Source organism: Prenolepis imparis, unplaced genomic scaffold, assembly GCF_030444845.1.
Source record: "Prenolepis imparis isolate NDT839.2.m4 unplaced genomic scaffold, iyPreImpa1.0 SCAF_217, whole genome shotgun sequence".
Taxonomy (NCBI): Eukaryota; Metazoa; Arthropoda; class Insecta; order Hymenoptera; family Formicidae; genus Prenolepis; species Prenolepis imparis.
The window spans coordinates 1-59,569 of NW_028141375.1; the positions used below are offsets into that span (position 1 = coordinate 1).

General features: G+C 31.4%; 5 protein-coding genes across 5 annotated transcripts; 2 read left to right on the forward strand and 3 right to left on the reverse strand.

The window, feature by feature from the left end:
* The first annotated feature begins 2,030 nt into the window (after window positions 1–2,030).
* On the forward strand, window positions 2,031–6,855 carry LOC145948039 (uncharacterized). The gene is made up of 4 exons (XM_083057805.1): window positions 2,031–2,165; window positions 2,331–2,786; window positions 2,835–3,299; window positions 3,376–6,855. The coding sequence occupies exons 1-4, from the start codon at window positions 2,031–2,033 to the stop codon at window positions 6,853–6,855; spliced, it is 4,536 nt and encodes a 1,511-aa protein (XP_082913931.1).
* Window positions 6,856–7,745: 890 nt separating this feature from the next.
* LOC145948040 (uncharacterized) lies at window positions 7,746–9,230 on the forward strand. The gene is made up of 2 exons (XM_083057807.1): window positions 7,746–7,780; window positions 7,895–9,230. The coding sequence occupies exons 1-2, from the start codon at window positions 7,746–7,748 to the stop codon at window positions 9,228–9,230; spliced, it is 1,371 nt and encodes a 456-aa protein (XP_082913933.1).
* Window positions 9,231–15,172: 5,942 nt separating this feature from the next.
* Window positions 15,173–22,435, reverse strand: LOC145948041 (proto-oncogene tyrosine-protein kinase ROS-like). Its single transcript, XM_083057808.1, has 9 exons — window positions 21,926–22,435; window positions 20,255–20,405; window positions 19,589–19,670; window positions 18,800–19,462; window positions 17,128–18,566; window positions 16,859–16,960; window positions 16,517–16,707; window positions 15,786–16,256; window positions 15,173–15,517 (listed from the first exon to the last, which is right to left on the reverse strand). Exons 1-9 carry the CDS (start codon window positions 22,022–22,024, stop codon window positions 15,173–15,175), a joined length of 3,543 nt encoding a protein of 1,180 aa, XP_082913934.1. The 5' UTR covers window positions 22,025–22,435.
* A 12,382-nt stretch (window positions 22,436–34,817) lies between these two features.
* On the reverse strand, window positions 34,818–37,185 carry LOC145948042 (glutamyl aminopeptidase-like). Its single transcript, XM_083057809.1, has 2 exons — window positions 36,755–37,185; window positions 34,818–35,298 (listed from the first exon to the last, which is right to left on the reverse strand). The coding sequence occupies exons 1-2, from the start codon at window positions 37,183–37,185 to the stop codon at window positions 34,818–34,820; spliced, it is 912 nt and encodes a 303-aa protein (XP_082913935.1).
* A 5,468-nt stretch (window positions 37,186–42,653) lies between these two features.
* Window positions 42,654–47,929, reverse strand: LOC145948043 (aminopeptidase N-like). The gene is made up of 7 exons (XM_083057810.1): window positions 47,611–47,929; window positions 45,997–46,470; window positions 45,160–45,292; window positions 44,488–44,641; window positions 44,216–44,297; window positions 43,484–43,857; window positions 42,654–43,012 (listed from the first exon to the last, which is right to left on the reverse strand). The coding sequence occupies exons 1-7, from the start codon at window positions 47,844–47,846 to the stop codon at window positions 42,654–42,656; spliced, it is 1,812 nt and encodes a 603-aa protein (XP_082913936.1). The 5' UTR covers window positions 47,847–47,929.
* Between the last annotated feature and the right edge of the window lie 11,640 nt (window positions 47,930–59,569).

The window sequence follows — 59,569 nt, forward strand, 5'->3', positions numbered from 1 at the left end:
AAGCAGTGGTATCAACGCAGAGTACTAGAGAGAGAGAGAGAGAGAGAGAGAGAGACTGGATAATGTTGAGTAGGGGAAAGGTATGGGAAACGGTAATCACGAATCTCTCGTTATCACGGGAGATCCTGAGTGATTTTTCGGGATGGATGAAATCACGGATCTCGCTGTTATCACGGGAAATCCTGAGTGATTTTTCGGGATGGATGAAATCACGGATCTCGCCGTTATCACGGGAAATCCTGAGTGATTTTTGGAGATGGGTGAAATCACGGATCTCGCCGTTATCACGGGAAATCCTGAGTGATTTTTGGAGATGGATGAAATCACGGATCTCGCCGTTATCACGGGAAATCCTGAGTGATTTTTGGGATGAAAGAGAGAGGGAGAAGAAGGTTTAGAGTTGGATATGATAGCACTTGCGCAAAAGGAGATAAAGAAGATGGCTTTATCTTAAATCCAAGAATTATTTTGATACGGGGTGAAAATTGTACTTTATCTTTTTCCCTTGTTATATACATATATGTGTGTCTTGACTTACTGTTAGTAGAGTGCGTTGTTAATTGCTGCAGGGTTCTAGTCTGGTGTGGTCTTCCGGACTTCCACTATGTTTTTTCTTCACTTGCACTCTAACGAACGTCGAAATTCGAGTTGAAAGCGGATTTCGAAATTGAAAGTATAAAGGTCCGAAGAGTCTAGATACGATCTCGGATAGCTTATACACGGCAAACTGCGCTCGAAAGTTCGGACTAAAAATCTAATCTCTCGAGGGATATCGCGGGTATATAAACCTTCTTGCTCCTCCTTCTCGTTAGTTTGTTAACATTTCCTGACGAATAGGAAATTTTTCAATGACGCCCTTTCAGTCTCGGAGGCGTCTCTTGACTTTAAAAGTTTATCGGGATTGGTCAGGGCTTTTGTTTAGGGCCCTAGGTTTTGACCAATGGAGAATTTGTTGAGGTTTATATTTTTATTATCCTCTCGAGATTATCTCGGTGATCTGTCAGGCGGCATTTGTTTGGATCGTTGTTAGTCTGGTAAAATTTTATTCGTTTTCAAGTGGAAGTTTTCTTCTAAATTTTTATTGATTTTCAAGTGGAGATTTCCTTCTAAAAAGTTTATATTGATTTTCAAGTGGAGATTTCCTTCTAAAAAGTTTTTATTACTTTTTAAGTAAAATTTTCCTTTAAAAGAAAGATTTTTATTGCTTTTCAAGCGCGAGTTGTCAACTAGTCCAAGCGAGAATTTCAGACACCGCGAGTTACATCTGGTATGTATCTCTCCTTTTTTTATTTTTATTTTTACGATTAACCGTCTCCGGTCAGCTGTTTCGCCTGCCAGATCATAGTCTTATTCTCACGCCTGTGATTTTTCAATCATCGCCTTGCATTCTTTGAAAAAAAAGAATCGTGGAGTCCACAGGACGTAACAATGGCTATATAAATGGATATACTATGGATATTATATACATACATCAATAAATTTAAACACGGGTAGCTGGTTATTGCTGTTACGTATATTGTCCATTTAACTATTGGCCCTATAAAGTTAACTGATACAATTTGAATTTTATTATACCAATATAGTCGACATTTCTTTATATGTATATAGGACAAATGCAACTATCCTTGATACATCAAAATGACGCTGACACTTTGAATTAATTTAGTTAAATAAGAATTAATTTACAAGTCTTATTATATCATTAAATAATTATAATTATTTAATAAAGTAAATTAGTTTTTATTACAAATTGATGAAAAATCACATGAAACTCAATATAAGTGTCATATATATATATATGTGTGTGTGTGTGTGTGTGTGTATGTATGAATGTATGTATCAAAATAGTGAAAAATTAACAGAACACCTCATTAATATTAATAATTATTATTCTTAAAAATAGAAATAGAAACACAAATGTATAATAATTCATATTGCCCGCGCGCTATTTCGCCTGGGATTTCCCGAGCGCTATCGGCGGACAGCGTCTCCGCCAATCCCGATCCGTTTCCGCACGCCGCGCGGCGGCGATGCGCAGATCACGCTGTTACCACGATCCTTCTTCTCTCCCGACGTCCGACGCGTTAACATCGTCGTCCCTCGCGAGTCCAATTATACGCGCGAAGTTCGTCATCGTCGCCTGTGTATTAATCGTACCGAGTGTTGTATCCTACTGACGTACGAGGCGTCAAATAAACAAATTATAATAAATCAGAAAAAGAAATACGTCTTTTTCGACCACGCCCGATCCCGAGACAAACGCCGGAGATTAATCGAGTGGAGGCCACACGGCCACGAGACATTGGTCCTTCGAGCCGGATACCGTGCAGACGTCCAGGTACGCTCGTGAGAAACGACGAGAGCACGGCCACGTGCAAACAACCCGGGCCGGCATACGCATACGACGGCCATTATCCACGAGACCACACGTCGCCAAGTCGAACGGCAAGCACGCCGCCGACACAACGAGGTACAAGGCCCCGTTGCCGAGAGAAAGAGCTACGCCACCGGAGGCTCGTACGTCCTGCCCAGTCGTGCTAGAAGGACACGAGCCGAGACCGCCATCCTGCCCAGTCGTGCCAGGAGGCCACGAATCGAGCATCGCCCGCCATCCTGCCCAGTCGTGCCAGGAGGACACGAGGCGAGTTTCATCCGCCATCTTGCCCAGTCGTGCAAGGAGGCCACGAGTCGAGCCGTTCCCGCCATCCTGCCCAGTCGTGCCGGAGGGACACGAGCCGAGCGTCGCTGCCGTCCTGCCCAGCCGCGCAGGAGGTCAACGTCCTAAGGTCATCGAGGTTAAACTATCGATATCGCGCATTCTCAAGTATTGTTAGCGGGTACGCCGTATCAATCCGTGCTTTATCGCGTCCCGCCAATTTCGCGCCGCCGTTTTCAAGATGTCCTCCGAAGGGGATCCGGTCGCGTTAAGGAAACAGCGCGCCATCATTAAAGGATCGTGCACACGTATCAGCACGTATGTCGATAAAATCGGGCCCGTCACGCCGTCGGTAACAGCTCAGCTCGCGGAACGCCGGTCGAAACTAGAACAATACTGGTCGGAATACAATGTAGTACAATCGCAATTAGAGATGATCGATGATACCGAGAATAACGATCGCGTGGGTTTCGAGGAAGTTTTTTACAATCTGTCAGCTAGAATTCGAGAGTTGCTAGATCCGCCACGCGCCACTTCGCGCGACGTCATGACACCCTCGCCGTCGACGTCGAGCGAAGGGAACTCGAGAAACCGCTACGCACGTGCGGCTCCCCAAGTTGAGCCTTCCGACGTTCAGCGGAAAGTACGATGATTGGTTTCCTTTCTACGACGCGTTCAACTCGGTCATTCATTCTAATGCATCGTTAAACAACGTTCAGAAATTGCAATATTTGCGATCCTCGCTTACCGGGGATGCGAGCGATATTATCAGTTCATTGGAAATATCGGATGCCAATTACCAGATCGCGTGGAATATGCTCAAGGAACGTTATGACAATAAACGAGTCATCGTACATACCCATGTTAAAGCGATAATGGAGTTACCCTCCATGCATAAAGAAAATGTTATCGAGCTGCGACAAATTGCGGATGGCGCGTCCAAACACATACATGCTCTTCGTGCGTTAAATCGTCCGACCGAGCATTGGGATGATTTACTCGTGTACATTTTAAGTTCGAAACTCGATGCGCTCACATTGCGAGAATGGCAAACGTCATTGACGGGATCCGATATCCCGACCTTCAAAAGGCTAGTTGATTTTATCGCGCATCGATGTCAAGTTCTCGAGGCTACCGGTAAGGCTAATGTTATGTCTACGAAAGGTACAAACGCTCGTGCTCTTGTTAACGGAAAACGCCAGGCTGCGTGTGCCGCGACATTAAAATTCAAATGCAGTTATTGCAAGGGTGATCATTCGATATATCACTGTAAAGAGTTTCTAGACCTTACTATTTCGCGTAGAAACGCCGAAATTCGCAAGTTAAAAATTTGCCTCAACTGTTTACGATCTACGTCGCATACGGCAAATAAATGTACATCGGGCGCGTGCAGGGCATGCAAGGCCAAACACAACACGTTGCTGTACGCGACCGCTTCCAACGAAACGACGGATTCCAATCAAGAAGCGTCTGAAAAATCAAGCTCAACGGCATCACCGACTGCGCTGGTCATGCACCTATCGCGTCCTTTCGACGGCAAGTATGCCATGCTTTCGACGGCTGTCGTGCACGTATATGATAACAAGAATTCATTAGTACCATGCCGCGTATTACTAGATTGCGGCTCACAGGCGAATTTTGTATCGAAGAATTTCCTGTCCATGCTCAGCATCAAGTCACGCTCCGTAAACATATCTATCACCGGCATAAACGGCGCGACTACTAAATCTACGCAAACCGCTCGTTTGAGGATGCAATCACGCACTAACGCATTCTCCTTCGATATAGAATGCATCGTCACTGACCAGGTCACGAATAGACTTCCTTCCTTCACCATCAAGCGAACCGATTTTGATCTTCCACGCAATTTACAGCTTGCCGATCCGCAATTCCATGTGTCCGCTGACGTCGACGCTCTTATCGGCGCAGACCTATTTTGGGACTTGATATGCGTGGGACAGATCAAAGCATCACCGACACACCCGACCTTGCAGAAGACCCGGCTGGGATGGATACTAGCGGGTCGATTGGGTAATCCGCCAAGGCCAGTTCAAGGAATTAAATCCTTCCACGCAACAGCGACCAACACGCAGCTGCACGAGCAGTTAGACAGATTTTGGCGACAAGAGGACGTTGCCAATCAGTCAGTCAACTACACCATCGAAGAGGCACGCTGCGAAAAGCATTTCCTGGAAAACGTATCTCAAGCTCCTGGCGGCAGGTACATAGTAAAACTTCCAGTCAAAGAACAAACCATCGCCAAGCTCGGAGATTCCGAGGGAATCGCGCGAAAGCGATTACAGTCGCTCGAGAGGCGTTTCAAACGCGAGCCAACGTTGAAACCCCTCTACGAACAATTCATCGACGAATACGCCTCACTCGGCCACATGAAGATGATATCTCCGCAACTCAACGAGGGGGAGTCCGTTTATTTACCACATCATTGTGTGTTCAAGACCTCAGAGCAGTCATCGAAACTACGGGTGGTATTCGATGCTTCCTGTAAGACGAGCACAGGAGTGTCTCTAAATGACGCGCTCATGGTGGGGCCTATCGTTCAGCAGGATTTGATGCTCATTTTAATGCGCTTCCGATTACGTTTACGATTACGAACCTTCCGGTACGTTTTCACTGCCGATATAATCAAAATGTACCGGCAAATTCTGGTGGACACTTCGCAGACGTCACTTCAACGAATCCTGTGGCGAGGCGACACAGGCTCTGACATCAAGACGTATGAACTGCTCACCGTCACCTACGGTACCGCTTCTGCCTCATACCTGGCAACGAGGTGCCTCAAGCATTTAGCAGAACAACACGAGGCTGAATACTCGATGGGATCGAAGATCATCAAGCGAGACTTCTACGTCGACGATCTGCTGACAGGGGCAGATGCATTCCACGAAGCCAAGCTAATTCGAGAGGAAATAATTCAACTCTTGCGACTAGGAGCTTTCGAGCTCAGCAAGTGGGCTTCAAATTGTCCGGCATTAATAAAGGACAGCGCGAATCAAGGTCAAAGGCCGGTCACAATCAGCAATGACGCAATCTCTCGCATCTTAGGAATGAAATGGGATCAAATCAAGGATACTTTCCTAATTTCACACGACATTTGCGAAGATTGCGACATTATATCCAAACGCACGATATTGTCCGGGGTCGCTAGGCTATTCGACCCTCTCGGACTCCTCGGTCCTATCATCGTCACCGCGAAACTCATCCTGCAAGAACTGTGGCAAGCAGGAAGCCATTGGGATGAATCTGTTCCGCAAGACATCCACACGCGTTGGTCAAAATTTGAACAACAGTTAGCCGAGCTAAAACAATTGCAAGTACCACGATGCGTGAAATTCGCCACGAATCCACAACACGTGGAAATACACGGGTTCGCCGACGCCAGCCAGCAAGCATACGGAGTCTGTCTGTACGTACGAACAAAACTCGGCGAGAATCAATATCGCACCGAACTGTTATGTTCAAAATCTCGCGTTGCACCGTTGAAAGCGATATCGTTACCGAGGTTAGAATTATCTGCGGCGCTGTTGTTATCGCGTTTACTAGAAAAGGTTCGCATATCATTTAATCTGTCTAATATGGAAATCTTTCTGTGGTCAGACTCCACGATCACACTAAATTGGATAAGCTCGTCTTCCAGAAGTTGGGAGGTATTTGTGGCCAACCGGATAGGAGAGATACAACGCTTAACCGAAATCAAGGATTGGCGGCACATTGCCTCAGCGGATAACCCTGCCGACATCTTGTCGCGCGGACACTACCCACACGAGCTGGTAGACGCAAGCTTGTGGTGGCACGGCCCCACATTTCTACAATTCCACAAAGATCGCTGGCCAAGTGGAGACTTCACCCGTCTGGGGGGCGAGGTCCCTGAAGAGCGAAGAACAGCAGCGATCGTCCTCATGTCTGACTGTTCTATCATCAACGAGTTATTAAAAAGACATTCCAGCCTGAGCAAGGTATGCCGCATCATAGCGTACTGTCTCCGATTGCGCAGGATACATCAACCGAGTGCACCGACAGAATTCGTCTCACACAGCGAGATATCCTACGCCCTCGAGGTCGCGTGTAGAACCACAGTATATACAGTAGCGCAACTCTCTGTCGGCGCCTTTGAAGTTAGTGTTGGCCAAAATGGAGTGCGCATGTGCGAAATAAGCGAGTTGCCCAGTAATGCCATCTAAACTTCTCTCTCGCACACTCTTGTTTGTTCTCTCTCCAACTCATTCTCTTTCTAACTCAGTCATTACTAACATATATCAGAATAATATAATTTAACAAAAATAATACAAAATAGAAAGAAATAAAAATTATTATAATAATATGTACGTTAAAAAATAAATAAAAATTTCTAAAGCGTATCATTAATAAATAATATGAGACGTGTGTAATGTTAAAATAGATAAAGGCAAAAAAAAGAAAATATAATATATAAAAATTATTAACTATATACATTGTTATAAAAAAAATCATAGTATTATTAATTATATGTATCAAAATAATAAAATTATATATTATACAAAAATTTAATTGCACGCTATAAATAAATGACAACGAGAAATAAAAAAATGCAATATTTTTATAAAATAAAAAAATTATATTTATTAAATATATATTTTTGTATAATAATGTTAATATGAAGTATATAAATAACATTTATGAAACAAAAATATAATCACATATAAAATATTTATTACAAATTTTATTAATAAATAAAATTAAAAGTATTTTAGTTTTCCTAAAAATAACATGTTGATTTAATGTAGATATTCTAAAAATTACATTACATATTATATATTTATGATAAACAAAGAAATGTTTAAAAAATATTTTTATAAATATGCATATACATATATATATATATATATATATATATATACCTAATATCTCTATTTTTTTCTTCCAAATTCTTTACCTGTCTGTACCTCAGCTATACTCGATCCACCTCGATACAAACAAGAAAGAACCTCAGAAGAGCAAAAGAGACTTTATATAATAATTAATAATATTATAATACATATAATATAGTAAAAATACATATAGTAATAATCTATAAATAATGTTTTTATAAAAAATGAGACTGAGAGAGACCGAAACAAGTAAGAGTGAGTGAGAGAGAAGTTCAGATGGCACTACTGGGCAACTCGCTTACTTCGCGCATGCGCACTCCATTTTGGCCAACACAAAATCGAGAGAGTTGCGCTACTGTATATACTGTGGTAGAACGGTGCAGAAGGTCGCATTCCCTAACGAATACAAACAATTAAACAAGGATAGAGCCATCGGCGCTTCTAGTAAATTACTTTCTCTATCTCCTTCCATAGACAAGAAAGGACTACTGCGTGTAGGGGGTAGATTAAAAAATTCCAGTTTGCAATTCGACGGGTGTCATCCTATACTGCTACCGCGTGAGCATGAATTAACAAAACGCATAATAAAACAGGAGCACGTGCGTAACTTACACGTAGGAACACAAGCCATTATGGCCGCCGTCAGACAGCGGTTTTGGCCCCTATCTCTTCGTTCCGCCGCGCGAAAAATTGTCCGAGATTGTGTAACATGTTTTAAGGCCAAACCGATCCATTCGGAAGTTTTGATGGGTTCATTACCTACTAGCCGCGTTACCGTTTCAAAGCCATTCTCGCACTGTGGCGTAGACTACGCCAGCCCGATAGTTTTAAGAGAGGGCAAGCGACGCAACGCCCGCAACCATAAAGCGTATATTTCTATCTTTGTATGTTTCGCGACGAAAGGCGTTCATATCGAGTTAGTAAGCGATCTAACTTCCGAGAGTTTTATTGCGGCGTTGCGGCGTTTTATTTCCCGAAGAGGCAAGCCCTCTTGTATGTACTCCGATAATGGTACCGCGTTCGTCGGGGCGTACAAGCAACTCAAAGAGTTCTACGAATTCATAAACAATAATCAAACGCAAAGCGATGTACAACAATTCCTTCGCGAGCAACAAACGACATGGAGTTTCATTCCTCCTAACGCGCCACACTTTGGTGGTCTATGGGAGGCCGCTGTAAAGTCAGCCAAGCACCATATGTCGCGAACCATTGGCAAGGCACACTTGACATTCGAGGAAATGTCGACAGTGTTGTGCGAAGTAGAAGCAATTTTAAATTCTCGGCCGCTCACACAACTGAGTTCCGATTCGAACGATTTGGCGTATCTCAGTCCAGGCCATTTCTTAATCGGTACCGCACTCAACAGCTTTCCGTGCCACGATGTGCATGACGTCAACGAGAATCGATTGACGCGCTGGCAGAGAGTGGAGCAAATACGGCAGCACTTTTGGCGAAGGTGGAGTAATGAATATCTCCACTCTTTGCAAGAACGAACCAAATGGAGAGTCAACAAAGGCATGCAGTTGAAACCAGAACAACTGGTGCTCATTCAACAACAGGGCTTGGCTCCTTTACAGTGGCTCCTAGGCCGCGTGCAGGAAGTGCACACCGGTTCCGACGGCATCACGCGCGCCGCGACTGTCCGTACAGCGAAAGGGTCATTGACAAGACCTTTGTCTAAACTGGCAATATTACCGATAGACGTGTAAATATAGATTAAGTTTATTTTGTTGTTCGAGTAGATAGCAGGAAATCGCTGCCATTAACCAAAGAATTTCTTTCCTGTGATTATACCAAAGATTAATTTAATTTCGAAAATTATATCCTCGTCATTGTTAACCGTTGCGAGCGGCTTCGAATCTAATTCAAGTTTCTTTTGTACTGCTCCAATGCGTTAATTATTTATGTATTGTTTTAAGCAAAAACATTGTGATGCGACGATCTTTCTTGTATTTTGAAAGCGCGTCCTTTCAAGGGGGGCGGCGTTGTATAATAATTCATATTGCCCGCGCGCTATTTCGCCTGGGATTTCCCGAGCGCTATCGGCGGACAGCGTCTCCGCCAATCCCGATCCGTTTCCGCACGTCGCGCGGCGGCGATGCGCAGATCACGCCGTTACTACGATCCTTCTTCTCTCCCGACGTCCGACGCGTTAACATCGTCGTCCCTCGCGAGTCCAATTATACGCGCGAAGTTCGTCATCGTCGCCTGTGTATTAATCGTACCGAGTGTTGTATCCTACTGACGTACGAGGCGTCAAATAAACAAATTATAATAAATCAGAAAAAGAAATACGTCTTTTTCGACCACGCCCGATCCCGAGACAAACGCCGGAGATTAATCGCGTGGAAGCCACGAGACAACAAACATAATACAGTCAAATTTTAATATTTCGTCTTAATTAAGTATAACTTTGTACTATACGAGAAAAGTCTGAAAAGTTTCCGACCTAACAAAGATACAAGACATTTTTTCTTCAAATTAATTTTTATTTTTCTACATAGTCTCCTTGTAAGTCTATACACTTCTCCCAGCGATGCTCCCATCTCTTCAACCCAAATGGTACTCGGCGTCTTTCTCTGCAAAATAGTTGTTTACGAAGGTGATGGCCTCCTCATTCGACGAAAATTTCTGTCCTCCGAGCGCAACTTTTAGCTTAGGGAACAAAAAAAAGTCGCTTGGGGCTAGATCTGGTGAGTAAGGTGGGTGGTCAAGCAGTTCAAACCGTAATTCGTGGATTTTCGCCATGGCAACCGCTGAGGTGTGAGACGGCGCATTGTCTTGGTGAAACAAAATTTTTTTTTCTGCAAATGTGGCCGTTTTTCCGCAATTTCTGCCTTCAGCTTGTCAAGTACTGATGCGTAGTATGCTCCTGTAATGGTTTTTCCTTTTTGAAGATAATCGATTAAGATAACTCCATGACTATCCCAGAAAACAGTTGCCATCACTTTCCCAGCCGAAGGAACAACCTTTGCTTTTTTTGGAGCCGATTCCCCCTTCGCAGTCCACTGTTTTGACTGTGTTTTTGTTTCTGGAGTATAATGGTGTATCCAAGTTTCATCTATAGTAATTAATCGGCGCCAAAACTCTGATTTATTGCGCCTAAACTGCGCCAACAGAGCGTTGGAAATGTTCATTCGAACACGTTTTTGGTCCAAAGTGAGCAAACGCGGCACCCAACGCGCGGACAGCTTTCTCATGCCTAAATCTTGATTCAATATGTGACAAAGACGTTCTTTGGACATGTTCATAGCCTCTGCTATCTCTCTAACTTTAATTCGACGGTTGTCTAGCACCATTTGGTGAACTTGAGCGATATTATCGTCAGTGGTTGCAGTTTTTGGACGTCCCGAACGTTCATCGTCACCCAAGCTGGTACGGTCACGTTTAAATTCAGCAGCCCAAAATTTCACGGTGGTAAATGATGGTGCAGAGTCCCCGTACACAGCGTCCAACTCGTCTTTGATTTGCGTAGGCGTATTGCCTTTCAAAAACAAATATTTAATGACAGCTCGATACTCGATTTTTTCCATTTTCACAAAAACACTCACATCGACTCACTCAAATGATTGTCAAACAACAACTGCGCGTCCAAAATGGCTGAAATTTTGGTGAGTACCTTTCAAAGCATGCGCAAACACATTCCCCAACTTTTGTTTACGAGTGCTGCCATCTTCATGTTGAGGTTGGAAACTTTTCAGACAACCCTCGTATTATACATCCATTTAAAAACAAAATAAAATTTTCAAGCTTTATTTATCCTTTCTCATTGCATTATACTTTTTAGTTTTATGTATAGTTTTATTTTATTATACATTTTGTAGTAATATATTATATTACACATGAGTTTGAGTTACTCAAATAAACTGCACAATTACTTGTAATAACATTTAATTGTTTTTTAATAAAGCAAAAAAAATTTCTTACTTGCGTAAAAAGATTGTCCGGGACGGTATGATTCTTTGTCAAAATCGCGATAGCTGCTTTCACCAGCATTAAACATTTCAATAAAACGCATAATCTCATCTTAAAGATAATAATTACTTCCTTCGGTGAATGTTAGCGCTCAATTTTTAGTCACCAGTATTGTTTTCCTTTTTATTCTATGGATGATTCAGATTTGATCTAATCGATTCGATACTTTATTATGAATCGATGAATTCTTTAGAATCTAGTTTGCGAACCGCGTTACTGTCTTCCAATATTACATTTTAATATATCTTTTTATAATCAATCACAATATATATATCTTAGATCATATGAAGGAATTTGTAGTAAATAGCAATTTTTATAATTTTTCGATGGGAACCAATAACAATACGAAGCAACACAAATTCACTTGATTGTATCGAAGATAATAATAAATCTTTTTTCTAATTTCTTTTAATATTTCGTAAAATGATAATCAATAAAAAGATAATTGAACAATTTATAAGCAATCCAAAAATTATAGAATTTTAGATTTTCTATCACTTTCACCGCTATTCAAGTATAAAAATATATCCACATTGAGATATTTGTCATTTCTTGTTTCACTAAAAATATAAAAAATTATGATTACTTTTTCTATGCATATTGTATATTGTATACTATGCATGTTTTTAGAATGCACTATTTGTGCATATTGATGTGTGATGTTTATATGACAGTATATTATTTGAATCAAATAACGCGCAACATTGTCTTTTCTCGTGGCAATCGCAATCGTAACAGATTCCGCAGACTAGACCGATCTGATCATGCTTTATTTGCTGCCCTCTGTTTATGATTCATTTCTCTCTGCTTGATCGATGATACTCACAATCAGTGTTTCTTCCAACAGTTACTTATTCCAACAGTTTTCACGAATAATTATATTCTATATATATATATATATATATATATATATATATATATATATATATATATGTGTGTATATATTGTATATCCTATATGAAGCGCATTTTTAAAGTAAGATCCGGTTTGAAATAAGAAAAGATATTGACATATAAATTTAATTCATTATAATCAAAAATTTCTAGCTTACTTTATTGCAATAAATTTTGTGTTCTGCTATCGAACAAGCGAATTCATATAATCATCGTATTAATATAATGATTAAAGAGATTAACGTAGGTAGGTTCTTAAATGCAGATCCCATTTGAATACTTTTATGCAATACAATCAATAATGAAGGTACTGGATTTTCGTGCGTCGTTGATACGTTCATTAAATCCGTATAAACGTCTTAAGTAGCTGATTTCTGTCAAAAAATATTAATAAAGCGGTGATTTGTTAGTTAAATTTTGAAATAATAATATATTAAAAATATTAAGATAATAATATGTTGTAAAATAATAATATATATTCTTTTTCATTCGATCGCTTTTCTACTTGAAAATTTTAAAAAATTGCGAAATTTAATTACGCTCATATTATTGTTTTTGATACAATCGAATATACTACACTCGTTACTTTGTACATTGGGTTTAATCGAAGAAAATATATTATATAGTTTTAATTATATAAATCATTATAATCGATCTTGAAATAGTTTTATCAAGTAAGAGAAAACTCAAAATTTATCAAAATACATGGAGGGGGGAACATCAATTCGATTAGTGTTATTTAAATCATTGTGAAGATTACATAGAACATTGGTCATAGTCGAGAATCGTATGAAACCCGATCGAGTATAAAAATATCTACAAGAAGAGAAAATTGTTATGTTAAAAACGTTACAAACGTTATGTGTTTTACTAAAACTGTTAATGCTAACAAAAATGACCATAACGTTTTCGTCAGGAAATCTAAGAATTCTGGAGGATCTTTGAAGCTTCGGTCCAAGAAGTTACGAAGAAAAGTATTAACGTGTACTCGAATTTATATAGTTTACGCAAATTAAAGGTTTTTTTCATGAAGAAAATTGAATGTTACATATTGCAGATAATACACTATTTGTGTAATTATAAAACTGTATAATACGTAAAATAAAAGAAAGTTTAAAAAAAAAAAATGTATATAAAGTTTATTAATTTTACGTCACACATTCAAAAATCAATATTATGTAATCAAATTAAAACTTCAAATTAAATTTAATTCAGACGATATATTAAAATTTTTAAACAATATGTATTATTATAATATAATTGTTAGATTTAAAAGAAAGAATTTAAAAAATTAATGATTTCGTTGATTTCATTTTTTTTTGTTACTTAATAAGTTTGTGACACATTTAGATAAATTGTTTGTAATTTCTAAAACATTTTTATTTCTCTAGATATGTTTAAATTTACTAATTTTTATTTAAAACTTGCAGGGTAAATTATTTTTTATTTAACGAAATTTAGAAAATATAGAAAATCAGAATTTTTGAGTTAAAATAATTCGCATGCTCAACAGCTACTAAACATCGAAGTGAAAGATTGGTGCAATTGAACTTCGAATTGGGGACAATTAATCAATCTATGAATAATATGCGCAATAAGCTGTCACTTTTGCTATATGTGAGAATTTATATACACTATTTATCACTTAATATATATATATATGTATATATGATATATATGTGTGTACATATTTTTATCAGACATAAATCAAAAGTTTATAGCATTGTGCTCTCCAGAAAATTCGTTTGCATTAAAAAATATTTCATAAGATGTTTTTAAATACAGGAATTTATAAAATTTTTATGATCATGAAGAAAATAATAATAAAAATATATATACGATATATATATATGTAAAATATAAACATTATTGAAATTTTTGTAATAACAAACGCACTCGTGAAAAAGAAAGTCAAGTTAAGATAGAGTAAATTATTAGAAGAAATTAATTAATTAATTTGAAACTAATATAAAAACTGAATTATGAGACAAAATTCCTTCAACAATCGAAGAAACTCAAGCTTCCATTCCCATGATTTATTTACTAAGAGAAGTAGTTCTTACTTAGAGAAAAAATAGAAAAAAAAATTTCTTACTGGTTTTAAGTTTTTAATAAACATGCAATGCTATAATGAGATAAGTTGGAATCGTTTTTCAAGAAGTCATTTGATTCTTCTCTGAGATAACATCTATGCAACTAGCGAATTTACGGAGTACGGAATTCTCTACCACTTTCTAATAAAGCATTGACTTGGCCTAATTAAAAAGCGTTTGTCATTTTCGTGCTATGATACTGAATTAATATGATAATAAATAAAACTTTAATCTCTAAAATGATATACTTTCTATTTATCATTCGGTAAATTCTTTAAAGCTAATTTACGAATCGCAAGTTAAACCTTTCTCTTACGTATTAAGATTTTCCTTTGTGACAGATCAGGCTGCATCTGCATTCGAGCAGTTATACAACTTCTAGTAGATATATAGTTTATTACGCATCTTTGAAAAATAAATATAAATTATGAAATGACAATAACCAATTCACATACAGATATATATATATATATATATATAAGAAGAAACGATGAGTTTTACATCTAGAGATATTTATAATTATACTGTCTGTATTATACGTTTAGATATATATATATATATATATATATATATATATATAAACGTATAATACAGACAGTATAATTATAAATATCTCTAGATGTAAAACTCATCGTTTCTTCTTAAAATACACATATACAAACAATTAATTAATTGCCGGCTATATAATATTCATTGATGCGTCGAATTCAATATTGCGTCTTCTGTGTGGCTTCTTAAAGCTATAATATTGTTCAGACAAAATTTAAAGTTTGGTCTGTCATTTGATGCACACCAGCAACGTTGCAATAGTTGGTATAACAAGGATGGACAGTTGAGAGGCATCTGCAATCTGCCTCCCGTGCGTACATAATCCATCACTTCGAGATTAGTACTGGTAGAGTAAGGTTGCTCACCTAACGATGTAATCTCCCACATTAGTACTCCGAATGACCAAACATCGCTATAAGAAGTAAATATTCCGTCCACTAAGGATTCCTGTGCCATCCAACGAACAGGAAGCAGATCTTCTCCTTCCTAAAATATAATTTCAATAAAGTTAAATCTTCTATTTTAATTATCAATTTTTTAAATAAGTATTCTTAAGCAAAAAACGTTTACTAATATTTTGCATTATACATTATATACATAAATGAATATTGGAGAAATATATATGAAAATATATAAATAGTTTTAATTTTTCTTAAATTCAATTTATCTTAAAGATATACAATAATATTATAAAGACGCAACAATAGAAAAATACTTCCAAATAGTTTTATCTTTTTTAATTAATTATATCTACCTTGCAGTAATAGTCATCCCTGTAAATATCTCTGGCAAGTCCGAAATCACCGATTTTGACGATACGATTCTCACGATCTCTCGCAGACACTAAGCAATTTCGGCACGCGAGATCTCTATGCACAAAGCGCAGCTCTTCCAAATAACAACAGCCTCGCGCAACATCTTCGCAAATGGCGAGCAAGTCGTGTAGACGCAAAGCGTGTGAATCAGAAGGTTGGAATATTCGACACTCTCTCAAATATTGTTGCAGATCACTTTCCATTAATTCCAACACGAGTAATGGAAAATCCTCGTCTAAGCAGATAGCTAACAGTCTTAACACATTTTCATGTCTAATGTGATTCATAAGCCTAGCCTCTTGCAAGAATTTCTTTTTTTCTTCCATGGAAGCACACTTTCCCAACATTTTTATGGCAACGGATGTCTCTGATTTCGGTTTTTCTAAATCCTTGACGTTCCCTTTAAACACCTGCGAAATGTTGAAAATTAATGTAACTTATATTAAAAAAAAGATAATTTAAATTCATATAACATTAAACATATATATTTCGTTTTATTTCAAGTAATTCAACGAAATAGAATAAAATGCATATGCATGTCTAATAAAAATTATTGTATTACTATCTCTTTTAAAAAGTTGATTTATATAACTTTTACAAAGAAATGTGTATTACTCATTTCTATATCTAAACATTAATGGCTTAAAATATGACGTTACAAAAATTTTACCATTCCGAATGCGCCGCTGCCAATGATTTTCGTTAGTGTGATTTGCTCACGTTTGATTTTTGTCAGCATACATTTATTTGGATTAAATTGCAACGCAGGACTGTATAGCGCATTGAGCTGAACGTTTCCGATAGGTACCTCATGTTGAATCCTAGTCAAAGCCTCGTTACCTTCTTTGCGTTGTCGGTATACTATTATAAAGTTATAATATATTTAAATAATATTATGCATTGCAAATTTTAAATATTTCTCTTTTAACAAGTTAACTTTTTTTTAGAAAATCTCTCTACTTACTGCATTAATCATAATTTGTAATTAAAAAAATGCGTATCAAATACTTACAACAATAAATAAAGTAGCAGATGCAGATTACAATAACGATAGCAACAAGGCTTAACATCAATGTTAGATTATATTGCGTAGCTCGAATTATCAAATCATCACCTTTGTTACATAAAAATATAGTTTTAATTTTCTTGTCTTATTTGAATATTTCTACTTATAATTTTATCGTTAAAAATATTTAATTCTTAAAATTCTGTAATACATTTATATGCATGTCAAATAAACAGATCATATTAAAATATCTACATATTATCATATTTGCTTACCAAGTGTTTGAAAAATAAATCTTTCATCAGATGGCCATGTAAAGTTCTCGTACTCAGGATATGTCAGTATCAAACGAAACTTGTATAAAGTTGCCGGTAGCAAGTTTTCTATATAATACGTTACTGTCTTATTATTCGTCTCAAAATTATCTGCGATTTGCCACTTTTGAATCGCATCATTTTTGTATTCCAGTACGTAATGGATCGTCAAATTAACGCTAGGAATCCACGAAATATTCATATAGTTTATGCTAACTCCGCTTAAAGTTATATTGTTCGGTTCCGAGTACGTGTATACGATTTTGATCGAACTGTCATTATAGAGATCGATGTAGTTGGCTGGATACACACGTACATACACAAAGTATTTCTGATTTGGTAGCAACGATTGAATTATTGTAAAAAATTTGTTGTCAACTTTATTATTAATAAATGGCTTTTTTATCGGTTGCGTGCTTTTCCCCGAGTTAATTGTTTCCCAATATACTCTATAAGTTACTGTCTCACAATTCAGTTTCGTGGGTAGCATCCAATAAACTGCCGCTGTAGTTGGCGTCAGAACCTGAACCGTTACATTTTCCGGTGCATTGAGCTTGCTCACGTTAGTTTTCAATATTACTTCCGAGCTGAATTGCAGTTTCGTCGATAATTGATCAGAGTAAAAATTGCTCACAGCTAGCTTCAGCTTGTATTTTGTAAACGGTGTTAAATTCTGAATTTCATAATGCCGCTCGTATGTCTGCATATAGAATTCATCGAACTTGTTATTAAGGTTATTATTCAAACAGCTTACGTAGATGATATATTTAGGAGTTGGTATGTTGTTTTTGCATTTGTGCTTGCGAGTTGATTCTGTCGTATTAAATTTCAAAACAATACTGTTCGCTGTTATTTTTATTATTGTAATATTATAAATTTTTTCATCAGGTATAAGGCATTCCTTCCGAGGATATGGTTGTAAGGAGGATGATTTACCAAACGTTATTATGGGAGAAAAGTCATCCGTGTTTTTTATTATTTTCACGTGTTTAGATGCGTTTCTTTCACTGTCGACAAGTGCATACTTCTTTTTTAAAATATAAATATGAGAAATGAGTTCATTTTCATTAAGTTTAATTATATAAATGTTTGTTTCATCAATTATAAAATATTGCAGAAACTCCGTGCCAATTGCAGCGATTGAAATTGAATTACATTTATTTATTTTAATGTTCGCCACAAATAATTCGTGTTTTTCTAGCCAGTATATTATTGGCTCCTCTGTATTTGTGATGTCAAGCTTTATTTGATAATAAATTTCTAATAATGATACATTGTATGGATAAAAGGTCATATCGGTTTTTAAAAAAGATTGTACATTTCTTCCGTCAAGATCCGATTTCATTATTACATACTGTATATGTGACTCTGCATCAAATATTTCTATCCAGTATAAAAATCTGGAAAATATATATATTATTATATATGTGTATTATAAAACATAATTTTAAACGTGAAGTTAAAAAAATTATAAACTTAAGATCTTACAATTTTATGATAATTAATAATTTTATGATTCTTTATCTTTATTACAAAATTATAGTGAATTACTGCAAAATTGGAAAATAATATAGATTCTTAACTGAAAGACACAAAAGTGTTTATTTTTTTAAGTGAATAAAAGTTAACGTACCCCATAGACGGCTGTATAGTTAAATAAAAATAATTTTCTCTGCTCAAAATCTTATCATATTTGACTATGCCATTTTGCCACATTGTTAAGTCCAGCTTTATAATGGATTTCGCTGAGTCGTTATATTCCATCCAATATAGATTTCTTCCTATCCAATCGATGTAGAGATTGTGTGAACTTGTTTTAAGGCTAGTTATTTTTGTAATATTATTTGTATTCATATCCCATATCATTAAATCTTTTGTATACTCAAACTCATTACTAATCGACTCGATCCAATAAATTTTATGTTCTGCTATAGAATAAGCGACATCTCTTGAAATAAAATTGTCATTAGGGATATTATAGATATTAACGTAGGTTCTTGAATCCAGATCGCATATTGCAATAGTACTATTCACTGCAATCAATAATTGAGGTATCGGATTTTCGTGCGTCGTTGATACGTTCATTAAATCTGTATAAGGACCAGCACCAGCTTTAGTATGCGCTTGTACTCGAAAATAGTACGTTGTATTAGGTTTTAGATTATACTCTGTGCACTCCAATGTAGTTAAAATAGTTTTCTCGTCACAGATTTGAATCTTTTTTAGGTACTCGATGAACCAACATTGCACGGTATATCCTTGTATCGCTTTGTTTGCAAATTCAGGTTGGTTCCATCTGTAAGACAAATTTTAGCCTTTTCATATTTAATAATTTTTTAACAGAATTAATATTTTTATTGTATATGTCTATGTTAAATTTTAGAGAAATAAAGGATATAGACTGAAAACTTTGATTCTTCACCTGAATGTCACAGAAATGTTGATTTTTTCATTGAGAAATCCATTGAACTCTACGAATGCTCTTGGCCCGCTCGGAATTATTCCTAGAGATTTTAAGATGGTACATATTAATATGTTTAAGTTGATTATCTCGGTAAATTAAAAAAAAAAATATTTTAACGCATAATGAAAATAAAGAAAATAGAGAAAAATAAACATATATTACCAAATTAACATAGCGAGTTTTTAAAATAATGAAATAACATAAAACCCTTGTGTATTTGTGTGTGTATGTATTTCAAGACTTGTGTTAGAAAAGTAATTGCTAAGTTATAATCAAAAAAACTTCCAATAAAGTGCTAAACACTTTTCTAAAATTTCCTATTGATTCACAAATCAGAGGTACATTATTTGCGACTGATTTAAAACAAACAAGAATAATAATGAAATTGATGGTGTTTTCTAAATTTTGCTTTATTTTACATACAGTGTGTATATTTTACATACAGTGTGTACATTTTTTCTCTTTTTTCGACAGAATGAATTTTATATTATCCTTGTTATTAGAAAATTGTTTGATAATATTTTTAATTTAATTTTTACTCTTACTTGAATTTACATTATACTTACAACTTGTAAATTTTTTGTAAATTTTTTATTAACGTTCTATACATTTATTGCATCTTACCAATAGATTCTGGGTTCATGGACATATTTGCAAATGTAGCTTCATCGACTTCATCGACTTTATTTTCTATAGTTACGCTATCAGAAAAATTCTGATCCGGCTGGAGATTGTGTAAAATGAGATGATTGTTGTTTTCGGTCTCTGAAATATCCTTAATAAAATATAACATATAACAAAAATTAGTAATGCAGCTAAGCCAAAAATTCCACAGTATTTTTAATGTTAAATAAAATAGTATATATAGAAATATACATGAACAAGATTACCATAAATAATAATATATATGTCGAAATAACTAAAAGGAGCATAAAATTTTTTGTTTTGTATTAATATTTGCTAGATATTTTTATTTATAATTCCATTCCTCATTTATAATGTGTTAAATATTATGTAATTTCATTTCTAAAATATTTATTCTTATTATTCAACATATATTCTTGCGAAATATCAAACATGATTCTTATATTTAAAAAAAACTCACGCAGAATAGGCAGAATAAGGATTAATTAATAAGAATTCATAATTGTTCCTTTTTTAATAAGTGATACATGAAAATGTTACTCTCTTCGATTCCTGAAGCGATTTTGCTGATAATTATAGCTAATGATTTAGTTTTTTGCGATTGTTAGTTAACTTTTTAAAATAAACGTGTTTACTTTTTAATAATCCGTCCGTTATGATTAAAATTTTAATAATAATGTTTGTATTTCAAGAATCAAAATGTTTAAAATATTCTCTTTTATATGTGTTTGTGTGTGATTATAGAAATTATATAAATTTTTGTACTTAAAATCTTGTCAAAATTCTTTTTGATTATGGTTATATCTTTCAACGCAAACAAATTCTGGAAAACAGGATACCATAAACTTTTGATTGACATTATCACTATATATAAGAATATGTGCATATTCTACATATAATTGTTTAAATGGATATCTATATTCATATGGCTATATAAATGGATACACTATGAATATTATATATATACATCTAGAAATTTTTATTAGCTAGATTGGAATAGATTGCTGTTACGTATATTGTTTATTTAACTATTGGACCTATAAAGTTAATTAATACAATTTGAATTTTCTTATACCAATATAGTCGACATTCCTTTATATGTATATAGCACAAATGTAACTATCCTTGACACATAAAAATGACGATATCTCTTTGAATTAATTTAGCTAAAAAAAAATTAAGTCATAAGTCTTATTATATCATTAAATAATTATAAATATTTAATAAAGTAAATAAGATCCTTTTACAAATTGATAAAAAATCACGTAAAACTCAATTCAAGTGTCATACATATATGTATATATGTATCAAAATAGTGGTAAATTAACAGAAAATCTCATTAATATTAATAATTATTATTCTTAAAAATAGCAATAGAAACACAAACATAATACAGTCAAGTTTTAATATTTCGTCATAATTAAGTTTAACTTTGTACTATATTATACATCCATTTATAAACAAAATAAAATTTTCAAGCTTTATACATCCTTTCTCATTGCATCATACTTTTTAGTTTTTTGTATAGTTTTATTTTATTATACAGTATGTAGTATTATTATATTACACGTTTTAGTTACTCAAATAAACTGCACAATTACTTGTAATAACATTTAATTGTTTTTTAATAAAGCAAAATAAATTTCTTACCTGCGTAAAAAGATTGTCCGGGACGGTATGATTCTTTGTCAAAATCGCGATAGCTGCTTTCACCAGCATTAAGCTTTTCAATAAAACGCATAATCTCATCTTAAATATAATAATCTCTTCCTTCGGTGAATGTTGGCGCTCAATTTTTAGTCACCAGTATTCTTTTTCTTTTTATTCTATGGATGATTCAGATTTGATCTAATCGACTCAATACTTTATTATGAGCTCGATGAATTCTTTAGAATCTAGTTTGCGAATAGCGTTACTGTCTTCCAATATTACATTTTAATATATCTTTTTATAATCAATCACAATATATATATCTTAGATCGTATATGAAGGAATTTTTAGTAAATAGTAATTTTTATAATTTTTCGATGGGAACCAATAACAATACGAAGCAACACGGATTCACTTGATTGTCGAAGATAATAATAAATCTTTTTTCTAATTTCTTTTAATATTTCGTAAAAAGATAATCAATGAAAAGATAATTGAACAATTTATAAGCAATCCAAAAATTATAGAATTTTAGATTTTCTATCACTTTCATCGCTATTCAAGCATAAAAATATTATCCACATTGGGATATTTGTAATTTCTTGTTTCACTAAAAATATAAAAAATTATGATTACTTTTTTTATGCATATTGAATACTGTATACTATGCATGTTTTTAGAATCCACTATTTGTGCATATTGATGTGTGATGTTTATATGACAGTATATTATTTGAATCAAATAACGCGCAACATTGTCTTTTCTCGTGGCAATCGCAATCGTAACTGACTCCGCAGACTAGACCGATCTGATCATGCTTTATTTGCTGCCCTCTCTTTATGATTCATTTCTCTCAGCTTGATCGATGATACTCAGTGTTTCTTCCAACAGTTACTTATTCCAACAGTTTTCACGAATAATTATATTCTATATATATATATATATCCTATATGAGGCGCATTTTTAAAGTAAGATCCGGTTTGAAATAAGAAAAGATCTTGACATATAAATTTAATTCATTATAATCAAAAATTTCTAGCTTAATTTATTGCAATTAATTTTGTGTTCTGCTATCGAACAAGCGAATTCAAACATCGTATTAAAATAATGATTAAAGAGATTAACGTAGGTTCTTAAATGCAGATCCCATTTGAATACTTTTATGCAATACAATCAATAATTAAGGTATTGGATTTTCGTGCGTCGTTGATACGTTCATTAAATCCGTATAAACGTCTGAAATAACTGATTTCTGTCAAAAAATATTAATGAAATGTTAGTTTGATAATTAAATTTTAAAATAATAATAAAAAATAAGAATATTAAGATAGTAATATGTTGTAAAATAATATGCTATAATATCTTATCCGCGAATAATACTTTTTTTACAGAAATATTAGTTTATAACTGTCAAAAATATCAATCCAATTCAAAATATTGTAACATATTATTTAAAACATTACTTTTACTTATGTAATATATTAATATGAAAATTTAATTAGCAAATAAACGCAACAAATAGCTGTTTTTTAAGTGTTAATTTTAAGCGTTAATTTGCTAATTAAGTTGTAAAATAATATGTTAAAAAAATTAAAATAGTGATATGTTGTAAATAATATGTTATAATATTTTATCCTGGATTAATATTTTTTTCACAGAAATTAGCTGATAATTGTCAAAAATATTAATCGAGTTTAAAGTATTATAACATATTATTTTAAATATATTATTTTTAATTCTGTAACATATATTATTATTATAAATATTTAGTTAGCAAATAAACGTCTTAAATAGCTGATTTCTGTCAAAAAATATTAATAAAGCGGTGATTTGTTAGTTAATTTTGAAATAATAATATTTAGATAGTAATATTTTGTAAAATAATAATATATATTTTTTTTCATTCGATCGCTTTTCTACTTGAAAATTTTGAAAAATTGCGAAATTTAATTACGCTTATATTATTGTTTTTGATACAATCGAATATACTACACTCGTTACATTGTACATTGAGTTTAATCGAAGAAAATATACTATATAGTTTTATAGCTTGATTATATAAATCATTATAATCGATCTTGAAATAGTTTTATCAACTAAGAGTTTTATTAAGTAAGAGAAAACTCAAAATTTATCGAGATACATGGAGGAACATCAATTCGATTAGTGGTATTTAAATCGTTTTGAAGATTACATGGAACATTGGTCATAGTCGAGAATCGTATGAAAGCCGATCGAGTATAAAAATATCTACAAGAAGAGAAAATTGTTATGTTAGAAACGTTACAAACATTATGTGTTTTACTAAAACTGTTAACGCTAACGAGAATGACCATAACGTTTTCGTCAGGAAATCTAGGGATTTTGGAGGATCTTTTAAGCTTCGGTCCAAGAAGTTACGAAGAAAAGTATTCTCGTATATTCTAATTTATATACTTTACGCTAATAATAGATTTTTTTCATGAAGAAAATTGAATGTTATATATTGCAGACAATACACTATTTGTGTAATTAAAACTGTATAATACGTAAAACTAAAGAGAGTTTTAATTTAAAAAAAAATGTATATAAAGTTTATTAATTTTACGTCACACATTCAAAAATCAATGTTATGTAATCAAATTAAAACTTAAAATTTAATTTAATTCAGACAATATATTAAAATTTTTAAACAATATATATGTATTATTATAATATAATTGTTAGATTTAAAAGAAAGAATTAAAAAAATTAATGATTTTGTTGATTTCATCTTTTTTGTTACTTAATAAGTTTGTGACACATTTACATAAATTGTTTGTAATTTCTAAAACATTTTTATTTCTCTAGATATGTTTAAATTTACTAATTTTTATTTAAAACTTGCAGGGTAAATTATTTTTTATTTAACGAAATTTATATAGAAAATCAGAAAATTTGAGTTAAAATAATTCGCATGCTCAACAGCTACTAAACATCGAAGTGAAAGATTGGTGCAATTGAACTTCGAATTGGGGACAATTAATCAATCTATGAATAATATGCGCAATAAGCTGTCACTTTTGCTATATATGAGAATTTATATACACTATTTATCACTTAATGTATATATATATATATATATATATATATATAAAATAATTATTATATATATATATAAAAAAGACTCATATATAAAGTAATTATAAATATATATAAAATAATTATATATAAAATAGATCCGCAAATTTTTCTTTCTTTTGTATAATCTCTGTTACAATAATGTTACAATAAAAAGAATAATGGATAAATAATTATAAGAATAATTTTTTGTATTGTATTTTCTTAAAAAAATTTTTTTAAATTTTTTAACTTTTAATTGTGACAAATTTTCTTGAATCGAATGTATTAAAAAATCTAAAAAAGATTTCAATGTATATATATAAATATATTATAGTATATATATACATATATATGTATATATAATTTATAAATTTATATAAATAATATAGGAAACATTTTTTTTTATTTCTTCAAAATTTATTTCATATTGAAAAAACCTATTTAGAAATTATTCTTATAACTGCTCTTTATTTATTTCTTTTTATTATTTTTTCTGTGTATACGAACAGAAATTATATCAGAGAAACAAGAAACATATGTGGCATATGTTATATACAATACAATAATAATATACATATATGTATATTTGATTTTATATTGCATTTCCTTTAACGTAATATGTCTTACATACGCGCACACGAGATATAGAAAAATATCTACAAAAATAATTAATATTAAAAGAAAGCTTACTTATTTCTATTGCAATTTTTTACATACAATTCCAATTTATTTTTGGCTAGTTCTATGCACAAGTAATTACTGATAACACATCCCCATTTTATGAGTTCTTGTTTTAAATATTTACTCAAATCGTCTTGGACGGATTCCATTTGATCGTGTATATTCTCGTATTTATATATGAATGTATATATATGCTCATTTCTGTGTTCAAACAACCCTTTTATTTTCACTAATACTTCCTACAATTTGAAACATATATTTTTCTATTCGATTATTAGATTATATACCATTAAATATAATATATGTGAGGAAAAAATGCACATTCTTATTTATCACAATTATTATATATTATATCATTTCAGTCAGTGATTAAAATAAGCTCCGAATTAATAAATTCTATTAAATTTCTAACGTAATAAATTATTTTTCAATTAATTCCTTTAATATCATTTTTGTCAAATTAATTGCTTATTTTTACACTTTCAACTTTACGCAAATTAAAATTTGTATATTATATTCTGATAATTGTGAATTAAATTAAGTTATAATTAAAAGTTTGTTTTTCAAGCAAAAATTTATAAGAAAAACAAAAGATAAAACAAAATTAAATAAAAACAAAATTTATATCACATTATCTCATTTAAAATAAAAGTTGTAAAATTTTATTGCGATTAAAAGACAGTTAAAAAAAATGCATAAAATTGTATCGAAATTTGTAGAAAAATTCAATGTTCTTTGCGTGTTTATTAGTATTTAATTTATAATAGTTTATTAGTATATAAAATATGTCGCGTAGATTTGAAAAGTAATGATAAAAATAAATAATGAGTTTGTTTGTAATGATAATGACGCTACTTATTTCCGGTTTCTAAAAAAAATAGACAATTGGTATATTTATCTTTAAAAATTTATCATGTATAATTAGCACGTAATTAAGTTTTTCTTTAACTACATATTACTCTATTTTTCAAGAACTTATATCAGAATTACGATGTAAAATTGTTTGTATGTATTGACCTCTAATATCTATTACGATTTTCGATAAACTTTACAATTTGTAAATCACCTGGAGTACTGGAGGGAGATCCTTGTCAGGTACATTTATAATTGCAAAAATATTCGACAAGTATTCACAAGCTTTGATCATAGGGTACCATGCTATGTAATCTTTCTCTCTTCTCGGTAAATAGCTCGCAAGTTCCCAGAATATAGAAAAATTCAGTTTTTTTTCCATCGCAAGATGAAACGCGTCATCGATAATTTGCGCTCGATTGAGAACATGTGTATAAGTATAGTTTTCAGAATTCAAATAACGTGCAATTCTTCGCCAATTCTCAGGATCATAGTTGACGCGATAGTATCCTAGTATTCAACAAATAAATTTTATCGATTATTTTTTTGAATGAATAAAATAAAAAATGTTTCGAATCATATATAGTTTATTTTCTTATATTTTAAGCATGTAAAGCTGTATTAGAAATTAATATTTTTATACATGTGTATATTATAGTAAAAAATGCAAACTTCTTATCAATATTATCAATTATAAAATTATTTTATGCCGTTAATTGAAAAAGAAGTAAACTCCAATAAATTTAGCGACGTACAGAATTTGAAAATGTATAAATTTAACAACAATATTGCAGAATACTTTAGAAGAATATTATTACTTGTAATGTGTGTGAAAAATATATTTCTAATCTTTATAAAAAAATATATTAGAATTTAAACATGTAATAAAGATAGATTTTTTGTATAATAAAAGAAAATATTAATATTAATAAGGATATTATTATAATTTAATAAAAATATGTATATTAATAAAGAATACTATTATGTGACGATATTTACCAGTTTGTTGTATGTTGAGAATGAACCATTGATGTTTATATTTAATAGGTATTTTTGACTCGGGATTTGACTCCGTTAAACAATAATCGATATTTGGCAAAGTTATGTTGAAATCGATGTTCTTTTCCATAGTAAAAGTGATGGGTATAAAAAAGGGTGTTTGATCTAATTTTTGGTCTATCGATATTTTCACGTAATCTTTATAATAATCTCGTACCGCATTTAGCACAGGACAGTACTTCTGTACTTTCTGTATAGTCCAAATATTCATCACTCGTTTTACGTTTAATTTGTAGTTCTTAATTTTTAATTGATCTACGGCAGTCTGCATAATATTCCATAGATCATCCGGAATTATCGAATTAAAGTAAGTCGATCTGTGAAATTTAACGTTGTAGAAATAAATACTACATACAATGTTTCACAGTCAGAAGATATAAAATCATAATTATTCGTTTTAATTACGAATACACCTTGAAGGTATTATTTTAAGTTCTTATTTTAATAACAGTTCTGAAAGAATATTTTTTTATGTTGAAAGAATTTAATTTGAACTTTGAGTAATTGTCGCTGTCGAAAGGTATATTATAATAACATCAGTTGTCGCTGACAATAGTGTGGCAACAAGTGATTACACAATCGAATTTTAAATTTTAATCTTTGAATTCTTTTGCATCCAACGTCGTGTTCGACGTGTAGTGACTTCTGAAGAAAGAAATTCATATACATGTGTTTGGGCATGTGGATTGTATATGGGACCTACAATTTAACGCCGGTTCCGAACGGCCAATGATGTTTTTATTTACATTCTTAGAGAAGTTCTCATGGCAAGGTGTACTCTCGGTGGTTTGCCATTGCCTTCCGAGAGGAGAACGAGCGAATGTACTTTTTGGTCTTACCGGGGATCGAACCCGGGACCTTCGGCTCTATAGACTATGTTTGCCCTCTATAGACCACGCTCGCCCCTAAAAAAAATCTTTGAATAGATGCCCAAAAAAAGGAAACCGACGCGTTTAAATAAAAAGAAATACTTTTCAAAGCAAACAAGCTTTAATTAATGATTAAGATCCTTTTCCTCTTTTTATCAAACTCCATAATTATAAAACTAAACAAAAATCTGAAATTATAAATTATAAATTAACTTCAATTTGAAATAAGTGAGCCTAAACATAATCAATAAACAAAAAAACATCTTAACGAAATATCTACAAAGTTCGCGAATTATTCAGACCAAAATAATATTTTAAAAATAAACAAAACGAGATTTAAATCCCGAGTAAACTTAAATGATTTGATCCAAAAATGGACCAATTAACATTAATTGACTTTGTCCAATATCTTCATTATGACAAAATCTATAAAAAAATGTATCTACAATATAATATAATATAATTTATAATTTATAATTTATAATTCTATAATTTATAATTCTATAATGTTGCAACTTTTGATGCAAAAAAAGAAAAAACCAGGTTCAAACATAGATGACAAAATTTTTTGATGGATTTGTAATTTATTATATATGTTGAAGTTTTTTTGTCTAGAGATGCAAACTTTGTTTTGTAGTAATAGTTACAAATTCTTATAAAATCACATTATTATACAAATTACATTGAAAATACAGTGATAGCACTGTGAAATATAGAATGGACGTCATAAAAACTTTTTTGTTAATACAATATTATTGCAAAATATTTAGTTAAATATATTATATGTGTACATTACCTAGTATATTATTATTTATTTAACATGTAAAATCAAACAATTACTTGTTGAATAAGAATGTGCTGCTTTGATATATATTTTATTATTTAAACATGATTTCTTAACAAAATAAAATGAAAATTAATAAATTGCATAAAATAATGCTAATATATAAAGTGCTCACTATAATTTGATTCCTTAAATTAATTACTTAATTTTTTATTATTACATTTAATGAAATATTAAATTTGTTATACATATTTTAAAAATTCAATATTATTGTTTACTTTAGCTGAGTACTTTTGTATATATGTAATTTTATTATAATTGATGTCGTCTGTTTTTGTTAACTATTTTGCTGACAGATTTTTTATTAATTTTCACTATTTTTTTATTTTTCAAAATTTTTGTTTGTTACATAGGCAAGTTTGGATACTTATTGGATATACTTTTATATACTTAATCGTATATCTTTTTTTTTTTTGTTTAGGAAAAATTTATGAATACATTTTTGCTTTTCTTTTGTATAGATTTTCCTGCATCTTTGTATATACATATATATTTGTGGTATAATATATAATTATTATATTACAAAATATGTTTGTCACTTACTTCATGTTCAGATATGTGTTAATACTCGTCCAAAATGTATTATTGGGAATTAAACTTTCCAACATGCGCCATACAATGGGTCCTATTATATAGTAATATAAATTATATATATATATATATATATATATATATATATATATATATATTGTGACGTGACGCCTTTTGCGCCGTCACAAGGGCTGCACCCGATCGGGGAGGGGGTAATGATTTCGGGGTTGCTCCTCACACCTGAGAGGGAGCGACTCTCATATACTTATTTTTATAATATCGCGCGACCGCTACCGTAAAAAGCGGACCGACAGGTTATCTGAGTGGACGGCAACAACCCGTTGTAAAGCAAGAAACACGGACCGGCGGACCAGCACGGCAAGATACCGCAGACCAGACTCTCCGAGGATACTCAGGATAAGTAGAGTCCCGTCGATCCCGCATTTCCATCTATATCGCAACTAAAATTATATAATCTTTCAGCCCAAAACAACAGCTTATCTAGACAAATCGGAGGTCCCGCCGCATACTGCAGGATGGGGGGAGGACCCCGCAATTACAACTACTATTATCGGGAAGGATTGGAGTACGGCCTGGCCAGCCTGCCACATCCGACCCCTGAAATGTCGCAACGGGCGCTGCACGGCAACCCGAGAATCAGCATGACCGCACGTGAGGGAGAAGATCCCGTGATTTACCGATAGCGAGCTAAGAGAGGGAGGTGGAGAATCGATGGGCGGATCGAAGCCATCCCACATCAGCGAACATCGACAGGATGCGCGAAAAATCGGCGCGGGACTCGAAGGACCTGAGGACTCTCTCGGAGAGAGGCACTGTTCGGTGTGCCAACTAACGGGAAGGAACCCCGAAGTTCAGCTCACCGGGAGGACTCCACGAGGACTTAGACAAATTGTAAGCCGCCACTCAGGTAGTCGTACCTTTCCATGCTTCGATTGGGCTGGCGTCGCTCCGCGATTCCGCAGCTTCCGAGTTACCGTACGTAACCTAGAATACCGTACCGTCTATAATCGGGGAGGATAAAAGCTCCCGAAAGAGTTACCGCGAGGCCAGCCTAAATCGGAGTTTCGCGAGTGTATCCCTCTCGGAGAGGCCGCAGCCGACAGTCTCACGTACCGTAATATCGTCTCGTCTCGTAATACTAATACCGCTCCGTCCTGAAGAAAATTAATTATTGTAGCATTAATTCGGGGAAATCGCGCCGCGAGAGACCGGAATTTGCGTGACATCGCTCTCCGCGAGTTACCATTACCGTCGGGTCAAAGGGAACTCTGCGAGAGTCGAGAGAGAGTCACGAAGTTACCGCGTGGTCGCCCGATAGATCCCGTATACCGACTATATAAATTACGTTATCGTATATTGATTGCCGCGTGAAGTGATTGTGGTAGTTGCGAAATTCGATTGTTTAATGTCGTGGTAAATAAATGTAACAGTATTACCGAAAGGAAGAAATCTTACCGAATTCTATTGTTCCGTATTCGCGCCGCATTCCATTCGATCACGTGAACGTCTCGTGCCGCTGAGGAATTTGGTCGCCTTTGTATATCGAATCTAGGGATAAGCGGTTACCGCCTCCCGACTTAAGTATCATTCACCGGGGGTTTCCGACTAAAATTTACGTGATCTTCGATACCGCGGAGGTTACCGTTTCCACGAGTAATTATTGCTCAAAATCATTGTCTAATTATATTTTTCCACCGCTTTGAGCGAAATAGTCATTCCGATACGAATCATTTAGTATTATATCTCTCCTTTATACTTCGTAGTTTATAACCAATTTGTAATTTCGGTCTATGTATGTAATTGTCCAATATCGTTGTTAAATATATCAATGTTCTTTAATGAATTTGTGTATTTTCTTAGCTTAAGCTCTCCACTCCAGAAATCCAATAAATTAATTGAACCGCGCCCCTCTGCCATACACTGAGCAGGGCGTAGCCGGAGTTAACCTTTATTTTTCAGAATTTTCGGTACCGCGGCGCGAAGAATCGCGCCTGGCGCCCATTACCGTATTCCGATATTTACTCGGTGTCACCGAATTACTACCGGATACCGTTAACTACCAATCTGCTATTGTAATACTTTTATAAATAATCTCGCTACCGCTAATTTGAGTCGTCAAGACTCACCTATTGTATTGCCTCTTTCCACCCTCGGAATCGGCGTTCCGAGGCGGGTTAAGACGTTGCAATATAAATATGTATAATATTAAATATATACTTTAAATAATTTAAGGTAAAAATGAAGATGAGGCACCTCCGATGACCTTTATCTTGACATATGCTCTTAAAATAATGTAACTTTTTAATAAACAACGAGCGCCAACTAAAATCTACATAACGTTACTCAAGATGATGACCTTAAGAACATATATAAAAATTGTCGAAATCGAGAGATGGTCCCTATAAAATTGCCGATTTTTCTAATTTCATTTGTTAATAACATTATAATGAAAAATGGCCGACGGGTACAATCTTTTGAATGTTGTTCAGGGTCATCATATGTCAAGGACAAGATCATCAGAAGTGCTTTCTCTCATCTTTGTTATTACCAATTTTTTTTATAGCATAATTAAAATAAAAAATAAATGTAAAATTAAAATTTTTTAACCTCTTCTTAGATATTAATAATTAATTTTTAACTATTGTTTATTATCTACAAACAATTTTTTATATATGCATATTTATATAAATATATATGTATATATATATTTTTTTTTTTAAATGATCAAATTATATAAATCAGATATACATACATATATATGTACATACCTATAATACGATGATGAATAGAAATTGAATTAATTTTAGATGTATCTCTTGCAAATTCTCCATAAATATCGGAAGAAAGATGAATGTTTAGATGACGAGATTCATGTTGATTTTGAATTATGAACAAGTCCATCATCTGAGAATTTGGAAAGGTCTAGAGACAGAAAAAGAAGCTTGAATTAACAATACTTGCATTACAATATACGCATTGATTTATGCAATTATTCTATATTTCTAAAGAAAGCTTTTATATTTTATATAATATAATATTATATAAATTTATAGTAGTTGTGAATTTACACGTGATGTGTAAGTATTATGACATATAAAAAATATTATCAAAATTATTCAAAAAATAAACTTGTAAGGCTTTCCGAATTATAATTTACTATATCTGCTCTACAATGTTTTATTTTATTTTTTATTTTTATTATTAATTGTTAAGATATTGTAAGAAATTGAAAAGGAAAGATATTTATTATTTTTCAATATTTTTTTTATTTTTAATGAATAGAGGGAAGACAATTTCAGATATTTTTATGTTGTCACAATATCAGCAGGAAATGTCTTATAATTAGCATTAAAAATTTATAATAATAATTTATAATAAATTTATAATAATAACATAATAACCTTATCAACGATATACGTTTCGACGAACTTAATGAAACCCTCATTTAACCACCAGTGATTACAACAAGACGGATTGAAGAGATCACCAAACCATTGATATATTATATCATGAGTTATTAAACGCATTGCCAGAGTTTTAAACTCAGAAGGATGTAATTCTTCATTGTAGAGAATATATGTTTCACTGAAAATTGTATACATACCAGGTGGATTTTAAAGGACCCACTCAAACATCTCATTGTCAGAAACACTGCGTTAAATCGAAAAATGTTTCCTACAAAAGTTGTAGGGTTTCGAGGGGGACATAATATAGTAATATTCATTTGACCTTGGGCGGCGTCTCCAAGGATAGTGAAGGTTAACCTTAAGTGAAGGTGAGAATGAATTTTGAAGAAAATAAAAAAATGCTTCAGATAAAAGTTGTTCAAATTAATTAGTAGAAAAAGATGTTATAATAAAAAATATGCGTTTCCATTTAAAAAATTTATTCTCACCTTCACTTGACCTTGGAGACGCCGCCCAAGGTCATATGAATATTACTATGTTATGTCCCCCTCGAAACCCTACAACTTTTGTAGGAAACATTTTTTTATTTAACGTAGTGTTTCTGAGATATTTGAGTGGGTCCTTTAAAATGGGACACCCGGTATAACAGGATTATGTCGATACTTTTTATTATAAGCCTGCATTTTTAACTTATGTTAATAGTATGTTGCCTATATAATAGTGCAAAATAATTCACATATTCACGATTCAAGATCATTCATACTATCAAGCTAACATAATTTTAATAAGTATATGAATGGATTAACTATACTTTGGTAAACAAAAGAAATTTAATTTTGTGTAACAATGTATTTTTATGTATTATGTTAATTACATCTAATTATTTAATATAACTTTATGTGCATCTTCTCTTTCTCAAAAATAAAAGAAGCGGATATTTTATTTTCCAATATTCTCCATATTTTTTCTTCAATGTAATAAAATAAATCTTCTAACAATTCTTTGACTAATACAAATAAGTATAGACATCATACTCATACAATAAGTTCAATGATAAAATATAAACATATGTCCTTAACATTAAAATTCAAAGTTGTATATAGTAACTATTAACTCAGTTCATTTTAAATTGATTTTTTAAATTCTGCATTTGATTAATAAAAAAATTTTTCATAAATAAATGTGACTTTTACGTGATAAATATGAATGTACGTTATTCTATAATTTTATTATATTATTATACGTGTGTTATAGTCATTTATTAAAATCACTTATAGAAATTACTTTAAGCATTAATATGTATATTTCTAAATTATAAAATTCTTTCTAAATGTTTAAATAATCGGAAAATGCTGTTATAAATCTATAATATCTTTCTTTAATTAAGCTTCTCTTTATTTCTAACAATAAACGTATAAAAATGTATATCTTTGGATTTTATAATTTTAAAAGCTAAAAATAAAAAAATATATATATAAATATATATATAAAATATAAAATATACATTTTAATGAGTTATAATTAAGATTATTTCTTAAATGTATGTATTACTCGTAAAATAGCAGTCCCCAAGTTTGCTTGATTTTGTCCCCGAAATTCGGAATAACGACATAATCCACTTTAGGGCCTCTCTTCAAGATCTTCCAATTATCTTCTAAATACATGGTTACATTTTCGACAATATGTTGCGCAAATTTTATATGTGGTATCAAGTGCGATCTGCACCACGTACTGATAATTATTTTCGCAGAATAGGGATCGTATCTGATGGAATCTGAAGGTATTATATTAGATGCCATCAGAATTAATGCTACGTCCTTTGTGAACATCGGAGGGCTCGTACGGAAATACGTAAGCATCATGTTATTAGCCATATATCGATCCTTTTGTATCGGCATATTCGATAAAACTTTGTATCCTCTACCATGTTCTACTGACAACGAAATGTTAGAGGCAGTCAATTTCCGCGCATCCAAACATGGAAATAATTGTCGGGTTCTTCTGGACTGGAAAAATGTTGCGACGAACCTAATACATTTATTAATGACAATTTTTAATTGTTGATATAGAATATTAAAGATCGCAGAACGTACAAATGCGATTTATAAATAGCGTTTGAGAAATATAATGTTTGTAGCATTTATTTTATTATCTTATTATTAGAAGAAAGTATTATTAGAAGAAAGTTAAATCGTATCCTCTAAGGTAAATATTAAAATTGCGATAAAACTATTAGAGACACAATTTTTTTATTCATTTAAAACTATAGTCATTAGTCAACAATGTACGCTGAATAATAACAAATTTATCATTGTTTCATATCGTAAATTAAAAATAAAAGAAAGTAGTATTTGGTACGATTTACAACACCGGTGTTTATTAAATTGTACCTTTGAGTTTTCAAATCGTATCTGTAACAATTAAATTAAAAAATTGTAACAAAAATAAAGTGCCTACAAAAGTTCTTCGTCTTCAACAAAACATAATGTCTATAAATTTGTCATATTTATAATCATAAATTTTTTTCAAAAATTTAACAAAAATACTTTATGTATCTCACGAATATATAAATATTTACTATTTCAAGACAATTATAAAATTTAATAATATTTTTTTCAGTTGTCCATATAAATATAAAGAAAACAAACTAATGCCTAAGTAAAAAAATTAATTTAGTAAATTGTACGATATAGAAAAAAGTTATAGTGGTACGTTTTACCGAACTTCCATTACTTTGTCTTTGTGAATAAAAAAATAATCCTAAAACATTTTGTCGATTTTTCAACTCGGTGATAAAATGCTTCAATAATAAGTTTAATAGCTTATCTTTCTTAAGGCTCCTGGCTCCTTGCCGACCATATCGAAATCGTGACGTCAGAGGCGAGAAAACACACGCTCAAATTTCTTAGATGCCATTTCAAAATAAAAAAATATTTCGATGAAACAGCACTTCAGATGGCTTTAGCACACTCTTAAAAAACCCCGAAAACTATCCTTTCTCCTTTATAATCAATCAACAGCTGTAAAATGTAATATTATGAAGCCCAGTCCGTCTGGTCTTTGCACATGCGCAGTCATTCCGCATGTCAAAGTCTGATATCTCGATCATTTTACAGATGTTGATTGATTATAAAGAAAAAAGGATAGTTTTCGGGGTTTTTTAAGGGTGTGCTAAAGCCATCTGAAGTGCTGTTTAATCGAAATATCTTTTCATTAAAAAATGGCATCTAAGAAGTTTAGCGTGTGCTTTCTCGCCTCTGACGTCACAATCCAATATGGCCGCGGTGAGCACCCAGGAGCCTTAAAGATCGCAGAAGGTGCAGCTTAGGCACTTGTTGTTGAATATTACTTGATAATCACACAATATAAATTTATGAATATCACTTATCAATGAATCGCTTGAGAAGGAAACAAATATCGCGGCATTCAATATAATATCTTATTTTTTATACCTTATTATTATATACCTTATCGATATACTCACTTTTTATCTTCTTTCTCGTGTGTGTACCAAGTTTGCGAAGGCTCTTCTGTGTCATGTATAGAGTTTGAAAAGTCAACATGTAGAGTATAAAATCCGCATTCCAAGTTATTTTCCGGCAACGATTGTTCGGCAAAATCAAGAATGACAATATTCTTATTATGACTATATAAATGCTTAGGTACATAGATTATTCCACTGTCGGACGACTCCAAATTTACTTTTGTTACATTCATATATTCTGATATTAGTAAAGTTATGTATCGTGTTGCACAATTGACATAAACAGTAATATTGGATTCTCCATGGGACACGTAACCTGGCATCAGTGATATCTTCAAATAATAATGATGCGGTACCAGACGATTCAACGGACGAAATTCAGTGTCATCATGCCATATATTCCTCGCATTTACATCGACAGAAAAAGCCATTGTCATTACAAGTATATATAATAAAATATTCAATGACAATTTTAGGAACATCTTGCCAAGTCTCGTTTTAGACATCTGCAAAAACATCTCCTTGCTAAGAGTAAGTAAAATAGAAAATGGAAGCAAAGAACAAGTTAATACAAGAAATGCAAAACTGATTGATCAGTCAGAAAAGAAAAACGTATTAAAAAAAATTGCAGAGATTTAAAAGAAGTATTTTTATATAATTTAAATTTTATATTTTTTTATTACACACAATATATGATCAAAATAAACATAAAGTGAGAATTGTGCGCAATTGTAACCATTTAGTTTCGAGAAAAGAATTTTTCTCAAAATTTACACAATACTATCCGCGTTTTGTTTTTAATCTAATCTTTAATGCCCTAAGAAAGATAAATTGTTAAACTCAATTGTTTTTTAATCATACTTGTAACTCACACAATATGATTTATTTTAACATAATATTATTGATGATATTAACTTTTTCCTACTTCTTATAATTATCTTAAACGTTTTTAATACACATATACAAACAGTTTTAATTATTATATTTTTAGGGCTTGTTTTCTGAATTTCTGATTCACGCACGCGCGCGTTTGCTTAATACTTTGGATAATTAAAATAGAACCAAGAAAGTACAAATAATTCATTTTACTAAATATTATTTCATTAACTAGGTTTGATGATAGCAATATTTGTATTTTTATAAAACTGAATTTTTTTACAGTTTGTATAATTTTATAGCTGTTTTTAATTTGATGATCAAGTTTAATCCTAATTTTATGCAATGCTTGATTAATTTACTGTCCATATTTTAAAACATCAATCAATTATATTACATACATTTAATTTAAGAACATAAAGGGGTATTGAAAATATAAAATATATGTATGTTGAAACTAACAATGATAAATTAATATAATAAATGTAACTAATAAATGGAATACAAAAATAAGAAAAAAGTTGATATGTACATAGGTTTAGAAGTACATTAATTTTGAGATAACGGCCATTTTTATAAAATTAAAATTTCAAATTCCTTTACATTCAAATTTTTTTTCAAAATTGAAAGAAGAAATTGTTTTTATAAGTTTTGCAACATATAATTAACATAATTATAACATACGTATCAACTTTTTTTTGTTTTTGGATCTCCAATCACTTTCTGAGCGATTGACTACACTTTTGGAACATCCTAATAATGTATAAATTTGATGTAAAGATCCTATATCATAAAGCTTTTATAAATACTGCATTTCGAAATATGTAATATACATTTAGGCATAAAATATGTAAAAAGTAATTCCATCTAATAATTGGATTTCGTACACATTGGAATTTATAATGCTTGTTACCAATAAGTTATACTAATCACCAGGTTTATATGTTATGTATACTTTGAAGAAACAAATAATACACATGTTGCTGTTAAGCTTATTTCAAATTTTGTCGATATATGTTTCATCAGTAATTCAAACAAAATAATGCAAACTTTTCATTTTTACTTATCATTGTATAAACATTTCTCTAAGAAGATAAACTAATATCCATTGCGTTTATATTTTTTTATATTTATTATACATATATAATTTAATATATATGAGAAAATATTGATTTTAAATATCTATTCGAGAAAAATATATCAAACAAAGCTTAATCTATTTTTAATTTTTAATTTATTATATATTAAAATGATCAACAAATAAAAATATGCTGTTACAATTTACATCTAAATCTGTTTTCATGTTTTCATGTTATATGCAAAAAATAAAGATAAGTATTGAAATAAAAAAAAACATTTAAACGTTTACTTAAATATTGCACAAAATATCTTTTAGAAATTGAGAACTCTAAGATAGCGAATTCTTTATTTATTTTTATATGATTATATTTAAAAGAAATATCTAAATGTTTTGTATTTGACTTACCTTAATCTATCTTTGTAGAATCACGAGCCGAATAACTTTAGCCAAAAATGAATTGCTTAATTCCAATGTTACCACTTCGAAAGATCACCGAAAACTGACGACGTTTGCGGTATGATAACATATGAAATACATAATCTTATGTATCAAGTAGCTTCTCAAGGTTGTACGTAATATAATCGTCTCATTCGATCGTTACTAGATCGATAAAAGTCAATACATAATTTAAAAGTTTTCAAGAATCACGTTGTGTCTATATATTACATATAAAATAATTTTCAAGAAATTTAATTAAGAAAATTGTATGTTATATACAAACAGAATTATATTTTTTATTTTTGTCCGATTTTCATAAAAAATTATTTCTTTCCTTGTTACAACTTATTAGATAATGTATGAAATAAGTACAGCATTTTACATTTTATCTACTTTTTTACTGGATTTTTATTCTACTGTAATATGAGAGGAATTAAAAATTCTGTTCTAATGATACGGAATCAGTAATGCAAAATTCAACTTTTTACAAAGTAAAGGAAAATTGATGTGGCTTTCATATGAGAAACACACAATTTAATTACTTCTTTACGCAATACAAAGTTTTATAGTAAAAACATATTTATTTAAACATCGTATTATATTTTGAAACAATATTTCTTAAAGAAAGTTTTTTTTATCTTTAATAAAATCTTTAATAAAAATAATATTTTTAAAATTTTATTAATGTACATAAATAGATGTTTTTACAATAACTTTTTAGAAATTGTTAGAAATTGTGCGCTGTACGCAATTATTTAATTTCTTTAAAAGAAGTAATAGTTTTTTTTAAACTTACGCAGTACCATCTAGTTCTTAATGCCCTAAAAAATTTTAATTTTGAAATTCAAAGTGTATTCAATACTAATTATTATAAACATTAATTTAAAATAGCAATGCTAATATTAATATTAACTATTACATTAAATGTACTAAGTAAATATTAATAATAAGTCAAATGTTAATGTTTATATCCTATATGTATATTTATATCTTATATTTATTTCTATATTATTTCTATATTATATATATTTCTATATTATATTTATTTCTATATTATATATATTTCTATATTAATAATGAAGAGAGAATTATAAGTATAATCAATATACATAAAATTATACGTGTGTGTGAATGTGTGTAATAAACATTACATAAATATAATTAATGTTATATAAAAAATGAAACTGAATAATATATAAGAGCTAATTCAACATTAAATACATTAAAATACATTTACAATATAATACAATATAATTAGAAATAATCAAGAAAATAATTGAAATAAAAGTAACAAGTTATAAATAAGAAATATATAAAACATTATAAATATGTAACAAATTATTTTAATTATTTATACTGCATTGTTGGACATTTAATAAAAAATGGGTGCTTTACTGTTGCAGTTGTTGATGTACGTGTTACAGTTGCACCCATATCAATTCAAGTAGAGCTTATTAGTAGTAAAGCGTATTGAGCTTCTCACTTTAAACTCTTATTCGAACAAACTGTGAAAGAATTGCAACTGGCCGATTATTTTATGAGAACGTGTTCTTAACTTCTGCTGAATATAAAATTGGAAATATGAGAATCCCATATTTTGTTTCGCGAATTCACGTATCTAAAATAAATATTATTTTAATTTTGATTGTCTTATCAATCAGAAATTTTGTAATTAATTATCATAAAAAACGAGTTTTTCAAATGGTTAGCATAAATTATATTGATATAGAAGAGATCTCATTGTTAGAAAGAAACAGAAAAATACATACATTATTTACAATATATGATACGTAATACATTGTGATAAAAAAATAAGCATTATAAAAAATAAGTATTATAAAAAGAATTTTATAAACAATAAATATAAAATTTACCTCGCTAAATAATTGTTTACCAGAGTACGCATTGTTGATAAGTACATTTAATGCCACCTCTATACTGACTCGACTATAAAAAAATATATATATAGATATATATTTAAATATACATAATAAATCCTCACGATTATGTGCTATATATTTTTATAAAATAAAAGTTATTACCTGTGTTTTAAAAATTCATAATACTTTAATATCTCTTTAAGTACTGGAGTGTTCTTAGCATGTCTCGCAAGAGTAAAAAGAAACATATTAGCAGCTAAAGTGTAAACTTTACGCTCATTTTCTTGCGCAAGCATCTCATGATCTCTTAACATTTGCTTTTCAAATTCCGGTATTACGTGCCACAGATAATTAACGATAATGTTAGGATTTTCAGAGCAACCAAGATATTCCAACATTTTACAATGAAATTTTTCTTTGTACGTATTTAATGCCATCAAATATACAGTGTATTATGCACTAACGTTCGCTGTCTTTAAACCATTACAATATGTCCATTCCTCCCACACAGGCAAAATTCTACGACAAACAAACAAAAATATTCTAATTTTTGACATATTTATTATTAATATTTAATATATAGCTTCTTTATATTAATAGAAATATCCAGGAAAAATGTTCATATATAAGTAAATATAAATATAATATAGGTACGTAATACTTATATATATAAAATATATATATCCGCAAATGTTTCCTTTCTTTTTTATAATCTCTATTCTATTTATATGTATACTGAAACAATAATAAAAAGAATAATGGAAAAATAATTATAAGAATTATTTTTTGTATTTTTTGAAGAAACTAAAATACACACGCGGTCAAAAAAAAGAATATATTAAGAAATCTAAAAAAAGATTCCAATGCCTATATATACATATATATATATATATATATATATATATATATATATATATATACATATAAGGGCAATTTTTTCTTATTTTTTCAAAATTTATTTCATGTAAAAAATAATCTTTGTACAGATCATTCTTATAATTGCTTTTCATTTATTTCTGTCTATACGAACAGAAATTATTAGAGAAACAAGAAACACATTTTATATAATAATATACATATAATAATATACTATAATATACTATAATAATATACATATATTTGATTTTTATAGCAGCATTTTGTTTAATGTAATATATCTAATATACGCGCACAGGATATAAAAAAGTATCTACACAGAAATAATTAAGATTGTAAAAAAACTTACTTATTTCTATTGCGGTTCCCTATATACAATTCCAATTTATTATTAGCCACTTCTATGCACAAGCCAATATTGATAACATCCCCATTTTGTGAGATCCTGTTTTAAATATTTACTAAAATCGTCTTCGACGGGTTTCATTTGATCGTATATATTCTCGTATTTATATATGAATGTATATATATGCTCTTTTCTATGTTCAAACAACCCTTTTATTTTTACTAATATTTCCTACAATTTAAAAAACATATTTTTCTATTCGGTTATTGAATTATATATAAAATCAAATATATGTGTGAAAAAATACGCATTCTTATTCGCCAAACTATTTAATTTCAGTAAGTGATTAAAATAAACTCCGAATTTTAATAAATGCACTTAAATTTCTAATGTAATAAATTGTTACTTTATACCTCTAATATTTATTACGATTTTGTCGATAAACTTTACAACATGTGACAATACCTGAAGTACGGGGGGAAGATCCATGTCAGGTACTTTTATAATTGCAAAAATGTTCGACAAGTATTCAAAAGCTTTGATCATAGGGTACCATGCTATATAATCTTTCTCTCTTTTCGGTAAATAACTCGCAAGATCCCAGAATATAGAGAAATTCAGTCTTTTCTCCATCGCAAGATGAAACGCGTCATCGATAATTTGCGCTCGATTGAGAACATGTATATTTGTATAATTTTCAGAATTTAAATAACGTACAATTCTTCGCCAATTCTCGGGATCATAGTTGACACGATAATATCCTATTATTTAACAAATAAATTTTATCGACTTTTTCACTTATTCCTTCGATTTTTTCATATACATATTATATGTCTTTGAATGAATATAATAAAAAATATTTCGATATATATATATATATATATATATATATATTATTTTCTTATATTTTAAGCATGTAAAGCTGTATTAAATAAATTTAATAACATATGTATACATATGTATATTATATTGAAAAATGAAAATTTTTTATCAAAGGAGAAGAATAATTTTTGAGGTATTTTAAAAATGTGCTAAAGCCATCTGAAATAGTGTTTTCTCAAAATATAATTTTATTGAAAAATGTCATCTAAGAATTTTCAGCGTGTGCTTTTTCGCCTCTGACGTCACAATCTAACATGGCCGCGGCGAAGACCCAGGGGGATGGGGAGCCTTAATAAAAATACTAACTAAAATGTCTACTAATAAGAATACTATTATGTGATGATACTTACCAGTTTGTTGTATATTGACAATAAACCATTGATCTCCATTTTTAATGGGTATTTTCGGCTCGGGATTTGACTCCGTTAAACAATAATCAATAGTTGGCCAACTTATGTTGAAATTAATGTTTGTTTCCGTAGTATAGGTGACGGGTATAAAAAAGGATTTTGGGGGTTGATCGAATGTTTTGTCTATCGATATTTTCATGTGAGATCTATAATAATCCCGTATCGCATTTAACACAGGACAAAACTTCTGTTGAGTCCAAATATCCATCATTTGCGTTACGTTTAGTTTGTAGTTCTTAATTTTTGATTTACTTATGGCGGTCTGCATAATATTCCATAAATCATCGGGAGTTGTCGAATTTAAGTAAATTAACCTGTAAAATTTAACCTTGTAGAAATAAAAACTATGTACAATATATTTGATTCACACTCAGAAAATTTAAAATCATAATTATTTATTTTAATTATGAATTGATCTTGTCTGTTTTTATTAACTACTTTGTCGACAGATTTAACTTTTTATTAGCGTTCACTAATTTTTTATTTTTCAAATTTTTATTACATAGGTAAGATTGAATATTCATTAGATATACTTTTATGAACTTAACGTATATCTTTTTATGTTGTCTAGAAAAGATTTACATTTTTACTTTTCTTTCGTACATACTTTTCTGTTTGTGTACATTTTTTTGTGGTACATAATTATTATATTACAATATATTTGTCACTTACTTCATGTTTAGATATGTGTTGATAGTCATCCAAAATATATTATTGGGAATTACACTTTCTAACATGCGCCATACATTGGATCCTATTATAGTAATAAATAATTGAAATAAGAAACAAATAAATGTAAAATTAAAATTTTTTTATTTTTTTTAGATATATATGATTAGCAATTTCACTATTGTTGAATTGTATTATTTATAATTTTTTTTATAAAATAATATATAATATACATTTTATAATAATCAAATTATAATTCAGATATGCATACACACCTATAATATGATGACGAATAGTAGACTCAATTTTAAATGTTAAATCACTTGCAAATTCTTCATAAATGTCGGGACGAAAATGAATGTCTAGATGACAAGATTCATGTCGATCTTGGATTATAAACAAGTCTATTATCCGAGAGTTTGGAAAGGCCTAAAAACAGAAAAAGAAGCTTGCATTAACAATACGCATTGATATATATATGGAATTACTTGTTATTTCTAAAGAAAGCTTTTATATTTTATATAATATAATATTACATAATTTTATAGCATTTGACAATAAAGTATTTGACATATAAAAAATATTATTAGACTTATATATAAAAAATAAACTTGCAAGTTTTTTCTAAATTATAATACAAAATTTAAACATAGATAGTTGCTATATAAATAATCTAGAATGTCTCTTTTTAAATTATTAAAATATTGTAAATTGTAAGAAAGTGAAAAAAAGAATATTTAATATTTTTCGGCATTTCTTCTATTCTTAACGAATAAAGGGAAGACAATTTCAAATCTTTTCATGTCGTCACAATATCGAGAAAAAATGTCTTATAATTAGCATTAGAAAATTTATAATAATAATTTATAATTAATTTATAATAATAATAATATAACCTTATCAACGATATGCGTTTCGACGAACTTAATGAAGCCCTCATTTAATCATCGGTGAGAACAACAACAAGGATTGGAGAGATTACCAAACCACTGATATATTATATCATGAGTTATTAAGCGTATTGTTATAGTTTTAAACGCAGCAGGATGTAATTCTTCATCGTAGATAATATATCTTTCACTGAAAAACAAAAGAAAATTAATTTTTTGTCACAATGTATTTTTATGCATTATGTTAATTATATCTAATTATTTTATATAACTTTATGTGCACTTTCTCTTTCTCAAAAATATAATAAGCGGATATTTTATTTTCCAATATTCTTTATAATTTTTCTTTGATAGGATAAAATAAAGCTCTTAACAATTCTTTGATTAATACAAAAAAAAACATAGATATCAAACTCATACAATAAGTTCAATAATAAAGATATAAATATATGTCCTTAATGACATTAAAACTTAAAGTTGTATATAGTAAGTCAATTAATTTGAAATTGATTTTTTGAATTTTTGATTTGATATAATAACGAAAAAGTTTATGAATAAATAAATGTTTATGAATAAATAATGTGACTATTACGTGATAAATATGAATGTAAGTTATTCTATAATTTTATTATACGTGTGTTACTGTCAATTATTAAAATCACTTATGGAAATTACTTTAAGCATTAATGTATATTTCTAAACTATAAAATTCTTTCTAAATATTAAAATAATCGGAAAATGCTGTTATATAAATCTCTCTTTAATCAAGCTTCTATTTAATTCTAACAATAATCGTATAAAAATGCGAGTTCGAATTTTTTAATCGTAAAAGCTGAAAATAAAATATATTTTAATGAGTTATAATTATGATTGTTTCTTAAATGTATGTATTACTTGTACAATAGCAGTCCCCAAGTCTGCCTGATTTTGTCTCCAAAATTCGGAATAACGACATAATCTACTTTAGGGCCTCTCTTTAAAATCTTCCAATTGTCTTCTAAATACATGGTTACATTTCCGACAACATGTTGCGTAAATTTAATGTGAGGTATCAAGTGCGATCTACACCACATCTTTATCATTCTTTTCGCAGCATTAAGGTCGTATCTGAAGGGATCTGAAGATATCATATTAGACGTCATCAGAATTAACGTTACATCGTTTGCATACATCGGAAGGGTCGTGAGGAAATGCGTAAGCATCATGTTATTAGTCAGAAATTGATGCTTCTTTCTCGGCATATTTGATAAAAGTTTGTATCTATTATCATGTTCTACTGAGATGTTAAAGGTGGCAGTTAATTTTGGCTCGCCCAAACATGGAAACAGTTGTAGGGTTCTTCTGGGCTGGAACAATGTTGCGACGAACCTAATACATTTTAATGACAAATTTTTAGCAATTGTTGGTACAGAAATATTAAGGCTCCTGATTTCTCGCCGACCATGTTGAAATTGTGACGTCAGAGGCGAGAAAACACACACTAAAAATTCTTAGATGTCATTTCAAAATAAAAAGATATTTCGATGAAACCGCACTTTGGATGGCTGTAACACACTCTTAAGATACGTCGAAAACTAATCTTTTCCCTTTATAATCAATCAATAGCTGTAAAATGATTGTAACATAAGGCCCAGTTCGTCTGGCTTTTGCGCATGCGCAGTCATTCCGCATGACAAAATCTGATATCACAATTATTTTACGGTTGTTTATCGACTGTCAAGGAAAGAGAATAATTTTCGAGGTATTTTAAGAGTGTGCTAAGGCCGTCTGAAGTAGTGTTTCATCGAAATATCTTTTCATTTAAAAATGGCATCTAATGTAAGAATTTTCAGCGTGTGCTTTCTCGTCTCTGACGTCACAATCTAACATGGCCGCGGCGAGGACCCAAAAGCCTTAAAGATCGCAGAATGCCATTTATAAACGAGTTTGAGAAGTATAATGTTTCATAGCATTTGTTTTGTTATCCTATTATTAAGAGATAGTATGCTAAATTGTATCCCCTAAGATAAATATTAAAATTATCAAAGAATTGACAAAATTTTTATATTAATTTAAATTAATAGTTCTTTGTCAAAAATATACGCTAAACATTAACACAAATTTATCATTGTTTTATATTGTAAATTGGAAATTTAAAAAAGGTAGTATTTGGTACTATTTACAACACCGGTTTGCTAAATTGTACCCATAAATTTATAAATCGTAACTCTAACAATAAAATTAAAAAATTGTGACAAAAATAAAGTTTTTTTTCTAAAATATAAATAAGCATTATCTCAATTATAAATATAAAATTTAATATTTTTTTCAAATTCCCATTTAAATAAGGAAGGAATTAAAAAAAAAAAAATAATAATAATGCATAAGTAAATAAATAAGTTTACTGAATCGTACTATATCATCTATTATATGTGTATGTGTATGTACATATTTTTTTTTTATTTATATATACCTTTATATATATATAATAGCTTTTATTTTTTTTAATATAACTTATTATACACTTACTCTTTCTTATCCTCTTTCTCGTTTATGTACCAAGTTTGCAAAGGCTCGTCCATGTCATGTATAGAGTTTGAAAAATCGACATATAGAGTATAAGATCCGCATTCCAAGTTATTTTCAGGCAACGATTGTTCGGCAAAATCAAGAACGACAGTATCCTTATTATGGCTATATGAAAGCTTTGGTACATAGATTATACCACTGTCGGAGGACTCCAAATTTACTTTTGTTACATTCATATATTTTGATATAAGTAAAGTTATGTTGCGTGTTGCACAATTAATAAAAACAGTAATACTAGACTTTCCATAGGACACGTATCAGTGACATCTTCAAGTTATATCGAAGCGGTATCACACAGTTCAACGAACGATATTTAAACTCTCTACGCCATATTTCCCTCGCATTTACATCGATAGAAAAAGCCATTGTCATTACAAGGATATATAATAAAGTATTCAATGATAATTTTAGGAACATCGTGCCAAGTCTCATTTTTTAGATATCTGCAAAAACGTTTCCTTGCTAAGAGTAAGTAAAACAGAAAACGAAAGCAAAGAACAAGTTAATGCAAGAAAAAGAAATGCAAAATTGTCGATTCCAGTGAGAAAAGGAAAATATATTAAAGAGAAAGATTATTAAAGAAAATTTAAAAAATTTAAAAAAAGGTACACAACCTATTTAAATAGTTATTCATTGTTGTTTTACAAATCTGGAGGTGATTAAAGACCCAAAACAAGAAAAAAATTAGTGTAAACATAGGAATTGCATTGATTTTCGGATAATGTCATTTTTATGTTAAAATTTCAAATTTCTTTACTTTCGAGTTTTTTTGTCAAAATTGAAAGAAGGGACTTCTTTCTCTAGTTTTTATAAGTTTTGTAACATAATTATACAAAATATAGTCAATAATAAAAGTTGCAGACAGCTTTAACACTATCTAGAACGTGAAGGTACATCTCTTAATTTGTTTGTGTATGTGTTTATTTTATTTATTACATTTATATATTAAATTAATGAATTTCCAGAACTATGTTCATACCAATTTTTTTGTCCTTGTTTTTGAGTCCCTAATCATCTCACGAGCGATTGACCTTTTGGATAGTTTTGTATAAAACAAGTTTGATTGAGAGATACATACATCATAAAGCTTTTATAAATATTAAATTCAGAAATATATGCTATATATTTAAGCATAAAATATGTATAAAATAATTTCTTCTAATAATAATTGAATTTCTTCTATAAAATAATTGAACCTTAACTCTTTCCCCCCCTTATCCTTTCCCCTAACTTCATCCTCCTCCATCAACTTCCACCACCAGTCCATCCTATTTCCCTCCGTATTACCCCCCGCCCCTCTCTCTACGCTTACTTCTCTCCTTTTCTCCCTCCCGCCTCTTTCCTTCTCCCTACTATCCCTTTCTGTTTTACTCCTCTCATTCCCCCTTCACTCCCTTTCCTCAATTTCCCTTCCCCTTTCACCTTCCTCCCTCTCACCACCTCCCTCTCACCATCGTCCGATGTCCTCTCTCCTCCTTCCTCCTCGACCTCCTTGACCTCGTCTCTCTTCCCTTCTCTCTTCTTCCTGCCCGCGCTTACTTTCTTCTCTCTTCCTCCGCTCTCCTCCTTCCCCGGCATATCTCCTCCTCTCTGCCTTTTACATCCTTCTCCTTCCGCCACCTCTTCCCTCCGCTGCACTGCCTCATTTCTGCCATCTTCCATCTGCTCTCCTCCGAATCTTCTCCCGTCCTCTCCCGCAGTTCCTTTTCTTTCTTCCATTCTTTCCTCACCTTCCTCCTCTTTCCTCCGCTCTCCTTTTACCACATCGCTCCACCTCCTGTCCTCTCCTCTCTCCAACTCTTTCTCTCTGCACTCCTTCCACCCTTTTCTCCTTTCCTCCTGCCTATTCTCCTCCCCTTGCATGCTCATCCTCCATAACCTCTCACTCTCCTCCATTCTCTCTAACCTTTTCTCCACTCCTCTTCTCCTTTCCTCCTCCACATTCTCCCTCTCCGTGTTCCTCTCCATCAACTTCAACATCCTCTCCATCATCCTCCTCATCTACTTTATCTCTCTCACACCATCCTTTATCCATTCCATCATTCCGTTTCCACTCTATTCGACCAAACTCCGTATTATCACTGCCACCGCTGCTATACTGTTACTACGCACACGTGCCACTGTTCTAACCACCTGTTTCCGTTCTCTCTGCCGCTATCCTGGCGCCCTCGGTCCTGCACGTGCCTCTCCTTTCCACATCCAGCGCCCTCTCTGACAACGCCTCCTCTCCATACTACTACTCTCTTCCTTATCCTCCTTTTACCGACGCTTCTCCTTTTCCGCCACGTCATCCTTCCTCATCCCGTGCCTATCTTCCTCCGTTTCCACACTCCAATTTTCCTTCTGCCAGTGCACCTCCGCCTTATCATCCTTTTCTTTCCCTTCGCGGCCACTCACTCCATTGCTCCCACGCCATATCCTCCACACCCAATTTCCTCCTCAGCCTCTCTATAACTCCACCACATCTCACCTAAACTCGGAGCACCGACCGACGCCTGTCACTACTCGAACGGCCATCAATTCGACTCAATAGGTTATGGGCCCAGAACGAAAAGGAACATAAAAGTAATAGTAAATACAGTGACAAAATAACCTATAACTTCGAGTCAAAATGCATAGTAACATACAACACATCGAAAAGTTAGTCGATGGAAATTACGAAGCATGGAAAATGCAAATGAAGAGCGTGCTTATATATAATGATCTCTGGGGCTATACAAGCGGTGAAATAGTACGGTCTACGACAGAGGCGGGTGCGTCAAATTGGACAAACAAGGACGAAAAGGCCCTCGCACTCATTGTCTTAAGCGTATCAAAGGCAGAATTGGGACATATAAGGAAGGCTACAACATCCAAACAAGCATGGGACGAATTAGCAAGGATTCACAGTTCTAAAGGTCCAGTAAGGAAGGCTGTTTTATATAGACAGCTGTATAATCTAAAGAAAAATCCTTCTGAGACAATGTCGCAATATATAAATAGTTTTCAAGAGAAAGTTAATTTACTGGAGGATGCAGAAATACAAATTCCACCCGAGTTACAGTCAATCATGTTGTTAAGCAGTCTGCCTGAGGAATACGAAAATTTCTGTATCGCAATAGAGACAAGAGATCAAATTCCATCAGTTGATTTAATTAAAGGAAAATTAATAGAAGAAGAAGCAAGGCGCCAAGGGAGCAATAATAAAGAGGACAGTGCAACGTCGGCGTTAGTTTCCCGTAAAACGCATATAAACAAAGGATCATCTGCTTCTACGTACAAAGGACCAACAAGGAGCGATCAAGATAAGAAGAAATTTGAAGGGAACTGCTTCAATTGTGGAAATATGGACATCCAGCAAATCGTTGTCGCCTAAAAGGGAAAAATACTGGTAAGGCTAATCAAGCAAGAAAAACAAAAGAACACGAAGGAGAAGATTCCTTGATCGCGATCTCAGCTTTAGTTTGTTCAACAGAAAAATACGAATAGTATATAGATAGCGGTGCTACGGCACATATGTGTAATAATAGAAAGACATTTGAAACGTTATCTAACGGACCGATTAGTAATATAAGCACAGCAGGAAAAGAAAATATAGTATCTCACGGAGTAGGAATTGTACGAATTAATGTTAGAGTGCACGGAAAGATAAAATCAGTTAAATTAACAAACGTATTATATGTACCCGAATTAAGAAGTAATTTGTTGTCAGTGCCAGCAATAACTGAAAAAAAATACAAAGTAAAGTTTTCAGAAAATAATGCGTATATTAATAAATTAGATAACTCTTTAGTTTTTACCGCAGCGAGAAGGAATCACATGTATGTAGTTAAACAAATAGATAATCATGAAGTCTTTAGTGCAAGCAATGATTCTAACTTTAAATTAAAGTTATGGCACGAAAGATATGGTCACTTAAATTATAAAGATTTAATAGAGTTATTTGATAAGAAAAGAGTATATGGATTAGATTTACCATTAAATAAACAAAAATTACCGTGTGAAACATGTGATCAAGCTAAAATTCATGTATTACCATTCAGAAAAGGCACTCGTGCGAAAAATATTTTAGAACTCGTACATACGGATATTTGCGGACCGATGAATATTAAGTCATATGGAGGTGCACGTTATTTTGCAACGTTTATAGATGACAAAACGCGACATATGGAGATAGTATTTTTGAAATCACGTAGTGATATACTTACAGAATTTAAAAAATATAAATTGCGTGTCGAAAAAGAAACTGGTTGTGAAATAATTAAACTACGTAGCGATAATGCAAAAGAGTATATTAGTAAAGAGTTTAATGATTATATAGAAAGTCAAGGTATTAAAAGACAATTAACGGTTGAATATACTCCGCAGCAAAACGGTGTCGCGGAACGCGCGAATAGAACAATTGTTGAAATGGCGCGTGCAATGCTAATTAAGTCAAATGTACCTAAAGGTTTATGGGCTGAGGCTATTAATACGGCAGCACTTTTACGAAATAGATGTCCTTCAAAGGCAAATAATGGAATAACACCGTATGAGTTATGGTCAAATCGCAAACCAAACGTTAAATTTATTAGAGTTTTTGGTTCTCATGCTACATATTTAAAGAAAGGACCGGGTATTACAAAATTTGATCCAAAAGGCGAAAGAGCAATCTTCGTTGGATATTCTAGTGAGTCAAAGGCCTATAGATTATGGATTCCAACAACGACAAAAGTAATTAAAAGTAGAGATGTTCGTTTTATTGAAAATATAGATGATAATAACGTAGAGTCTATAGATGTAGATTTATTACCTAACATAAATACTAGCAATGAAACAGATAATGTAGATAACATAAAATCGATAATCGGAAAAGAAACAAGTGAATCAGAAAATGATGTAGAAGTCACAGATTCTAGTGAATATGAGGAAGCAAGTGATACATTAAATAGAGTAGAGTCAACTCCCGTAGATGAAAAATGAACTCGCGGAAGGCCTAAAATTGTTAGGACTGGTAACCCAGGACGTCCTAAAAAGCAATATCATACAGCAAATGTTGCAATAAATAATTTAAACAATGATCCAGACACGATAGAGGATATATTAGAAAGACCTGATAAAGAAAGATGGTTAGATGCAATGAATAATGAATATAAATCTTTACTAGAATGCAATACATAAAAATATCATAAAAATATCTAAGAAAGAAAAAAAAGAAAATACATACATTACAATATAAGATATGTAATACATTCTGATAAAAAAAATAAATATTATAATGAATCTTTATAAATAAATATTTATAAAATTTACCTCTTCATATAATTTGATATAATACACATTATTAATAACCACAGTTATTATTACAATCATATTGATTCGGCTGTAAGAGTAAACCAATATGTATAGATTTGTAGTTAATACATAAATAAAAAAATCTATAATAATGAGCAGTATACTTTTATAAAAAGGATTACCTGTGCTTTACAATTTCATAAAACTTCGATATTCTTTCAATTATTATATAGTTTGTAGCATGTCTTGCAAGAGTAGAAAAAAAAATATTGGTAGTTAAAGCGTAACCTTATGCTCTTCTTCTTGTGTTAGCGTTTTATGTTTAATTTTGTCTAATTGAGAATTTTCAATTGTTTTTAAAAGAAACGACAGATAATAAACGATAATTTCGGGATTTTCAGAACAACTGAGAAACTCCAACATTTTAGGATCAGATTTTTCTTTGTATCTTCTAAATGCTTTCTGCCATATATGGACCCATACAGACATGTTCGGATACTTTAAACCATTACAATAAGTCCATTTCTGCCATCCAGGCAAAATTCTATAACATACGAAAAAGAAATGTTTCATTTTTTGACATATATCGTATTGATATTTAGCACACGCAGTCTCTTTATTAATAAATTCCCCCAAATAAAGTCCATATATAATCAAATATAAATTATAAACACATATAATTATATATAAAACTAGCGTTTCGGACCGCGCTTCGCGCGGTCCTCAAAGCTTTTATAATTCGGACCGCGCTTCGCGCGGTTCTCATAAAGCCTTTATAAAACCTGATTTAACACAAAAGATTAATTGTTCTGTCTGTATTACCGCGAACTACTTCCATATTTTTGGATCGATTTTCACGAAATTTATATCAAATGTTGCAAATTTTTCGAAGATGACTACTATTATTTTTTTTTCACTCCCTGATATTGTATTTTGCGTCTTGTTTTGCATAAACTTAAATATTTATAATTAAAATTTTATTTGCTTATATTAATTTTTTTTGTTATTTTAATTTCCACACAATTTAATATGTTTTAAATCTGAAACATTAGTTTAGTAAATATATATACATACAAATTTTAATTTTTTTTATTATTTAATTATTATACCCATTTTTTTCCTTACTCAAATATTTTTTGATTACGTCTAATGTACCCACCGCTAACCCGCTATTATTAGCTCTCATACAATTTCATAATTCTTCAATTTACAAAATTTCTCTGTATATTACATTTTTTGTAAAACATTTTTCACTTCCTTCAATTAGATGTCCTTGATTGCTAAATTCATCAATCTTAATTTTTACACTTTCCCTTTTGGTTGCTCTAGAAAATGCCACATAAAGTTGACCATGAGCAAATACAGGATGTGGCAAATAAATCCCAATTTTTTCTAAACTCTGTCCTTGTGACATTTTATTTATTGTCATAGCAAATGATACTCGAATAGGAAACTGTCTTCGTTTAAATTTAAATGGCAATTCCAAATCACTTGTAATTAAATCTATCCTTGGAATGATGACAATCTGTCCTCGAGCAGGACCAGTTAGAACCTCCGCATAAATTAGATTATTTTTCAAATTAGTTACAATAAATCTTGTTCCATTACAAAGTCCTTTCTTAGTATTTAAATTTTTTAATAGGATTATTATAGCACTGACTTTTATTTTAAGTCGATGAACTGGCATTCCAGAAGGTGTCAGAGAGTTTAAAAACTCAGTTGGAAAATTTAATTGCTCCTGTGGATCATCACTTACTATCACTTACTAATAAAGTCAATTGAGAGATATTCCCTTTCCTCTCCTTCCATTTGACAAAGGATTGCGTCATTAATTTTAAAAGTATCCTCATTTTTAGGACAAAGTATCGCTCGATCTGGATTTTCTCTAATCCGTTCCATGGTGATTCTATCACCAAAAATCTCATTAATAAGAGATTCTTTTGATATAAAATCTTTGGGGATTTCAATTGTATCGAGATGTAGTCCATCCGTATTTGATAATTTACCATCTCCGAGTTGCATTAGCCAATTTGAAAATTCTTTTTCTTCCGCAGTTCTCATATTTTGCTGTAATTTAACTTGAATTACATTACTCCATATAGGGTTGTATTTTACAGTCGATTCAATTATAGCTGCTTTTTGTGCATGAGGCACTACTGGGAGATTTTGTCTGAAATCTCCTGCAAATAAAATTACTTTTCCTCCAAATGGTCGAGGATTCTTCATCAAATCCTTTAAAAGTTTATCAACTGCTGTTAAAGCATGTCCAACAGTCATGCTCACTTCATACCATATGATTAATTTGGCATTAATCAATTCTCGTGCAACTTGAGAATTTCCTCTAATATTTGATTTAGCTCCATCATCAATTGGGATTGAAAGCTTAAACAGAGAGTGATAAGTTCTTCCTCCTTTCAGAAGTGTGGCTGCAATTCCAGTTGAAGCACATGGAAGAATTATTTCGTTTCTTCCTCGAATAACACTTAAAAATGTGTTAAATAGGTATGTTTTACCACTTCCTGCAAACCCGTCAATAAAAAATAACCTCTGAGGTTCATTTTCATTTTCAATTGCTCGCATGACTATATCGTACACGTGCTTTTGCTCAGCATTTAGTGTCGATAATAAATAATCACCACGTATTCTTTCTTCATCCACATTATACTCTGTTACGTAAATATTTACTGGAGTTGGATTTGGCAATTGGAAGTTCTCACAGTTACTTCCATTATTTATCAGAATTCCTTGTATATGGTTTAAAGCCATATTTTCAGGATTTACATCATTGTTATGTACAAAGTTCTCAATCATGAAATCTTTATATTTATTCCAAATTGTTGGTACATCTGTTGGAGTTCCAAAGATGCAAATGTAAGCAAATAATTCTCGAAGTTGTGCAGGCATATTCGATTCTGTTGCTTCTTCCAGCGTTTTTCCACAAAGATTATCAGTTTCTACCAAGTTTTTTGCAATTGGTGCATCTTTAAATGTATTATAAAGAACTCCATTTACAGTTCTCAAATCTTCAAAACATTTAGCTCCAGTCACATGTAGTAGAAGAAGACGGAGATAAAATCTCTCAATATCTTTTATGCTTACTGTATAGAGTCTTGAAATTATTTTTTCACCACCTTTTTTGCGTGGCTTCCACTTAGTTTCTTTTTTATCATATACATAATGATAAGGAATATCTGTGTAAATAAAATTCACTGCATTTTCATCAGATTGATTTAATTTGAACCATGCAGTCAGCGTAGTATCTCGAGTGAGCTCTCTCTGAGCAGCTTGCTCTTCATTTCCTGCTCGAAAATAACTGCCAATCTGATTACTGTATGAGACCTCATAAACAGATCGTATCCGTTCAGTCTCCACATTGCTTCTGGAGCACTAATATATCTTGCATCCAGGAATGAGTTAATTTCATCTATTTTAATTAGCCTTGTGCCATCTCGTGCTTGCACTTCAATCGCAGCACAGTCAAATCCTTTATGAATATATTTATATAAGTATTTTACGCTCTTCACCGATGAACATATTTCCAAATTGATATGTCGATCATATTTCATGATTAAATATGGTGAATATGGCACCACCCATCGATTATCAACTTCTTTGCCTCTAACAATGTATTTTTTACCAAAATTCCTTCGTTGATACATAGGATATCCATTCACATTAGCATTAGTTTCTTCACGAAACTCTTTTGGAAAACCTTTTGAACATTTTCCATGTGCGTCTCCAGTGCAAGGATATCTGTGGGAGGAATCTCCACAAGGACCATGAATCATGTGCTTCAAAATTTTTACATTAAGTTCTGAATATCTTTCTTCATCAGGGATTTCAGCCCATACCATCATGTCAATAACTTCTTGAAGTCTGGGCTTATCTTCATCACTCAACATTGCAAGTAAATGCAAATGTGGAAATCCTCTTTTTTGAAATTCAATCACACCTGCATAAGCAATAATATTTCCAAAAATTTTATTATGAATTAGATCATTTAAAATCTCTTTGACATCCAAGTTAAATGTTTTAGCGACCAAATCTGGTCGAAATTCTATTAAACATCCATCAAGATTATCCTTAATTTCTGGGCATTGAGGATTGCAAGTCATTGTAAGAAAAATATCTGGTTTACCAAACTTTCTTACCAAAGACATAGTATCTTGGTACCTTTCTTGCATGTTTCTTGGACTGCCCATAAATGAAGATGGTAATATCACAGGTATACCAGCTGTAATTCCTTCATTTTGTGCTCGATTATCTAGGTGATCCATTAATCCCGAATAAAGTTCTGCTCTTAATTGAGGTTGATTTAATTTAATATAATTAAGCCTATTTGCTTCAGTTTTCATATAAGCATCAAGTATAAATTGACATCTCAATTTGCCTGCCTTTTTAAATTGACTAAATTCTAATCTTGGTGCTAACAGGTGAGCATAATAATCCATTTGAGCTACTTTGAATCCTGGATATTTAGGATTATATGATTTAAGTTCTGAATGCCATCCATCGTTACCATATGGATATAACAAAGGATAACACATTGGGTCACACCTTTTGTCCAGAATTGATATTTGTTGAACATCGTTCGAATTTTTATTATAAATCCGAATGTCTCTTTCAAATGGAGGCTCACCATCTACATTCTTAAAGACCACAGCTATTTCATTTGCTTGTGGAGCATTGTATCTTTTTTGATCTTGTTGAGGATTTTTTCTAAAGGACAACATTAAATTTATGGTTTTATTTCCTATCGGATTAAGATCTTGTTCAACTTGACGCATCATCTTGAATGTTTTTGCAAATTCATTGCATTGAACCATAAAACTTGACAACTCTTTCATTATTTCTGAATCACACTCCTTAGCTTTGTTATTCATTCTATGATTTACAGCTTCTTCTGTATCTAAAAAGTAAAGCTGTGCAAATCGCGGAGCTTGCCCATCCGCTGGGCGCATTGCTGTTGAAGTTAAATGATGATATTGCCCATGAATCTTTAAGCAATAAGGAGCATTGTTCACAACATCCAATGGATTTCTATTTCCCGGCGCACCCATTGAAGCCATAGCTAAAGCACTATTATATGAACGAATATTATTTAAGAAATTTTTTGAAGCAAAATCATTTCCAATGTATAATTTTTTTATAAAATTAGGACAATTTATTGGCTTTAATTTAAGCTTGCCTTTTTGACAACAATATGTGAATTTTTCATCTTTAGATTTTTCACATGCAAAGTTTAATGATTTGCAAAATTGGCATTCTACATTCATTTGCCCAAGTGTATGAACTGGCACATTTATTTCATCGTCCTTGACAATTAACGCAATGTGATAATTTAATTGTCTAGCTTTGTGCCTTCCCTGAGCATGTCTCTGGGCATCACTTTCGAGTCGCTTAGTCTTTTTGTCATTATCATTCCTTTGCTGAACATGTCTCTGAGCTTCAGCTTCGAGTCTTTGAAACCTTGTGTCATTATTTTCATCGGCCCTCTGCTGAGCATGTCTCTGAGCATCAGCTTCGAGTCGTTGAAACCTTTCTTCCGAACTCTCAATTTTTCGCCTTTATCGTGAGCGCCTACCATCGCGACTCAATATATACAAATTTCCGCGTTTTCTCTTTTGAGGCATAATTATCTGCGTCGTACCGTATATGCGTAGATATATTACATTAAATATTATATAATAATACGTAATTTTAATATATATTTAATAAATAATTTAAATTATCTTATGAAGCTTATAAAGCAATAATATAGTTCAAATTTAATGTGATTTAATATAAATAAATAACTGATTGATTAATCCTAAGTTAAATTTAAATTTTTTCAAATATTGCATAATTTTACATAAAAAAATAATTATATCTATAGATATTATATAGATATTATATAAATAAGTACCGTTTGTCTTTCAGTATGACTGCGAACTATTTATTCATTAATTTATTGATTTTCTTGAATTATCTTTTCTTTCTCGTACTTATTCTGCTTTATATTAATTTTTTGTATAGGAGCAAAGCAGCCTTTTTTTATAAGCGCACAGCAGCACTGTATCTGTAGATTACATCCGTTTTCTTACAGGCGCACAGCAACCTTTTTTTATAGGCGCACAGCAGCCTTTTTTACAGGCGCACAGCAGCCTTTTTAACAGGCGCACAGCAGCCTTTTTAACAGGCGCACAGCAGCCTTTTTTTATAGGTGCACAGCAGCCTTATTTTATATTCTCACAGCAGCCTTTTTTTATAGGCGCACAGCAGCCTATTTTATAGGCGCACAGCAACCTTTTTGTATAATTTAATTTAATTTAGAATATCTGATAAAGGCGCACAGCAGCCTTTTTTATAAGCGTACAGCAGCCTTTTTGTATAATTTAATTTATTTTCGAATATCTGATATTTTTTTTAAAGACGTACAGTAGCCTTTTTGTATAATTTAATTTATTTTTGAATATCTGATAATTTTTTTTATATAACAAAAATTTAATAAAAGTGTAATTATTAAAAAATATTAATTACAAATATTTAAACACATTTATGCAATACACATTTATACAAAATATCTATATATAACTATGTAAATAATGTACCGTCTCTCCTTTCACTCTCCTTCTTCAACGAGTACTCTGCGTTGATACCAACTCTT

Coding starts and splice junctions, on each gene's coding strand:
- LOC145948039 (XM_083057805.1), top strand. CDS start 2,031: ATGCGCAGATCACGCTGTTACCACGATCCTTCTTCTCTCCCGACGTCC. Junction 2,166..2,330: donor TATTAATCGTACCGAGTGTT/GTATCCTACTGA, acceptor GATACCGTGCAG/ACGTCCAGGTACGCTCGTGA. Junction 3,300..3,375: donor CTTCCGACGTTCAGCGGAAA/GTACGATGATTG, acceptor AACAACGTTCAG/AAATTGCAATATTTGCGATC.
- LOC145948040 (XM_083057807.1), top strand. CDS start 7,746: ATGAGACTGAGAGAGACCGAAACAAGTAAGAGTGA. Junction 7,781..7,894: donor ACCGAAACAAGTAAGAGTGA/GTGAGAGAGAAG, acceptor ATACTGTGGTAG/AACGGTGCAGAAGGTCGCAT.
- LOC145948041 (XM_083057808.1), bottom strand. CDS start 22,024: ATGAGATTATGCGTTTTATTGAAAAGCTTAATGCTGGTGAAAGCAGCT. Junction 19,463..19,588: donor AACATTTCTGTGACATTCAG/GTGAAGAATCAA, acceptor TTTGTCTTACAG/ATGGAACCAACCTGAATTTG. Junction 18,567..18,799: donor ACTATACAGCCGTCTATGGG/GTACGTTAACTT, acceptor TATATTTTCCAG/ATTTTTATACTGGATAGAAA.
- LOC145948042 (XM_083057809.1), bottom strand. CDS start 37,185: ATGGCTTTTTCTGTCGATGTAAATGCGAGGAATATATGGCATGATGAC. Junction 35,299..36,754: donor CACGAGAAAGAAGATAAAAA/GTGAGTATATCG, acceptor TAAATGTATTAG/GTTCGTCGCAACATTTTTCC.
- LOC145948043 (XM_083057810.1), bottom strand. CDS start 47,846: ATGAATGTAACAAAAGTAAATTTGGAGTCCTCCGACAGTGGTATAATC. Junction 44,642..45,159: donor CTTGTTGTTGTTCTCACCGA/TGATTAAATGAG, acceptor TTCTGTTTTTAG/GCCTTTCCAAACTCTCGGAT. Junction 44,298..44,487: donor TATTCGTCATCATATTATAG/GTGTGTATGCAT, acceptor TTACTATAATAG/GATCCAATGTATGGCGCATG.